The sequence below is a fragment of the Durio zibethinus genome, chromosome 5 (assembly GCF_047325235.1).
Source record: "Durio zibethinus cultivar Kanyao isolate XHJ-2024 chromosome 5, ASM4732523v1, whole genome shotgun sequence".
NCBI classification, from domain to species: Eukaryota; Viridiplantae; Streptophyta; class Magnoliopsida; order Malvales; family Malvaceae; genus Durio; species Durio zibethinus.
This window is the reverse complement of record NC_143166.1, coordinates 15,174,104-15,246,192: the sequence shown is the minus strand read 5'-3', so window position 1 is coordinate 15,246,192 and position 72,089 is coordinate 15,174,104.

Sequence of the window (72,089 nt, the reverse complement as noted above, 5' to 3'; positions counted from 1 at the left end):
AAAAAATCCCGAACCGTAAAAAGTTTCAAAAATCATGAAAAATAGAAAACGAGTCGTCTTGCCATGAGTCTTCACGTGAAGGCTTAGGGGACCATTGTATGAATTTACAAGCCATAAAAATGGCATTGGCATGCAAAAATATGAAGATGTGTCTAAACCCACCTACCACCCTATCGATCCACGGCCTGCGCATCCCGTCTCTCTGGCCAGCGTAGTGCCCGCCCGCCCGCTCATTTCGTCAGTTGGCTTCAGCGTACGAAGTTCATTCCCAATCTAAAATCAGGCCGGACTGAGGGTTGTAGCAGCAGGATCGGCAGCACGTAGAGTGGGACCCGATCGATCCCCGGCTTGCGCATCCCGCCCCTCTAGCCGGCTGAGCGCCCGCACGCTTGTTTCGTGGGTTGACTTAGGCATACAGAGATCATTCCCAGTCTAAGATCGGACCGGACTGAGGGTTCCGACAGCACATGCTTGGCTCGGTCATGTGCTGGTGCCGCATTTTTCTTCACCGGGGCACCATCGCCAGAGCATCGTCGGAGAACCTGACCGGTGGCATTGGGGTTCTGGCGATCGGGGGGGCCGGGGGGGTGTGCGCACATGATGTGCGATGGGTGCTGGTTCTTGTTCCTGACATTGGCCCCCTATCCCTCATCAAACCTCGAGAACTCACACCCCCTTAAAGAGCATTTGAGATTTTACAGGTTTGCTGCCTATAGCCATTAAAGTGTCTGAAATGGGGACACTTTTTTCAAATGGTCACAAAATCTTGTACACTTCGAGTTTTTAGCTGAATTGTTTTGTGCATGCCAACAAAAATACAAGGATCACGTCTACCAAGTTTGGGGCCAAAACATTTTCCGAAAAAATTTTAAAAAATCTCGAACCGTAAAAAGTTTCGAAAATCATGAAAAATAGAAAACGAGTCGTCTTGCCATGAAACTTCACGTGAAAGCTTAAGGGATCATTGTATGAATTTACAAGCCATAAAAATGGCATTGGCACATAGAAATATGAAGATGTGGCTTGCGCAACCCGTCTCTCTGGCCGGCGTAGTGCCCGCCCACCCGCACGCTCGTTTCGTCGGTTGGCTTAGGCATATGGAGTTTATTCCCAGTCTAAGCATACGGAGTTCATTCCCAGTCTAAGATCAGACCAGACCGAGGGTTGCAACAGCACATGCTAGGCTCGGGCATGTGTTGGTGCCGTATTTTTCTTTATCGGGGCACCATCGTCAGAGCATCATCGGAGAACCTGACAGGCGGCATTGGCGTTCCGGCGATCGGGGGGGCCGAGGGGGGTGTGCGCACATGATGTGTGATGGGTGCTGGTACTTGTCCCTTACATTGGCCCCCTATCCCTCATCAAACCTCGAAAACTCACACCCCCTTAAAGAGCATTTGAGATTTTACAACTTTACTGCCAGTAGCCATTAAAGTGTCTGAAATGGGGAAACTTTTTTCAGATGGTCATAAAATCTTGTACACTTCGAGTTTTTAGCTGAATTATTTTGTGCATGCCAACAAAAATACAAGGATCACGTCTACCAAGTTTGGGGCCAAAACTCCTTCCGAAAAAATTTTAAAAAATTCTGGAACCATAAAAAGTTTCAAAAATCATGAAAAATAAAAAATGAGTCGTCTTGCCATGAAACTTCATGTGAAGGCTTAAGGGACCATTGTATGAATTTAGAACCATAAAAATGGCATTGGCACGTAGAAATATGAAGATGTGCCTAAACCCACCTACCACCCTATCGATCCACGGCTTGCACATCCCGTCTCTCTGGCCGGCGTAATGCCCGCCCACCTGCCCGCCCGCTCGTTTCGGCAGTTGGCTTAGGCATACGGAGTTCATTCCTAGTCTAAGATCAGACCAGATCGAGGGTTGCGGCAGTAGGATCGGCAGCACGTAGTGGGGGACCCGGCCGATCCCCGGCTTGCCCATCCCACCCCTCTGGCCAGCTGAGTACCCGCACGCTCGTTTCGTAGGTTGATTTAGGCATACGGAGTTCATTCCCAATGTAAGCATACGGAGTTCATTCCCAGTCTAAGATCAAACTGGACCGAGGTTTACGGCAACACATGCTGGGCTCGGGCATTTGCTGGTGCTGGTGCCACATTTTTCTTCGTCGGCGCACCATCACCGGAGCATCGTCAGAGAACCTGACCGGCGGCATTGGGGTTCCGACGATTGGGGGGGCCGGGGGGTGTAAGCACATAATGTGCAATGGTGCCGGTACTTGGCCCTTATATTGGCCCCCTTTCCCTCTTCAAATCTCGAGAACTCACACCCCCTTAAAGAGCATTTTAGATTTTACAGGTTTGCTGCCAGTAGCTATTAAAGTGTCTAAAATGTGGACAATTTTTTTAAATGGTCACAAAATCTTGTACACTTCGAGTTTTTAGCTGAATTTTTTTACGCATGCGAAAAAAAATACGAGGATCACGTCTACCAAGTTTGGGGCCAAAACTCCTCCCGAACCACAAAAAGTTTTGGAAATCGTGAAAAATAAAAAACGAGTCGTCTTGCCATGAAACTTCACGTGAAGGCTTAAGGGACCATTGTATGAATTTACAAGCCATAAAAATGGCATTGGCACGCAGAAATATGAAGATGTGCCCAAACCCACCTACCACCCTATCGATCCACGGCTTGCGTATCCCGTCTCTCGTTTCGTGGGTTGACTTAGGCATATGAAGTTCATTCCCAGTCTAAGCATACGAAGTTCATTCCCAGTCTAAGATCAGACCGGACCGAGGTTTACAATAGCACATGCTGGACTTGGGCATGTGCTGGTGTCGTATTTTTTTTTCGTCGGGGCACCATCGTCGAAGCATCGCCGGAGAACCTGACCGGCGGCATTGGGGTTCCGACGATCGGGGGGGCCAGGGGGGTGTGCGCACATGATGTGCGATGGGTGCTGGTACTTGGCCCTTATATTGGCCCCCTATCCCTCATCAAACCTCGAGAACTCACACCCCCTTAAAGAGCATTCGAGATTTTACAGGTTTGCTGCCAGTAGCTATTAAAGTGTCTGAAATGGGGACAATTTTTTCAAATGGTCACAAAATCTTGTACACTTCGAGTTTTTAGTCAAATTTTTTATGCATGCCAACAAAAATAAAAGGATCATGTCTACCAAGTTTGGGGCAAAACTCCTTTCGAAAAAATTTTAAAAAATCCCGAACCGTAAAAAGTTTCGAAAATCATGAAAAATAGAAAACAAGTCGTCTTGCCATGAAAATTCACGTGAAGGCTTAAGGGACCTTTGTATGAATTTACAAGCCATAAAAATGGCATTGGCATGCAGAAATATGAAGATGTGCCCAAACCCACCTACCACCCTATCGATCCATGGCTTGCGCATCCCGTCTCTCCGACCGACATAGTGCCCGCTCGCCCGCTCGTTTCGTCGATTGGCTTAGGCATACGGAGTTCATTCCCAATCTAAGATCAAATTAGACCGAGGGTTACGGCAGCAGGATTGACAGCATGCAGAAGGAGACCCGACCGATCCCCAGGTTGCGCATCCCGCCCCTCTGGCCAGCTGAGCACCCGTACGCTCGTTTCGTGGGTTAACTTAGGCATACAGAGTTCATTCCAGAGTCTAAGCATACGGAGTTCATACCCTATCTAAGATCAGACCAGACCGAGATTTGTGGCAGCACATGCTGGGCTCGGGCATGTGTTAGTGCCGCATTTTTCTTTGCCAGGGCACCATCGCCGGAGGATCATTAAAGAACCTGACCGGCGGCATTAGGGTTCCAGCGATCAGGGGGGCCGGGGGGGTGTACGCACATGATGTGTGATGGGTGCTGGTACTTGGCCCTTATATTTGCCCCCTATCCCTCATCAAACCTCGAGAACTCACACCCCCTTAAAGAGCATTTGAGATTTTACAGGTTTGCTGCCAGTAGCCATTAAAGTGTCTGAAATGGGGACACTTTTTTCAAATGGTCACAAAATCTTGTGCAGTTTGAGTTTTTAGCTGAATTTTTTTGTGCATGCCAACAAAAACAAAAGGATCACGTCAACCAAGTTTGGGGCCAAAACTACTTTCAAAAAAAATTTTAAAAATGTCGAACCGCAAAAAGTTTCAAAAATCATGAAAAATAGAAAACGAGTCATCTTGCCATGAAACTTCACGTGAAGGCTTAAGGGACCATTGTATGAATTTATAAGCCATAAAAATAGCATGGCACACAGAAATATGAAGATGTGCCTAAACCCACCTACCACCCTATCGATCCACGGCTTGCGCATCCCGTCTCTCTGGCCGACGTCGTGCCCGCCCGCCCTCTCGTTTCGTCGATTGGCTTAGGCATACGGAGTTGATTCCAAGTCTAAGATCAGACTGGACTGAGGGTTGTAGCAGCAGGATCGGCAGAACGTAGAGGGGGACCCGGCTGATCCTCGGCTTGCAAATCCCGCCCCTCTGGCCGGGTAAGCGCCCGCACGCTCATTTCGTGGGTTGACTTAGGCATACGGAGTTCATTCCCAGTCTAAGCATACGGAGTTCATTCCCAGTCTAAGATCGGATCGGACGGAGGGTTGCGGCAGCACATGCTGGGCTCGGGCATGTGCTGGTGCCTTATTTTTCTTCGTCAGGGCACCATCGCCAGAGCATCGTCGGAGCATCACTGGAGAACCTGACCGGCGGCATTGGGGTTCCTACGATCGGGGGGGCCGGGGGGTGTGCGCACATGATGTGCAATTGCTGCTGGTGCTTGGCCCTTATATTGGCCCTCTATCCCTGATCAAACATCAAGAACTCGCACCTCCTTAAAGAGCATTTGAGATTTTACAGGTTTGCTGCCAGTAGCCATTAAAGTGTCTGAAATGGGGACACAATTTTCAAATGGTCGCAAAATCTTGTAAACTTCAAATTTTTAGCTGAATTTTTTTACGCATGCCAACAAAAACACAAGGATTAGGTCTACCAAGTTTGGGGCCAAAACTCCTTTCAAAAAAATTTTAAAAAATCCCGAACCAGAAAAAGTGTCGAAAATCATGAAAAATAGAAAACGAGTCATCTTGCCATTAAACTTCAGGTGAAGGCTTAAGGGACCATTGTATGAATTTACAAGCCATTAAAATGGAATTGGCATGCAAAAATATGAAGATGTGCCTAAAGCCACCTACCACCCTATCGATCCACGGCTTGCGCATCCCGTCTCTCTAGCCGGCATAGTGCCTGTGTGCCCGCCCGCCCGCTCATTTTGTCAGTTGGCTTAGGCATACGGAGTTCATTCCCAGCCTAAGGTCAGACCAGACTGAGGGTTACAACAGCAGGATCGACAGCACACAGTAGGGGACCCGACCGATCCTAGGCTTGCGCATCCCACCCCTCTGGCTGGCTGAGCGCCCGCACGCTTGTTTCGTGGATTAACTTAGGTATATGGAGTTCATTCCCAGTCTAAGCATACGGAGTTCATTCCCAATCTATGATCGAACCAGATCGAGGGTTGCGGCAGCACATGCTGGGCTCTGGCATGTACTGGTGCCGTATTTTTCTTCACCGGGGTGCCATCGCCAGAGCAGCGTCAGAGAACCTGACCGGCGGCATTGGGGTTCTGACGATCGGGGGGGCCGAGGGGGTGTGCGCACAGGATGTGCGATAGGTGATGGTACTTGGCCCTTATATTGGCCCCTATCCCTCATCAAACCTCAAGAACTCACACCCCCTTAAAGAGCATTTGAGATTTTACAGGTTTGCTGCCAGTAGCCATTAAAGTGTCTGAAATGGGGACACTTTTTTCAAATGGTCACAAAATCTTGTACACTTCAAGTTTTTAGCTGAATATTTTTGTGCCTGCTAACAAAAATACAAGGATCATGTCTACCAAGTTTGGGGCCAAAATTCCCTACAAAAAAATTTTGAAAAATCCCGAATCGTAAAAAGTTTCAAAAATAGTGAAAAATACAAAAGGAGTCGTCCTGCCATGAAACTTCACGAGAAGGCTTAAGGGACCATTGCATGAATTTACAAGCTATAAAAATGGTATTGGCACACAGAAATATGAAGATGTGCCTAAACCCACCTACAACCCTATCGATCCGTGACTTGCACATCCCGTATCTCTGGCCGGCATAGTGGTCACCCGCCCGCCCGCCTGCTCGTTTTATCGGTTGGCTTAGGCATACGGAGTTCATTCAAAGTCTAAGATCGGACCAGATCGAGGGTTGCGGTAGCAGGATCGGCAGCACGTAGAGAGGGAGCCAGCCAATCCCCGGCTTGCGCATCCTGCCCCTCTGGCCAGCTAAGCACCCGCACGCTCGTTTCGTGGGTTGACTTAGGCATACGAAGTTCATTCCCAGTCTAAGCATACGGAGTTGATTCGTAGTCTAAGATCAGACCAGAGTGAGGGTTACGGCAGCACAGGCTTTGCTCGGGCATGTGCTGGTGCTACATTTTTCTTTGTAGGGGCACCATCATCGGAGCATCGTCGGAGAACCTAACCGACGACATTTGGGTTCCGGCGATCGGGGGGCCGGGGGGTGTGCGCACATCATGTGCGATGGGTACGGGTACTTGGCCCTTATATTGGCCCCCTATCCCTCATCAAACCTCGAGAACTCACACCTCCTTAAAGTGCATTTGAGATTTTACAGGTTTGCTGCCAGTGGCCATTAAAGTGTCTAAAATGGGAACACTTTTTTCAAATGGTCACAAAATCTTGTACACTTCGAGTTTTTAGCTGAATTGTTTTGTGCAAGCCAAAAAAAACACAAGGATCACGTCTACCAAGTTTGGGGCCAAAACTCCTTCCGAAAAAATTTTAAAAAATCCCAAACCGTAAAAAGTTTCAAAAATCGTGAAAAACAAAAAATGAGTTGTCTTGCCATGAAACTTCACGTGAAGGCTTAAGGGACCATTGTATGAATTTACAAGCCATAAAAATGGCATTGGCACGCAAAAATATGAAGATGTGTCTAAACCCACCTACCACCCTATCAATCCACGGCTTGCGCATCCCGTAACTCTGATCGGCGTAGTGCCCGCCCGCCTGCCCGCCCGCTCGTTTCGTTGGTTAGCTTAGGCATACGGAGTTCATTCCTAGTCTAAGATCAGACCGGACCAAGGGTTGCGACAGCAAGATCCGCAGCATGTAGAGGGGGACCCGATCGATCCCCAGCTTGTGCATCCTGCCCCTTTAGCCGGCTGAGCACCCGCACACTCGTTTCGTGGGTTGACTTAGGAATACGGAGTTCATTCTCAGTCCAAGATCGGATCGGACCGAGGGTTACGACAGCACATGCTGGGCTAGGGCCTGTGTTGGTGCTGCATTTTTCTTCGTCGGGGCACCATCTTCGGATTATCGTCGGAGAACCTGACCGACGGCATTGGGGTTCCGACGATCAGGGGGGTGAGGGGGGTGTACGCACATGATGTGTGATGGCTGCCAGTACTTGGCCCTTATATTGGCCCCCTATCCCTCATCAAACCTAGAGAACTCACACCCCCTTAAAGAGCATTTGAGATTTTACAGGTTTGCTGCCAGTAGCCATTAAAGTGTCTGAAATGGGGACACTTTTTTCAAATGGTCACAAAATCTTGTAAACTTTGAGTTTTTAGCTGAATTTTTTTGTGCATGCCAAAAAAAAAACAAGGATCATGTCTACCAAGTTTGGGGCCAAAAATCCTCCTGAAAAAGTTTTTAAAAAATCTCAAACTGTAAAAAGTTTCAAAAGTCGTGAAAAATAGAAAACGAGTCGTTTTGCTATGAACCTTCACGTGAAGGCTTAAGGGACCATTGTATGAATTTACAAGCCATAAAAATGGCATTGGCATGTAGAAATATGAAGATGTGCCTAAACCCACCTACCACCCTATCGATCCATGGCTTACGCATCCCGTCTCTCTGGCTGGTGTACTGCCCGCCCGCTCGTTTCGTTGGTTGGCTTGGGCATACGGAGTTCATTCCTAGTCTAAGATCAAACCAAACCGAGGGTTGCAGCAACAGGATCGACAGCACGCAGAGAGGGACCCGGATGATCCTCGACTTGCGCATCCAACCCCTCTGGTCGGCTGAGCACCCGCACGCTTATTTCGTGGGTTGACTTAGGCATACAGAGTTCATTCCCAGTCTAAGCATATGGAGTTCATTCCCAGTCTAAGATCTGATCAGACCGAGGGTTGCGGCAGCACATGCTGGGCTTGGGCATGTGTTGATGCCTCATTTTTCTTCACCGACGCACCTTCACCGGATTATCACCGGAGAACCTGAATGGCGGCATTGGGGTTCCGACGATCCGAGGGGCCGGGGGGTGTGCGCACATGATGTGCGATGGGTGCTGGTACTTGGCCCTTATATTGGCCCCCTATCCCTCATCAAACCTCGAGAACTCACGCCCCCTTAATGAGCATTTGAGATTTTACAGATTTGCTGCCAGTCGCCATTAAATTCTCTAAAATGGGGACACTTTTTTCAGATGGTCACAAAATCTTGTACACTTCGAGTTTTAGTTGAATTTTTTTATGCATGCCAACAAAAATACAAGGATCACGTCTACCAAGTTTGGGGCCAAAACTCCCTTCGAAAAAATTTTAAAAAATCCCGAACCGCAAAAAGTTTTAAAAAACGTGAAAAGTAGAAAATGAGTCGTCTTGCCATGAAACTTCACGTGAAGGCTTAAGGGACCATTGTATGAATTTACAAGTCATAAAAATGGCATTGCCATGCAGAAATATGAAGATGTGCCAAAACCCACCTACCACCCTATCGATCCACGACTTCCACATCCCGTCTCTCTGGACGACATAGTGGCCGCCCGCTCACCCGCCCTCCCGATCGCTCGTTTCGTCAGTTAGCTTAGGCATACAGAGTTCATTCTAAGTCTAAGATCAGACCGGACCAAGGGTTGCGGCAGCAGGATCGGCAGCACATAGAGGGGGACCCGATCGATCCCCAGCTTAAGCATACCGCCCCTCTGGCTGGATGAGCGCCCGTACGCTTGTTTCATGGGTTGACTTAGGCATACGGAGTTCTTCCCAGTCTAAGGATACGAAGTTCATTGCCAGTCTAAGAGCGGATCGGACCGAGGGTTGTGACAGCACATACTGGGCTCGGGCATGTGCTGGTGCCGCATTTTCCTTCGTCGGGGCACCATCGTCGGAGCATCGTCGGAGAACCTGACCGACTGCATTGGGGTTCTGGCAATCGGGGGGGGCCGGGGGGTGTGCGCACATGATGTGCAATGGGTGCTGGTACTTGGCCCTTATATGGGCCCCCTATCCCTTATCAAACCTTGAGAACTCACACCCCCTTAAAGAGCATTTGAGATTTTACAGGTTTGCTGCCAGTAGCCATTAAAGAGTTTGAAATGGGGACACTTTTTTCAAATGGTCACAAAATCTTGTACACTTTGAGTTTTTAGCTGAATTTTTTTGTCCATGCCAACAAAAATACAAGGATCACGTCTACCAAGTTTGCAGCCAAAACTCCTTCTGAAAAAATTTTAAAAAATCTCAAACCGCAAAAAGTTTCAAAAATCGTGAAAAATAGACAACGAGTCGTCTTGCCATGAAACTTCATGTGAAGGCTTAAGGGACCATTGTATGAATTTACAAGCCATAAAAATGGCATTGGCACACAGAAATATGAAGATGTGCCTAAACCCACCTACCACCCTATCGATCCATGGCTTGCGCATCCTGTCTCTCTGGCCGGTACTGTGCCTGCCCTCCTGCCCGCTCGCTCGTTTCTTCGGTTGGCTTAGGCATACGCAGTTCATTCCCAGTCTAAAATCGGATCAGATCGAGGGTTACGGCAACAGGATTGGGGACGTGTAGAGGGGGACTCGACCGATCCCAGGCTTGTACATCCCGCCCCTCTGGCCGGTTGAGCGCCCGCACGCTCGTTTCGTGGGTTGACTAAGGCATACGGAGTTGATTCCCAGTCTAAGCATACGGAGTTCCTTCCCAGTCTAAGACTGGACCGGACCGAGGGTTGCGGCAGCACATGCTGGGCTCGGTCATGTGCTGGTGCCACATTTTTCTTCGACGGGGCACCATCGCCGGAGCATCGCCGGAGAACCTAATTGACGACGTTGGGGTTTCGACGATCGGAGGGGCCGGGGGGGTGTGCGCACATGATGTGCGATGGGTGCTGGTACTTGGCCCTTATATTGGCCCCCTATCCCTCATCAAAAATACAAGGATCACGTCTACCGAGTTTGCGACCAAAACTCCTTCCAAAAAAATTTTAAAAAATCCCGAACTGTAAAAAGTTTCAAAAATCATGAAAAATAGAAAACGAGTCATCTTGCCATGAAACTTCACGTGAAGGCTTAAGGGACGATTGCATGAATTTACAAGCCATAAAAATGGAATTGGCATGCAGAAATATGAAGATGTGCCTAAACCCACCTACCACACTATAGTTCCACGGCTTGCGCATCCCGTCTCTCTAGCCGGCGTAGTGCCCGCCGCCCACCCGCCCGCTCGTTTCCTCGGTTGGCTTAGGCATACGGAGTTCATTCCCAGTCTAAGATCAAACCGGACTGAGGGTTGCGGTAGCAGGATCGGCAGCATGTAGAGGGGGACCCGACTGATCCCCGGCTTACGTATCCCGCCCCTCTGGCCAGCTGAGCACCCGCACGTTCGTTTTGTGGGTTGACTTAGGCATACGAAGTTCATTCATAGTCTAAGCATATGGAGTTCATTCCCAGTCTAAGATCGGATCGGACTGAGGCTTGCGACAGCACATGCTGGGCTCGGGCATGTGTTGGTGTCGTATTTTTCTTTGTTGGGGCACCATCGCCGGAGCATCGCCAGAGAACCTGACCGGCGGCATTGGTGTTCCAGTGATCGGGGGGGTGTGCGCACATGATGTGCGATGGGTACTGGTACTTGGCCATTATATTGGCCCCCTATCCCTCATCAAACCTCGAGAACTCACACCCCCTTAAAGAGCATTTGAGATTTTACAAGATTGCTGCCAGTAGCCATTAAAGTGTATGGAATCGGGACACTTTTTTCAAATGGTCACAAAATCTTGTACACTTCGAGTTTTTGGCTGAATGTTTTTGTGATGCCAACAAAAATACAAGGATCACATCTACCAAGTTTGGGGGCAAAAATCCTTCCAAAAAAATTTTAAAAAATCTCAAACCGCAAAAAGTTTCGAAAATCGCAAAAAATAGAAAACGAGTCGTCTTGCCATGAAACTTCACGTGAAGGCCTAAGGGACCATTGTATGAACTTACAAGCCATAAAAAGGGCATTGGCATGCAAAAATATGAAGATGTGCCTAAACCCACCTACCACCCTATCGATCCACGGCTTGCGCATCCCGTATCTCTGGCCGGCGTAGCACCTGCCCGCCCATCTGCTCGTTTCATCGGTTGGCTTAGGCATACGGAGCTCATTCCCAGTCTAAGATCGAATCAAGCTGAGGGTTGCAACAGTAGGATTGGTAGCACGTAGAGGGGGACCCGATCGATCCCCAGCTTGCGTAACCCACCCCTCTGGCCGGCTGAGCACCCACACGCTCGTTTCGTGGGTTGACTTAGGCTTACGGAGTTCATTCCCAGTCCAAGCATATGAAGTTCATTCCCAGTCTAAGATCGGACCGGACCGAGGGTTACAGCAGCACATGCTGGGCTCGGGCATGTGTTGGTGTCGTATTTTTTTTCATTGGGGCACCATCGCCGGAGCATCGCCAGAGAACCTGACCGGCGGCATTGGCGTTCCAACGATCGGGGGGGTGTGTGCACATGATGTGCGATGGGTGCTGGTACTTGGCCATTATATTGGCCCCCTATCCTTCATCAAACCTTGAGAACTCAGACCCCCTTAAAGAGCATTTGAGATTTTACAAGATTGCTGCCAGTAGCCATTAAAGTGTCTGAAATCGGGACACTTTTTTCAAATGGTCACAAAATCTTGTACATTTCGAGTTTTTAGCTGAATGTTTTTGTGCATGCCAACAAAAATACAAGGATCACGTCTACCAAGTTTGGGGTAAAAACTCCTTTCAAAAAAAATTTAAAAAATCCCGAACCATAAAAAGTTTTGAAAATCATGAAAAATAGAAAACGAGTCGTCTTGCCATGAGACTTCATGTGAAGGCTTAAGGGACCATTGTATGAATTTATAAGCCATAAAAATGGCATTGGCATGCAGAAATATGAAGATGTGCCTAAACCCACCTACACCTTATCGATCCACGGCTTGTGCATCCCATCTCTCTGGCGGCGTAGTGCCCACCCGCCCGTCCGCCCGCCGCTCGTTTCGCCGGTTGGCTTAGGCATACGGAGTTCATTCCCAGTCTCGGATCAAACCAGACTGAGGGTTACGGCAGCAGGATCGACAGCACGCAGAGGAGGCCCCTACTGATCCCCGACTTGCGCATCCGCCCCTCTGGCCGGCATACGTATGCTCATTTCGTGGGTTGACTTAGGCATACGGAGTTCATTCCCAGTCTAAGCATATGGAGTTTATTCCCCGTCTAAGATCGGATCAGATCGAGGGTTGCGACAGCACATGTTGGGCTCGGGCATGTGTTGGTGTCACATTTTTCTTCACCGAGGCACCATCGCCGGAGCATCGCCGGAGAACCTGACCGACGACATTGGGGTTCCGGCGATCGGGGGGGCCGGGGGGGATGTACGTGCATGATGTGCGATGGGTGCTGGTAGTTGGCCTTATATTGGCCCCCTATCCCTCATCAAACCTCGAGAACTCACACCCCCTTAAAGAGCGTTTGAGATTTTACAGGTTTGCTACCAGTAGCCATTAAAGTGTCTGAAATGAGGACACTTTTTTCAAATGGTCATAAAATCTTGTACACTTCGAGTTTTTGGCTGAATTTTTTTTGTGCATGCCAACAAAAATACAAGGATCACGTCTAACAAGTTTGGGGCCAAAACTCCTTCCGAAAATTTTTTAAAATATCTCGAACCGTAAAAAGTTTCAAAAATCATGAAAAATAAAAAATGAGTCGTCTTGCCATGAAACTTCACGTGAAGGCTTAAGGGACCATTGTATGAATTTACAAGCCATAAAAATGGCATTGGCATGCAGAAATATGAAGATGTGCCTAAACCCACCAACCACCCTATCCCGTCTCATTGGCTGGCGTAGTGCCCGCCCGTCCTCTCGTTTCGTCGGTTGGCTTAGGCATACGGAGTTCATTCCCAGTGTAAGATCAGATCAGACTGAGGGTTGCGGTAATAGGATCTGCAGCACACGGAGGAGGACCCGACCGATCCCCGACTTGCGCATCCCGCCCTTTTGGCTGGCTGAGTGCCCGTACGCTTGTTCCGTGGGTTGACTTAGGCATACGGAGTTCATTCCCAGTCTAAGCATACAGAGTTCATTCCCAGTCTAAGATCAGACCGGACCGAGGGTTGTGCCAGCACATCCTGGGCTCGGGCATGTGCTGGTGCCGCATTTTTCTTCGCCAGGGCACCATCACCGGAGCATCGTCGGAGAACCTGACCGACAGCATTGGGGTTCCGACGATCGGGAGGGCCAGGGGGGTGTGCGCACATGATGTGCGATGGGTGCTGGTACTTGGCCCTTATATTGGCCCCCTATCCCTCATCAAACCTTGAGAACTCTCACCCCCTTAAAGTGCATTTGAGATTTATGGGTTTGCTGCGAGTAGCCATTAAATTGTCTGAAATGGGGACACTTTTTTCAAATGGTCACAAAATCTTGTACACTTTGAGTTTTTAGCTGAAGTTTTTTATGCACGCCAACAAAAATCGAAGGATCATGTCTACCAAGTTTGGGGCCAAAACTCCTTTCGAAAAAATTTTAAAAAATCTCAAACCGTAAAAAGTTTTGAAAATTGTGAAAAATAAAAAACGAGCCGTCTTGCCATGAAACTTCACGTGAAGGCTGAAGGGACCATTGTATGAATTTACAAGCCATAAAAATGGCATTGGCACATAGAAATATGAAGATGTGCCGAAACCCATCTACCACCCGATCGATCCACGGCTTGCGCATCCCGTCTTTCTGGTCGGCATAGTGCCCGCCCGCCCACCCACCCGCTCGTTTCGTCGATTAGCTTCGGCATACAGAGTTCATTCCTAGTCTATGATTGGACTGGATTGAGGGTTACGGCAGCAGGATAAGTAGCACGCAGAGGGGGACCCGACCGATCCCTGGCTTGCACATCCCGCCCCTCTGGTCGGTTGAGCACACGCACGCTCGTTTCGTGGGTTGACTGAGGCATACGAAGTTCATTCCCAGTATAAGATCGGACCGGACCAAGGGTTCCAGCAGCACATGTTGGGCTCAAGCATGTGTTGGTGCTGCATTTTTCTTCGCCGGCGCACCATCACCGGAGCATCGTTGGAGAACCTGACCGGCGGCATTGGGGTTCCGACGATCGGGGGGGTCGGGGGGGTATGCGCACATGATGTGTGATGGGTGCTGGTACTTGGCCCTTATATTGGCCCCCTATCCCTCATCAAACCTCGAGAACTCACAACCCCTTAAAGAGCATTTGAGATTTTACAGGTTTGCTGCCAGTAGCCATTAAAGTGTCTGAATTGGGGACACTTTTTTCAAATGGCCACAAAATCTTGTACACTTTGATTTTTTAGCTGAATTTTTTTTTGCATGCCAACAAAAACACAAGGATCACGTCTACCAAGTTTGGGGCCAAAAATCCTTACAAAAAAATTTTAAAAAATCCCGAACCACAAAAAGTTTCAAAAATCATGAAAAATAGAAAACGAGTCATCTTGCCATGAAACTTCACGTGAAGGCTTAAGGGACCATTGTATGAATTCACAAGCTATAAAAATGGCATTGGCATGCATAAATATGAAGATGTACCTAAACCCACCTACCACCCTATCGATCCACGGCTTGCGCATCCCGTCTCTCTGGCCAGCATAGTGCCCGCCCGCCCGCCCGCTCGTTTTGTCAATTGGCTTCGGCATACGGAGTTCATTCCCAGTCTACGATTGGACTGGATTGAGGGTTATGGCAGCAGGATCAGCAGTACTCAGAGGGGGACCCGGCCTATCCCTGGCTTGCACATCTCGCCCCTCTGGCCGACTGAGCACATGCACGCTCCTTTCGTGGGTTGACTGAGGCATACGGAGTTCATTCCCAGTCTAAGCATACGGAGTTCATTCCCCATCTAAGATCGGACTGGATTGAGGGTTCCGGTAGCAAATGCTAGGCTCGGGCATGTGTTGGTGCCACATTTTTCTTCACCGGGGCTCCATCGTCGGAGCATTACCGGAGAGCGTCACCTGCGGCATTGGGGTTCCGGCGATCACGGGGTCGGGGGGTATGCGCACATGATGTGCGATGGGTGCTGGTACTTGGCCCTTATATTGGCCTCCTATCCCCATCAAACCTCAAGAACTCACACCCCCTTAAAGAGCATTTGAGATTTTACAGGTTTCCTGCCAGTAGCCATTAAAGTGTCTGAAATGGGAACACTTTTTTCAAATGGCCACAAAATCTTGTACACTTCGATTTTTTAGCTGAATGTTTTTGTGCATGCCAACAAAAATACAAGGATCACGTCTACCAAGTTTGGGGCCAAAACTCCATACAAAAAAAATTTAAAAAATCTTGAACCATAAAATTTTTGAAAATCGTGAAAAATAAAAAAACGAGTCGTCTTGCCATGAAACTTCACGTGAAGGCTTAAGGGACCATTGTATGACTTCACAAGCCATAAAAATGGCATTGGCACGTAGAAATATGAAGATGTGCCTAAACCCACCTACCAACCTATCGATCCACGGCTTGCGCATCCCGTCTCTCTGACCGGCGTAGTGCCCGCCTGCCCGCCCACTCGTTTCGTCGACTGGCTTCGGCATACGGAGTTCATTCCCAATCTAAGATTAGACTGGACTGAGGGTTGCAGCAGCAGGATCGGCAGCACGTAGAGGGGGACCCGACCGATCCCCGGCTTGCGCATCCCGCCCCTCTGGCCGACTGAGCACACGCACGGTCGTTTCGTCGATTGATAGGCATACGGAGTTCATTCCTAGTCTACGCATACGGAGTTCATTCCCAGTCTAAGATTGGACCGGATCGAGGGTTGTGACCGCACATGCTGGGATCGGGCATGTGCTGGTGCTGCATTTTTCTTCGTCGGGGCACCATCGCTGGAGTATCACTGGAGAACCTGACCGATGCCATTGGGGTTCCGACGATCGGGGGGGCCAGGGGGGTGTGCGCACATGATGTGTGATGGGTGCTGGTACTTGGCCCTTATATTGGCCCCATATCCCTCATCAAACCTCGAGAACTCACACCCCCTTGAAGAGCATTTGAGATTTTACAGGTTTGCTGCCAGTAGCCATTAAAGTGTCTGAAATGGGGACACTTTTTTCGAATGGTCACAAAATCTTGTACACTTTGAATTTTTAGGTGAATGTTTTTGTGCACGCCAACAAAAATACAAAGATCACGTCTACCAAGTTTGGGGCCAAAACTCCTTTCGAAAAAATTTTAAAAATTCCGAATCGTAAAAAGTTTCAAAAATCGTGAAAAATAGAAAATGAGTCGTCCTGCCATGAAACTTCACGTGAAAGCTTAAGGGACCATTGTATGAATTTACAAGCCATAAAAATGGCATTGGCATGCAGAAATATGAAGATGTGCCTAAACCCACCTACCACCCTATCGATCCATGGCTTGCGCTTCTCGTCTCTCTGGCCGACGTAGTGCCCGCCCGCCCGCCCTTTCGTTTTGTCGGTTGGCTTAGGCATACAGAGTTCATTCCCAATCTAAGATCGGACCGGACCGAGGGTTGTGGCAGCAGGATCAGCAGCACATATAGGGGGACCTAGTTGATCCCCAGCTTGCGCATCCCGCCCCTCTGGCCGGCTGAGCGCCCGCACACTCGTTTCGTGGGTTGGCTTAGGCATACAGAGTTTTTTCCCAGTCTAAGATCGGACTGGACCGAGGGTTACAGCAGCAAGATCAACAGCACGCATAGGAGGACCCGGCCTATCCCCGACTTATGCATCCCGCCCCTCTGGCCGGCTGACCGCCCGCACGCTCGTTCATTCCCAGTCTAGGCATACGAAGTTCATTCCCAGTCTAAGATTGGACCAGACCGAACATTGCCCAGCACATGCTGGGCTCAGGCATGTGCTGGTGCCGTATTTTTCGTCGTCGGAGAACCTAACTTGTGGCATTGGGGTTTCGGTGATCGGGGGGGTGTGTGCACTTGATGTGCGATGGGTGCTGGTACTTGGCCCTTATATTGGCCCCTTATCCCTCATCAAACCTCGAGAACTCACACTCCCTTAAAGAGCATTTGAGATTTTACAGGTTTGCTGCCAGTAGCCATTAAAGTGTCTGAAATGGGGACATTTTTTTCAAATGGTCACAAAATCTTGTACACTTCGGGTTTTTAGCTGAATGTTTTTATGCATGGCAACAAAAAAACAAGGATCACGTCTACCAAGTTTGGGGCCAAAACTCCTTCCGAAAAAATTTTAAAAAATCCCAAACCGCAAAAAGTTTTAAAAATCGTGGAAAATCGAAAACCAGTTGTCTTGCCATGAAACTTCACGTGAAGGCTAAAGGGACCATTGTATGAATTTACAAGCCATAAAAATGGCATTTGCATGCAGAAATATGAAGATGTGCCTAAACCCACCTACTACCCTATTGATCCACGGCTTGCTAATCCATCTCTCTGGCCAGCGTAGTGCCCACCCGCCCGCTCGTTTCATCGGTAGGCTTAGGCATACGGAGTTCAATCCCAGTCTAAGATCCGACCGGATCGAGGGTTGCACCAACAGGATCGACAGCACATAGAGGGTGACCCGGCCGATCCCCGGCTTACGCATCCCGCCCCTCTGGTCGGCATACGGAGTTCATTCCCAGTCTAAGAACGGATTGGACCGAGGGTTACGGCAACACATACTGGGCTCGGGCATGTGTTGGCGCTGCATTTTTCTTCGCCGAGGCACCATCGTCGGAGCATCATCGGAGAACCTGACCGACGGCATTTGGGTTCCGGTGATCGGGGGTGCGGGGGGTGTGCGCACATGTTGTCCCTTATATTGGTCCCTTATGCTGCACTCAGGCATGTGCTAGTGCCACAATTTTCTTCATCGGGGCACCATTGTCAGAGCATCGCCGAAGAACCTGACCGACGGCATTGGGGTTCCGACGATGGAGGGGCCGGGGGGGTGTGCGCACATGATATGCGATGGGTGCTGGTACTTGGCCCTTATATTGGCCCCCTATCCCTCATCAAACCTCGTGAACTCACACCGCCTTAAAAAGCATTTGAGATTTTATAGGTTTGCTGTCAGTAGCCATTAAAGTGTCTGAAATGGTGACACTTTTTTCAAATGGTCACAAAATCTTGTACACTTCGGGTTTTTAGCTGAATTTTTTTATGCATGGCAACAAAAAAACAAGGATCACGTCTACCAAGTTTGGGGCCAAAACGCCTTCCGAAAAAATTTTAAAAAATCTCAAACCGCAAAAAGTTTTGAAAATCGTGAAAAATCGAAAACCAGTTGTCTTGCCATGAAACTTCACGTGAAGGCTTAAGGGACCATTGTATGAATTTACAAGCCATAAAAATGGCATTCGCATGCAGAAATATGAAGATGTGCCTAAACCCACCTACTACCCTATTGATCCACGGCTTGCTAATCCATCTCTCTGGCCAGCGTAGTGCCCACCCGCCCGCTCGTTTCATCGGTAGGCTTAGGCATACGGAGTTCAATCCCAGTCTAAGATCCGACCGGACCGAGGGTTGCACCAACAGGATCGACAGCACATAGAGGGTGACCCGGCCGATCCTCGGCTTACGGATCCCGCCCCTCTGGCCGGCATACGGAGTTCATTCCCAGTCTAAGAATGGATTGGACCGAGGGTTACGGCAACACATACTGGGCTCGGGCATGTGTTGGCGCTGCATTTTTCTTCGTCGGGGCACCATCGTCGGAGCATCATCGGAGAACCTGACCGACGGCATTTGGGTTCCGGTGATCGGGGGTGCAGGGGGTGTGCGCACATGTTGTCCCTTATATTGGTCCCTTATGCTGCGCTCAGGCATGTGCTAGTGCCACAATTTTCTTCATTGGGGCACCATTGTCAGAGCATCGTCGAAGAACCTGACCGACAGCATTGGGGTTCCGACGATGGAGGGGCCGGGGGGGTGTGCGCACATGATATGCGATGGGTGCTGGTACTTGGCCCTTATATTGGCCCCCTATCCCTCATCAAACCTCGTGAACTCACACCGCCTTAAAAAGCATTTGAGATTTTACAGGTTTGCTGTCAGTAGCCATTAAAGTGTCTGAAATGGTGACACTTTTTTCAAATGGTCACAAAATCTTGTACACTTCAGGTTTTTAGCTGCATTTTTTTATGCATGCCAACAAAAATACAAGATCACGTCTACCAAGTTTGGGGCTAAAACTCCTTCCGAAAAAATTTTAAAAAATCTCGAACCGTAAAAGGTTTCAAAAATCGTGAAAAATAGAAAACGAGTCATCTTGCCATGAAACTTCACATGAAGGCTTAAGGGACCATTGTATGAATTTACAAGCCATAAAAATGGCATTGGCAAACAGAAATATAAAGATGTGCCTAAAACCACCTACCACCCTATCAATCCACGGCTTGCGCATCCCGTCTCTCTGGCCGGCGTAGTGCCCATCCGCCCACCTGTCCACTTGTTCCGTCGGTTGTCTTACGCATACAGAGTTCATTTCTAGTCTAAGATTAGACCAGACTAAGGGTTTAGGTAGCAGGATGAGCAGCACATAGAGGGGGACCCGGTGGATCCCCGGCTTGCGCATCCCACCCCTCTAGCTGGCTGAGTGCTCGCACACTCGTTTCGTGGGTTGACTTAGGCATACGGAGTTCATTCCCAGTCTAAGCATACAGAGTTCATTCCCAGTCTAAGATCGGATCGGACCGAGGGTTGTGATCGCACATGCTGGGCTCGGGCATGTACTAGTGCCGTATTTTTCTTCGTCGGGGCACCATTGTCTGAGCATCGCCGGAGAACCTGATTGGTGGCATTTGGGTTCCGACGATCGGGGGGCCGAGGGGTGTGCGCAGATGAAATGCGATGGGTGCTGGTACTTGGCCCTTATATTGGCCTCCTATCCCTTATCAAACCTCGAGAACTCACACCCCCGTAAAGAGCATTTGAGATTTTACAGGTTTGCTGCCAGTAGCCATTAAAGTGTCTGAAATGGGGACACTTTTTTCAAATGGTCACAAAATCTTGTACACTTCGAGTTTTTAGCTAAATTTTTTTGTGCATGCCAACAAAAATACAAGGATCACGTCTACCATGTTTGGGGCCAAAACGCCTTCCAAAAAAATTTTAAAAAATCCTGAACCGTAAAAAGTTTTGAAAATCGTGAAAAATAAAAAACGAGTCGTCTTGCCATGAATCTTCACGGGAAGGCTTAAGGGACCATTGCATGAATTTACAAACCATAAAAATGGCATTGGCACATAGAAATATGAATATATGCCTAAACCCACCTACCACCCTATCAATCCATAGCTTGCGCATCCCATCTTTCTGGCCGGTGTGGTGCCCGCCCGACCGCCCGCCCGCCCGCTCGTTTCGTCAGTTGGCTTAGGCATATAGAGCTCATTCCCAGTCTAAGATCAGACCGGACCGAGGGTTATGGCAGTAGGATCGGCAGCACGCAGAGCGAGACCTGGCCTATCCTCGGCTTGCGCATCCCACCCCTCTGGCCGACTGAGCACCCGCACGCTCGTTTCGTGGGTCGACTTAGGCATACGGAGTTCATTCCCAGTCTAAGCGTACGGAGTTCATTCCCAGTGTAGGATCAGACCAGACCGAGGGTTGCAACAGCACATGCTAGGCTCGAGCATGTGTTGGTGCCGTATTTTTCTTCGTCGGGGCGCCATCGCTGGAGCATCGTTGGAGAACCTGACCGGTGGCAATGGGGTTCCGGCAATCGGGGGGGCCGGGGGGGTGAGCACACTTGATATACGATGGGTGTTGGTACTTGGCCCTTATATTGGCCCCCTATCCCTCATCAAACCTCGAGAACTCACACCCCCATAAAGAGCATTTGAGATTTTACAGGTTTGTTGCCAGTAGCCATTAAAGTGTATGAAATCGGGACACTTTTTTCAAATGGTCACAAAATCTTGTACACTTCGAGTTTTTAGCTAAATTTTTTTGTGCATGCCAACAAAAATACAAGGATCAAGTCTGCCATGTTTGGGGCCAAAACACCTTCCGAAAAAATTTTAAAAAATCCTTAACCGTAAAACGTTTCAAAAATCGTGAAAAATAGAAAATGAGTCGTCTTGCCATGAAACTTCACGTGAAGGCTTAAGGGACCATTGTATGAATTTACAAATCATAAAAATGGCATTGGCACACAGAAATATGAAGATGTGCCTAAACCCACCTACCACCCTATCGATCCACGGCTTGCGCATCCCGTCTCTCTGGCCGGCGTAGTGCCCGCCCGCCCGCCCACCCGCTCATTTCGTCGCTTGGCTTAGGCATACGGAGTTCATTCCCAATCTAAGATCAGACCAGATCGAGGCTTACGATAGCAGGATCGATAGCATGCAGAGAGGGACCCAGCCGATCCCCGACTTGCGCATCCCGCCCCTTCGGCCGACTGAGCACCCGCATGCTTGTTTCCTGGTTTCACATTCCCTGTCTAAGCATACGGAGTTCATTCCCAGTATAAGATCGGACTGGACCGAGGGTTACGGTAGCACATGCTTGGCTCGGGCATGTGTTGGTGCCGCATTTTTCTTCGCCGGGGCACCATCGCCGGAGCATCATTGCAGAACCTGACCGACGGCATTGAGGTTCCGACGATGGAGGGGCCGGGGGGTGCGCACACATGATGTGCGATGGGTGCTGGTACTTGGCCCTTATATTGGCCCTCTATCCCTCATCAAACCTCGAGAAGTCACACCCCCTTAAAGAGCATTTGAGATTTTACAGGTTTGTTGCTAGTAGCCATTAAAGTGTCTGAAATGGGGACACTTTTTTCAAATGGTCACAAAATCTTGTGCACTTCGAATTTTTAGCTGAATTTTTTTGTGCATACCAACAAAAATACAAGGATCACGTCTACCAAGTTTGGGGCCAAAAATCCTTCTGAAAAATTTTAAAAAATCCCGAACCGTAAAAATTTTCAAAAATCATGAAAAATATAAAATGATTCGTCTTGCCATGAAACTTCACGTGAAAGGCTTAAGGGACCATTGTATGAATTTGCAAGCCATAAAAATGGCATTGGCATGTAGAAATATGAAGATGTGCCTAAACCCACCTACGACCCTATCGATCCACGGCATGCGCATCCCGTCTCTCTGGCCGACGTAGTGCTCGCCCGCCCGCCCTCCTGCCAGCTCGTTTCATCAGTTGGCATAGGCATACAGAGTTCATTCCCAGTCTAAGATCAGACCAGACCGAGGGTTGCGATAGCAAGATCGGCAGCATGCATAGTGGGACCCGATCGATCCTCGGCTTGCGCACCCCGCCCCTCTGGTCGGCTGAGCACCCGCACGCTCGTTTCGTGGGTTGACTTAGGCATACGGAGTTCATTCCCAGTCTAGGATCAGACCAGACCGAGGGTTGTGACAGCACATGCTTGGCTCGGGCATGTGTTGATGCCGTATTTTTCTTCGTCGGGGCACCATCGCTGGAGCCTCGTCGGAGAACCTGACCGGTGATAATGGGGTTCCGGTGATCGGGGGGGGCGGGGGTGTGCGCACATGATGTGCTATGGGTGCTAGTACTTGGCCCTTATATTGGCCCCCTATCCCTCATCAAACCTCAAGAACTCACACCCCCTTAAAGAGCATTTGAGATTTTACAGGTTTGCTGCCAGTAGCCATTAAAGTGTCTGAAATGGGGACACTTTTTTCAAATGGTCACAAAATCTTGTACACTTCAAATTTTTAGTTGAATTTTTTTTTTGCATACCAAAAAAAATACAAGGATCACGTCTACCAAGTTTGGGGCCAAAGATCCTTTCGAAAAAATTTAAAAAAATCCCAAACCGTAAAAAGTTTCAAAAATCATGAAAAATAGAAAATGAGTCGTCTTGCCATGAAACTTCACGTGAAAGGCTTAAGGGACCATTGTATGAATTTACAAGCCATAAAAATGGCATTGGCACGTAGAAATATGAAGATGTGCCTAAACCCACCTACGACCCTATCGATCCACGGCGTGCGCATCTCGTCTCTTTGGCCGGCGTAGTGCCCGCCCGCTCACCCTCCCGCTCGCCCTCCCGCCCGCACGTTTCGTCGGTTGGCGTAGGCATACGGAGTTCATTCCCAGTCTAAGATCAGACTAGACCGAGGTTTGTGGTAGCAAGATCATAGCATGCAGAGGGGGACCCGATCGATCCTTGGCGTGCGCACCCCGCCCCTTTGGCCAGCAGAGCACCCGCACGCTCGTTTCATGGGTTGACTTAGGCATACGGAGTTCATTCCCAGTCTAGAATCAGACCAAACCAAGGGTTGCGACAGCACATGCTAGGCTCGGGCATGTGTTGGTGCTGTATTTTTCTTCGCTAGGGCACCATCGCTGGAGCATCGTCGGAGAACCTGACCGGTGGCAATGGGGTTCCGACGATCGGGGGGGCCGGGGGGGTGAGCGCACATGATATGCGATGGGTATTTGTACTTGGCCCTTATATTGGCCCTCTATCCCTCATCAAACCTCAAGAACTCACACCCCCATAAAGAGCATTTGAGATTTTACTGGTTTGTTGCCAGTAGCCATTAAAGTGTCTGAAATGGGGACACTTTTTTCAAATGGTCACAAAATCTTGTACACTTCGAGTTTTTAGCTAAATTTTTTTATGCATGCCAACAAAAATACAAGGATCACATCTACAATGTTTGGGGCCAAAACATCTTCCGAAAAAATTTTAAAAAATCCTTAACCGTAAAAATTTTCAAAAATCGTGAAAAATAGAAAACGAGTCATCTTGCCATGAAACTTCACGTGAAGGCTTAAGGAACCATTGTATGAATTTACAAATCATAAAAATGGCATTGGCACACAGAAATATGAAGATGTGCCTAAACCCACCTACCACTCTATCGATCCACGGCTTGCGCATCCCGTCTCTCTGGCCGACGTAGTGCCCGCCCACCCGCCCACCCGTTCATTTCGTCGATTGGCTTAGGCATATGGAGTTCATTCCCAATCTAAGATTAGACCAGATCGAGGGTTACGATAGCAGGATCGGCAGCAGGCAGAGGGGGACCCAGTCGATCCCCAGCTTGCGGATCCCGCCCTTTCGGTCGGCTGAGCACCCGCACTCTTGTTTCGTGGTTTGACTTATGCATATGGAGTTCTTTCCCTGTCTAAGCATACGGAGTTCATTCCCAATCTAAGATCAGACTGGACCGAGGGTTACGGCAGCACATGCTTGGCTCGGGCATGTGTTGGTGCCGCATTTTTCTTCACCGAGGCACCATCGCCGGAGCATCATTGGAGAACCTGACCGACGGCATTGAGGTTCCGGCGATGGAGGGGCCGGGGGGGTGTGCGCACATGATGTGCGATGGGTTCTGGTACTTGGCCCTTATATTGGCCCTCTATCCCTCATCAAACCTTGAGAAGTCACACCCCCTTAAAGAGCATTTGAGATTTTACAGGTTTGCTGCCAGTAGCCATTAAAGTGTCTGAAATAGGGACATTTTTTTCAAATGGTCACAAATTCTTGTACACTTCGAGTTGTTAACTGAATTTTTTTGTGCATGCCAAAAAAAATACAAGGATCATGTCTACCAAGTTTGGGCCCAAAACTCCTTCCGAAAAGATTTTAAAAAATCCTGAACCCCTAAAAGTTTTGAAAATCGTGAAAAATAGAAAACGAGTCGTCTTGCCATGAAACTTCACGTGAAGGCTTAAGGGACCATTGTATGAATTTACAAACCATAAAAATGGCATTGGCATGCAAAAATATGAAGATGTGCCTAAACCCACCTACCACCCTATCGATCCACGGCTTGCACATCCTGTCTCTCTGGCCGACATAGTGCCCGCTCGCCCGTCCGCCCACTCGTTTCGTCGGTTGGCTTAGGCATACAGAGTTTATTCCCAATCTAAGATCAGATCGGATCAAGGGTTGTGGTAGCAGGATCAGCAGCACGCACAGGGGGACCTGGCCGATCCCCAACTTGCGCATCTCGCCCCTCTGGCCGGCTAAGCACCTACACGCTCATTTCGTGGGTTGACTTAAGCATACAGAGTTCATTCCCAATCTAAGCATACGAAGTTCATTCCCAGTCTAAGAATGGACCGGACCGAGGGTTCCAGTAGCACATGTTGGGCTCGAGCAGGTGTTGGTGCCGTATTTTTCCTCGACGGGGCACCATCGCCAGAGCATCGTCGGAGAACCTGATCGACGGCATTGGGGTTCTGGTGATCGGGGTGGCCGAGGGGGATGTGCGCACATGATGTGCGATGGGTGCTGGTACTTGTTCCTTATATTGGGCCCCTATCCCTCATCAAACCTCGAGAACTCACACCCCCTTAAAGAGCATTTGAGATTTTACAGGTTTGCTGCCAGTAGCCATTAAAGTGTCTGAAATGGGGACACTTTTTTCAAATGGTCACAAAATCTTGTACACTTCAAATTTTTGGTCGAATTTTTTTATGCATACCAACAAAAACACAAGGATCACATCTACCAAGTTTGGGGCCAAAATTCCTTCCAAAAATTTTTTTTTTAAATCCCGAACCATAAAAAGTTTCAAAAATTGTGAAAAATAGAAAACGAGTCGTCTAGCCATGAAACTTCACGTCAAGGCTTAAGGGATGATTGTATGAATTTAAAAGCCATAAAAATGGCATTGGCTCACAGAAATATGAAGATGTGCCTAAACCCACCTACCACCCTATCGATCCACGGCTTGCGCATCCCGTCTCTCTGGCCGACGTAGTGCCCGCCCACCCACCCGCCAGCTCGTCCGTCCGTTTCATCGGTTGGCTGAGCCATACAGAGTTCATTCCCGGTCTATGATCAGACCAGACCAAGGGTTGCAGCAGCAGGATTGGCAGCATGCAAAAGGGGACCCGATTGATCCCCGGCTTGCGCATCCTGCCCCTCTGGTCGGTTGAGCACCCGCACGCTCGTTTCGTGGGTTGACTTAGGCATACGAAGTTCATTCCCAGTGTAAGCATATGGAGTTCATTCCCAGTCTAAGATCGGACCGGACCAAGGGTTACGGTAGCACATGCTGGGCTCGGGCATGTGTTGGTGTCGTATTTTTCTTCGACGAGGCACCATCGCCGGAGCATCGTCGGAGAACCTGACCGACGACATTGGGGTTCCGACGATTGGGGGCGTCGAGGGGGTGTGCACACATGATGTGCAATGGTTGCTGGTACTTGTTCCTTATATTGGGCCCCTATCCCTCATCAAACCTCGAGAACTCACACCCCCTTAAAGAGCATTTGAGATTTTACAGGTTTGCTGCCAGTAGCCATTAAAGTGTCTGAAATGGGGACACTTTTTTCAAATGGTCACAAAATCTTGTACACTTCGAATTTTTGGCCGAATTTTTTTGTGCATACCAACAAAAACACAAGTTTCACGTCTACCAAGTTTGGGGCCAAAATTCCTTCCAAAAAATATTTTTAAAAATCTTGAACTATAAAAAGTTTCAAAAATCATGAAAAATAGAAAATGAGTCGTCTTGCCATGAAACTTCACATCAAGGCTTAAGGGATAATTGCATGAATTTACAAGCCATAAAAATGGCATTGGCTCACAGTAATATGAAGATGTGCCTAAACCCACCTACCACCCTATCGATCCACGGTTTGCGCATCCCGTCTCTCTGGCCGACGTAGTGCCCGCCCACCCATCCGCCCGTTCGTCCGCTCGTTTCATCGGTTGGCGTAGGCATACGGAGTTCATTCCTAGTCTAAGATCAGACTGGACTGAGGGTTGTCGCAGCAGGATCGATAGCACGTAGAGAGGGACCCGATCCATCCCTGGCTTGCGCATCCCACCCCTCTGGCTGACTGAGCGCTCGCACGCTCATTTCATGGGTTGACTGAGGCATACGGAGTTCATTCCCAGTCTAAGCATATGGAGTTCATTCCCAGTCTAAGATCAGACCAGACAGAAGGTTACGGTAGCACATTCTGGGCTCAGGTATGTGCTGGTGCCGTATTTTTCTTCACCGAGGCACCATCGCCAGAGCGTCGTCGGAGAACCTGACCGATGACATTGGGGTTCCGACGATTGGGGGCGCCGAGGGGGTGTGCGCACATGATGTGCAATGGTTGCTGGTGTTTGGCCCTTATATTGGTCGTCTATCCCTCATCAAACCTCAAAAACTCACACCCCCTTAAAGAGCATTTGAGATTTTACAAGTTTGCCATTAAAGTGTCTGAAATGGGGCACTTTTTTCAAATGGTCACAAAATCTTGTACATTTCGACTTTTTAGCTAAATTTTTTTGTGCATGCCAACAAAAATACAAGGATCACGTCTACCAAGTTTGGGGGCAAAACTTCTTTCAAAAATACAAGGCTTAAGGGACCATTGTATGAATTTACAAGCCATAAAAATGGAATTGGCACGTAGAAATATGAAGATGTGCCTGAACCCACCTACCACCCTATTGATCCACGGCTTGTGCATCCCGTCTCTCTAGTTGACGTAGTGCCTATCCGCCCGTCTGCCTGCTCGTTTCGTTGATTGGCTTAGGCATACAGAGTTTATTCCCCATCTAAGATCGGACTGGATCGAGGGTTGTGGCAGCAGGGTCGGTAGCACGCAGGTTTGATGAGGGATAGAGGGCCAATATAAGGGCCAAGTACCAGCACCCATCGGACATCATGTGCGCACACCCCCCCGACCACCCCGATCGTTGGAACCCCAATGCCGCCGGTCAGGTTCTCCGATGATGCTCCGACGATGGTACCCTGACGAAAAAAAATACGGCACCAGCACGTGCTTGATCCCAGCACGTGCTACCGCAACCCTTGGTCCGATTTGATCTTAGATTGGAAATGAACTCTGTATGCTTAGACTGGGAATGAACTCTATATGCCTAATTCAACCCATGAAACAAGCGTACGGGCGCTCAATCGGCCAGAGGGGCAGAAAGCGAAAGTCGAGGATCAGCCGGGTCCCCCTCTACGTGATGTCGATCCTGCTACCTCAACCCTCAGTCCGATCTGATCTTAGACTGGGAATGAACTCTGTATGCCTAAGCCAACTGATGAAATGAGTAGGCGGGCAGACGGGCGAGCACTACACTGGCCAGAGAAAGGGGATAGCAAGCCATGGATAATTAGGGTGGTAGGTGGTTTTAGGCACATCTTCATATTTCTGTGTGCCAATGCCATTTTTATGGCTTGTAAATTCATACAATGCTCCCCTAAGCCTTCACGTGAAGTTTCATGGCAAGACGACTCATTTTCTATTTTTCAAGATTTTTAAAACTTTTTGCGGTTGGGATTTGTTAAAATTTCTCAGAAGGAGTTTTGGCCCCAAACTTGGTAGAGGTGATCCTTGCATTTTTCTTGGCATGCACAAAAAAATTCAGCTAAAAGCTCGAAGTGTACAAGATTTTGTGAACATTTGAGAAAAGTGTCCCCATTTCAGACACTTTAATGGCTACTGGCAGCAAACTTGTAAAATCTCAAATGCTTTTTAAGGGGGTGTGAGTTCTCGAGGTTTGATGAGGGATAGGCGGCCAATATAAGGGCCAAGCACCAGCAACCATTGCACATCATGTGCGCACACCCCCTCCCCCCAGCCCTCCGATTGCCGGAACCTCTATGCCGCCGGTTAGGTTCTCCGGTGATAATCTGACGATGGTGCCCCGACGAAGAAAAATACAGCACCAGTACATGCCCGAGCCCAGCATGTACTGTAGCTACCTTTGTACTGGTCCGATCTTAGATTGGGAATGAACTCCGTACGCTTAAGTCAACCCACGAAACAAGCGTGCGGGCGCTCAGTCGACTAGAGGGGTGGGATGCGTAAGCCTGAGATCGACCGGGTCCCCCTCTGCGTGTTGTCGATCCTGCTACCGCAACCCTCGGTCTAGTCTGATCTTCATCTGAGAATGAACTCCGTATGCCTAAGCCAACCGACAAAATGAGCGGGCGGACAGACGGGCGGGCACTACATCGGCCAGAGAGACGGGATGCGTAAGCCGTGGATCGATAGGGTGGTAGGGGGCTTTAGGCCCATCTTCATATTTCTATGTGCCAATGCCATTTTTATGCCTTGTAAATTCATACAATGGTCCCTTAAGCCATCACGTGAAGTTTCATGGCAAGACGACTCGTTTTCTATTTTTCACAATTTTCAAAACTTTTTATGATTCGGGATTTTTCAAAAGTTTTTCGGAAGGAGTTTTGGCCCAAAACTTGGTAGATGTGATCCTTGTATTTTTTTTGGCATGCACAAAAAAATTCAGCTAAAAACTCGAAGTGTACAAGATTTTGTGACCATTTAAAAAAAGTGTCCCCATTTTAGACACTTTAATGGCTACTGGCAGCAAACCTGTAAAATCTCAAATGCTCTTTAAGGGGGTGTGAGTTCTTGAGGTTTGATGAGGGATAGGGGGCCAATATAAGGGCCAAGTACCAGCACCCATCGCACATCATGTGCACACACCCCCCGGTCGCCCCGATCGTCGGAACCCCAATGCTATCGGTCAGGTTCTTCGACGATGCTCCGGCGATGGTGCCCCAACGAAGAAAAATGTGGCACCAGCACATGCCCGAGCCCAGCATGTGCTGTCGCAACCCTCAGTCTGGTCTGATCTTATACTGGGAATGAACTCTGTATGCCTAAGTTTACCCACGAAATAAGCGTACGGGCACTCAGCCGACCAGAGGGGCAAGATGCCCAAGCCGGGGATCGGCCGGGTCCCCCTCTGCGTGGTGTCGCTCCTGCTCCTGTAACCCTTGGTTTGGTCCAATCATAGATTGGGAATGAACTCCGTATGCCTAAGCCAACCGACGAAACGAGCGGACGGGCGGGCACTACGTCGGCCAGAGACACGAGATTCGTAAGCCGTGGATCGATAGGGTGGTAGGTGGGTTTAGACACATCTTCATATTTCTGTGTGCCATTGCCATTTTTATGGCTTGTAAATTCATACAATAGTCCCTTAAGCCTTCACGTGAAGTTTCATGGCAAGACCACTCATTTTCTATTTTTCACGATTTTTGAAACTTTGTGCGGTTCGGCATTTTTTTAAATTTTTTCAGAAGGCATTTTAGCCCCAAACATGGTAGACGTGATCCCTGTATTTTTTTTGGCATGCACAAAAAAATTCAGCTAAAAACTCAAAGTGTACAAGATTTTGTGACCATTTGAAAAAAGTGTCCCCATTCCAGACATTTTAATGGCTACTGGCAGCAAACCTGTAAAATCTCAAATGCTCTTTAAGAGGGTGTGAGTTCTTGAGGTTTGATGAGGGATAGGGGGCCAATATAAGGGCCAAGTACCAGCACCCATTGCACATCATGTGTGCACACCCCCCCGGCCCCCCCGATCGTCGGAACCCCAATATTACCGGTCAGGTTCTCCGACGATGCTCCGGCGATGGAGCCCCAACGAAGAAAAATGCGGCACCCGCACATGCCCGAGCCCAGCATGTGCTGCCGTAACCCTCGGTCCGGTCTGATCTTACACTGGGAATGAACTTCGTATGCCTAAGTCAACCCACGAAATGAGAGTCTGGGCGCTCAGCCGGCCAGAGGGGCAGGATGCGCAAGCCGGGGATCGGCCGGGTCCCCCTCTGCGTGGTGCCGATCCTGCTCCCGTAACCCTCGATCCAGCCGATCTTAGATTCGGAATGAACTCCGTATGCCTAAGCCAACCGATGAAACGAGCGGGCTGGCGGGCGGGCGGGCATTATGCCGACTAGAGAGACAGGATACGCAAGCCATGGATCGATTGGTGGTAGGTGGGTTTAGGCACATCTTCATATTTTTGCATGCCAATGCCATTTTTGTGGCTTGTAAATTAATACAATGGTCCCTTAAGCCTTCACGTGAAGTTTCATGGCAAGACGACTCATTTTTTATTTTTCACGATTTTTGAAACTTTTTACGGTTTGAAATTTTTTAAAATTTTTTCGGAAGGAGTTTTGGCCCCAAACTTAGTAGATGTGATCCTTGTATTTTTTGTTGGCATGCACAATAAAATTCAGCTAAAAACTCAAACTGTACAAGATTTTGTGACCCTTTGAAAAAAGTGTCCCCATTTCAGACACTTTAATGGCTACTGGCAGCAAACCTATAAAATCTCAAATGCTCTTTAAGGGGGTGTGTGTTCTTGAGGTTTGATGAGGGACATGGGGCCAATATAAGGGCCAAGTAACGGCACCCATCACACATCATGTGCACACACCTCCCCCAACCCCCCGATCGCCGGAACCGTAATGCTACCGGTTAGGTTCTCCGGCGATGCTCCTGTGATGGTGCCCCGACGAAGAAAAATACGACTCTAGCACATGCCAGAGCCCAGCATGTGCTGTCGCAACCCTCGGTCTGGTCCGATCTTAGACTGGGAATGAACTCCGTATGCTTAGACTGGGAATGAACTCTGTATGCCTAAGTCAACTCACGAAATGAGCGTACGGGCGTTCAGTCGGCCAGAGGGGTGGGATGCACAAACCAGCCAGAGGGGCGGGATACGCAACCCAGCCAGACGGGTGGGATGCGCAAGCCGAGGATCAGTTAGGTCCTCCTCTGTGTGCTGTCGATCCTACTACCGTAACCCTCGGTCCGGTCTGATCTTAGACTGGGAATGAACTCTGTATGCCTAAGCCAACTGATGAAATGAACAAGCGAATGGGCGAGCGGGCACTAGGTCAGCCAGAGAGACGAGATGTGCAAGCCATGGATCGATAGGGTGGTAGGTGGGTTTAGGAACATCTTCATATTTCTGCATGCCAATGCCATTTTTATGGCCTGTAAATTCATACAATGGTCCCTTAAGCCTTCACGTGAAGTTTCATTGCAAGATGACTCGTTTTCTATTTTTCATGATTTTTGAAACTTTTTACGGTTCAAGATTTTTTAATATTTTTTCCAAAGTAGTTTTGGCCCCAAACTTGGTAGACGTGATCCTTGTATTTTGTTGGCATGCACAAAAAAATTCAGCTAAAAACTCGAAGTGTATAAGATTTTGTGACCAATTGAAAAAAGTGTCCTCATTTCAGACACTTTAATGGCTACTGGCAGCAAACCTGTAAAATCTCAAATGCTCTTTAAGGGGGTGCAAGTTCTCGAGGTTTGATGAGGGATAGGGGGCTAATATAAGGGCCAAGTACCAGCACCCATCACACATCATGTGCGCACACCGCCCCCCCGGCCCCCCGATCACCGGAACCCCAATGCCACTAGTCAGGTTCTCCGATGATGCTCCGGTGATGGTGCCCCGCCGAAGAAAAATGCGGCACCAGCACATGCCGAAGCCCAGCATGTGTTGCCGCAACCCTCGGTCTGGTCCGATCTTTGACTGGGAATGCATTTCGTATGCCTAAGTCAACCCACGAAACGAGCGTGTGGGCGCTCAACTGGCCAGAGGGGCGGGATGCACAAGCCGGGGATCGATCGGGTCCCCTTTTGCATGCTGCCGATCCTGTTGCCACAACCCTCAGTCAATTCCAATCTTAGACTGGGAATGAATTCCATATGCCTAAGCCAACCGATGAAACGAACGGGCGGGCGACCGGGCGGGCACTACGCCGGCCAGAGAGACGGGATGCTCAAGCTGTGGATTGATAGGGTGGTAGGTGGGTTTAGGCACATCTTCATATTTCTGCATGCCAATGCCATTTTTATGGCTAGTAAATTCATACGATGGTCCCTTAAGCCTTTACGTGAAGTTTCATGGCAAGAGGACTCATTTTCTAGTTTTCATGATTTTTGAAACTTTTTACGGTTCAGGAGTTTTTAAAATTTTTTCGAAAGGAGTTTTGGCCCCAAACTTGGTAGACGTGATCCTTTTATTTTTGTTGGCATGCACACAAAAATTCAGTAAAAAACTTGAAGTGTACAAGATTTTGTAACCATTTGCAAAAAGTGTCCCCATTTCAAACACTTTAATGGCTACTGGCAGCAAACCTGTAAAATCTCAAATGTTCTTTAAGGGGGTGTGAGTTCTTGAGGTTTGATGAGGGATAGGGGGCCAACTTAAGGGCCAAGTACCAGCACCGATCGTACATCATTTGCGCACACCCCCCGGCCCCCCCGATCGTCGGAACCCTAATGTCGCCGGTCAGGTTCTCCGGTGATGCTCCGACAATGGTGCCCCAGTGAAGAAAACTATGGTACCAGCACATGCCCGAGCTCAGCATGTGCTATCGTAACCCTTGGTCCAGTCCGATCTTAGACTGGGAATGAACTCCATATGCTTAGACTGGGAATGAACTCCGTATGCCTAAGTCAACCCATGGAACGAGCGTGCGGGCGCTCAGCCGGCTAGAGGGGTGGGATGCGTAAGCCAAGGATCGACCGGGTCCTCCTCTGTGTGCTGCTGATCCTGCTGCCGCAACCCTCAGTCTGGTCTGATCTTAGACTGGGAGTGAACTCCGTGTGCATAAGCTAACTGACGAAACGAGCGGGCGGCCGGGCAGGCGGGCACTACGTCGGCTAGAGAGACGGGATGCGCATGCCGTGGATCGATAGGGTGGCAGGTGGGTTTAGGCACAACTTCATATTTCTGTATGCCAATGCCATTTTTATGGCTTGTAAATTCATATAATGGTCCCTTATAGCGTTCACGTGAAGTTTCATGGCAAGACGACTGGTTTTCTATTTTTCATGATTTTCAAAACATTTTGCTGTTCGGGATTTTTTAAAATTTTTTTGAAAGGATTTTTATCCCCAAACTTGGTAGACGTGATCCTTGTATTTTTTTTGGCATGCACAAAAAAATTCAGCTAAAAACTCGAAGTGTACAAGATTTTGTGACCATTTGAAAAAAGTGTCCCCATTTTAGACACTTTAATGGCTACTAGCAGCAAACCTGTAAAATCTCAAATGCTCTTTAAGGGGGTGTGAGTTCTTGAGGTTTGATGAGGGATAGGGGGCCAATATAAGGGTCAAGTACCAGCACCCATCGCACATCATGTGCGCACACCACCCAGCCTCCCGATCGCCGGAAACTCAATGCCGCCGGTTAGGTTCTCCGGCGATGCTCTGGCGATAGTGCCTTGACGAAAAAAAATGCGACACCAGCTCATGCCTGATCCCAGAAAGTGCTGTCGAAACCCTCGGTCTGATCCGATCTTAGACTGGGAATGAACTTCGTATGCTTAGACTGGGAATGAACTCTGTATGCCTAAGTCAACCCACGAAACGAGCGTGCGGGCGCTCAGCCGGCTAGAGGGGTGGGATGCGCAAGCCAAGGATCGATCGGGTCCTCCTCTGCATGCTGCTGATCCTGCTGCCGCAACCCTCAGTCTGGTCTGATCTTAGACTGGGAGTGAACTCCGTGTGCGTAAGCTAACTGACGAAACGAGCGGGCGGGCAGGCACTACGTCGGCTAGAGAGACGAGATGCGCATGCCGTGGATCGATAGGGTGGCAAGTGGGTTTAGGCACAACTTCATATTTCTGCATGCCAATGCCATTTTTATGGCTTGTAAATTCATATAATGGTCCCTTATAGCCTTCACGTGAAGTTTGATGGCAAGACGACTGGTTTTCTATTTTTCATGATTTTCAAAACTTTTTGCCGTTTGGGATTTTTTAAAATTTTTTTGAAAGGCGTTTTATCCCCAAACTTGGTAGACATGATCCTTTTATTTTTGTTGGCATGCACAAAAAAATTCAGCTAAAAACTCGAAGTGTACAAGATTTTGTGACCATTTGAAAAAAGTGTCCCCATTTCAGACACTTTAATGGCTACTAGCAGCAAACCTGTAAAATCTCAAATGCTCTTTAAGGGGGTGTGAGTTCTCAAGGTTTGATGAGGGATAGGGGCCAATATAAGGGCCAAGTGCCAGCACCCATCGCACCTCATGTGCGCACACCCCCCAGCCCCTGCGATCGTCAGAACCCCAATGCCGCCGGTCAGGTTCTCCGACGATGCTCCAGCGATGGTGCCCAGGCGAAGAAAAATACGGCACCAGCACATGTCTGAGCCCAGCATGTGCTGCCGTAACTCTCAGTCTGGTCTGATCTTAGACTGGGAATGAACTCCATATGCTTAAACTGGGAATGAACTCCGTATGCCTAAGTCAACCCACGAAACGAGCGTGCGGGCGCTCAGCCGGCCAGAGGGGCGGGATGCGCAAGCTGGGGATCGACTTGGTCTCCCTCTACGTGCTACCAATCCTACTACCACAACCCTTGATCTGGTCCAATCTTAGACTGGGAATGAACTCTGTATGCCTAAGCTAAAAGACAAAATGAGCGGGTGGGCGGGCGGGCAGGCACTACGCCGGCTAGAGAGACGGGATGCGCAAGCCATGGATCGATAGGGTGGTAGGTGGGTTTAGGCACATCTTCATATTTCTGCATGCCAATGTTATTTTTATGGCTTGTAAATTCATACAATAATCCCTTAAGCCTTCACGTGAAGTTTCATGGCAAGACGACTCCTTTTCTATTTTTCACGATTTTTAAAACTTTTTGCGGTTCGGGATTTTTTAAAATTTTTTTGAAAGGATTTTTGGCCCCAAACTTGGTAGACATGATCATTGTATTTTTGTTGGCATGCACAAAAAAATTCAGCTAAAAACTCGAAGTGTACAAGATTTTGTGACCATTTGAAAAAAGTGTCCCCATTTTAGACACTTTAATGGCTACTGCCAGCAAACCTGTAAAATCTCAAATGCTCTTTAAGGGGTGTGAGTTCTCGAGGTTTGATGAGGGATAGGGGGTCAATATAAGGGCCAAGTACCAGCACCTATCGCAAATCTTGTGCGCACACCCCCTCCGACGATGCTCCGACGATGGTGCTTTAGTGAAGAAAAATACGGCACCAGCATATGCCCGAGCCCAGCATGTGCTACCGCAGCCCTCGGTTCGATCTGATCTTAGACTGGGAATGAACTCCGTATGCCTAAGTCAACCCACGAAACGAGCGTACGGGCGCTCAGCCGGCCAAAAGGGCGGGATGCGCAAGTCGGGGATCAGTCGGGTCCCCCTCTGTGTGCTGTTGATCCTACTGCCCCAACCCTCGGTTTGGTCCGATCTTAGACTGGGAATGAACTTCGTATGCCTAAGCCAATCGACGAAACGAGCGGGCGGGCGGGTGGGCACTACACCGACCAGAGAGACGGGATGCGCAAGCCATGGATCGATAGGGTGGTTGGTGGGTTAGGAACATCTTCATATTTCTATGTGCCACTACCATTTTTTGGCTTGTAAATTCATACAATGGTCCCTTAAGCCTTCACGTGAAGTTTCATGGCAAGACGACTCGTTTTCTATTTTTCATGATTTTCAAAACTTTTTGCGGTTCGAGATTTTTTTAAAATTTTTTCGGAAGGAGTTTTGAACCCAAACTTGGTAGACATGATACTTGTATTTTTTTTGGCATGCACAAAAAAATTAAGCTAAAAAATCGAGGTGTAAACGATTTTGTGACCATTTGATTAAAGTGTCCCCATTTCCGACACTTTAATAGCTACTGGCAGCAAACCTGTAAAATCTCAAATGCTCTTTAAGTGGGTGTGAGTTCTCGAGGTTTGATGAGGGATAGGGGGCCAATATAAGGGCCAAGTACCAGCACCCATCGCACATCATGTGCGCACACACCCCGGCCCCCCCGATCCCCGGAACCCCAATGACGCCGGTCAGGTTCTCTGGTGATACTCCGGCGATGGCACCCCGGCAAAGAAAAATGCAGCACCAGCACATGCCCGGGCGCAGCATGTGCTGCTGCAACCCTCGGTTCGGTCTGATCTTAGACTGGTAATGAACTTCGTACGCTTAGACTGGGAATGAACTCTGTATGCCTAAGTCAACCCACGAAATGATCGTGCGTGCGCTCAACCAGAAAGAGGGGTGGGATGCGCAAGCCGAGGATCGATCGGGTCCCCTTCTATGTGTTGCCAATCTTACTGCCACAACCGTCAGTTCGATCCAATCTTAGACTGGGAATGAACTCCATATGCCTAAGCCAACCGACGAAACGAGCAGTCGGCCGGGCGGGCGGGCACTACGTCGGCTAGAGAGACGGGATGCGCAAGCTGTGGATCGATAGGGTGGTAGGTTGGTTTAAGCACATCTTCATATTTCTATGCGCCAATGCCATTTTTATGGCTTGTAAATTCATACAATGGTCCCTTAAGCCTTTTTGTGAAGTTTCATGGCAAGACGGCTCATTTTCTAAAGGGCCAATATAAGTGCCAAGTACCAGCACCCATCGTACATCATGTACGCACACCCCCCCGGCCCCCCCCGATCGTCAAAACCCCAATGCCGTCAGTCTGGTTCTTCGGTGATGCTCTGACGATGGTGCCTCGATAAAGAAAAATACGGCACTAGCACATGCCCGAGCCCAGCATGTGCTACCGTAACCCTCGGTCTGATCCGATCTTATACTGGGAATGAACTCCGTATGCCTAAATCAAACCACGAAACAAGCGTGTGGGTGCTCAGCCGACCAGAGGGGCGGGGCGGGATGCACAAGTCGAGGATCGATCGGGTCCCTCTCTGCGTGCTGTCGATCCTGCTACCACAACCCTCGGTTCGGTCCAATCTTATACTGGGAATGAACTCCGTATGCTTAGACTGGGAATGAACTCCGTATGCCTAAGTCAACACACGAAATGAGCATACGGGCACTCAATTGGCTAGAGGGGCGGGATACATAATCTGGGGATCGATTAGGTCCCTCTTTGCATGCTACCGATCATGCTGCTGCAACCCTCAGTCCGATCCGATCTTAGACTGGGAATGAACTCCGTATGCCCAAGCCAACCGACGAAACGAGTGGACGGGCACTACATCGACTAGAGAGACGGGATGCGTAAGCTGTGGATCGCTAGGGTGGTAGGTGGGTTTAGGCACATCTTCATATCTCTGCATGCCAAAGCCATTTTTATGGCTTGTAAATTCATACAATGGTCCCTTAAGCCTTCACGTGAAGTTTCATGGCAAGACGACTCGTTCTCTATTTTTCACCATTTTTGAAACTTTTTGCGGTTTGGGATTTTTTAAAATTTTTCGGAAGGATTTTTGGCCCCAAACTTGGTAGAGGTGATCCTTGTATTTTTGTTGGCATGCACAAAAAAATTCAGCCAAAAACTCGAAGTGTACAAGATTTTTTGACCATTTGAAAAAAGTGTCCCCATTCCAGACACTTTAATGGCTACTGACAGCAAACCTATAAAATCTCAAATGCTCTTTAAGGGGGTGTGAGTTCTTGAGGTTTGATGAGGGATAGGGGCCAATATAAGGGCCAAGTACCAGCACCCATCACACATCATGTGCGCACACCCCTCCGGCCCCCCCGATCACTGGAACCCCAATGCCGCCGGTCAGGTTCTCCGGTGATGCTCTGGCGATGGTGCCCCGACGAAAAAAAATGCGGCACCAGCACATGCTCAAGCCCAGCATGTGCTGTCGGAACCCTCGGTCTGGTCCGATCTTAGATTGGGAATGAACTCCATATGCTTAGACTGGGAATGAACTCCGTATGCTGATTCTGCTGCCGTAACCCTTGGTCTGGTCTAATCTTAGACTTGGAATGAACTTCGTATGCCTAAGCTAACCGATGAAACGAACGGGCTGGCGGGTGGGCGGGCGGGCACTACGCCGGCCAGAGAGACGGGATGCACAAGCCGTGGATCGATAGGGTGGTAGGTGTGTTTGTTCACATCTTCATATTTTTGCATGCCAATGCCATTTTTATGGCTTGTAAATTCATACAATGATCCCTTAAGCCTTTACGTGAAGTTTCATGGCAAGATGACTCATTTTCTATTTTTCATGATTTTCAAAACTTTTTGCGGTTCCAGATTTTTTAAAACTTTTTCGGAAAGAGTTTTGGCCCGAAACTTGGTAGATGTGATCCTTGTATTTTTTTTGGCATGCACAAAAAAATTCAGCTAAAACCTTGATGTGTACAAGATTTTGTGACCATTTGAAAAAAATGTCCCCATTTCAGACACTTTAATGGCTACTGGCAGAAAACCTGTAAAATCTCAAATGCTCTTTAAGGGGGTGTGAGTTCTTAAGAATTGATGGGGGATAGGGGGCCAATATGAGGGCCAAGTACCAGCACCCATCACACATCATGTACGCATCCCCCGAGCCCTTGATTGCTGGAACCCCAATGCCACTGATCAGGTTCTCCGACGATGCTCCGGCAATGATACCTCGACGAAGAAAATGTGGCACCAGCAAATGCCCGAGCCCAGCATGTGCTTTCGCAACCCTCGGTCCGATCTGATCTTAGACTGGGAATGAACTCCGTATGCTTAAGTCAACCCACGAAATGAGCGTGCGAGCGCTCAATCGGCCAGAGGGGCAGGATGCACAAGGTGGGGATCGGCCAGGTCCCCCTCTGCGTGCTGTCGATCCTACTGCTCCAACCCTCGGTCCGGTCCGATCTTAGACTGGGAATGAACTCTGTATGCATAAGCGAATCGAGGAAACGAGCGGGCGGACGAGCGGGTGGGCACTACACCGGTCAGAAGTGTACAAGATTTTGTGACCATTTGAAAAAAGTGTCCCCATTTCAGACACTTTAATGGCTACTGGTAGCAAACCTGTAAAATCTCAAATGCTCTTTATGGGGGAGTGAGTTCTCAAGGTTTGGTGAAGGATAGGGGGCCAACATAAGGGGCAAGTACCAGCACCCATCGCACATCATGTGCGCACACCCCCTCGGCCCCCCCGATCATCGGAACCGTAATGCTACCGGTCAGGTTCTCTGACGATGTTCTGGCGATGGTGCCCCAACGAAGTAAAATGTTGCACCAGCACATGCCTGAGCCCAGCATGTGCTGCCGTAACTCTCGGTCTGGTCCGATCTTAGACTGGGAATGAACTCCGTATGCTTAGGTTGGGAATGAACTCTGTATGCCTAAGTCAACCCACGAAACGAGCGTGCGGGTGCTCAGCCAGCCAGAGGGGCGGGATGCGTAAGTCGGGGATCAGTCGGGTCCCCCTCTGTGTGCTGCTGATCTTGCTACCACAACCCTCAGTCCGATCTGATCTTAGACTGGGAATGAACTCCGTATCCCTAAGCCAACCGATGAAATGAACGGGCAGGTGGACGGGCGAGCACTATGTAGGCCAGAGAGACGGGATGCACAAGACGTGGATCGATAGGATGGTAGGTGGGTTTAGGCACATCTTCATATTTCTGCATTCCAATGCCATTTTTATTACTTTAAATTCATACAATCGTCCCTTAAGCCTTCACGTGAAGTTTCATGGCAAGACGACTCGTTTTCTATTTTTCATAATTTTTGAAACTTTTTACGGTTTGGGATTTTTTATAATTTTTTCGAAAAGAGTTTTGGCCCCAAACTTGGTAGATGCGATCCTTGTATTTTTTTTGGCATGCATAAAAATATTCAGCTAAAAACTCGAAGTGTACAAGATTTCATGACCATTTGAAAAAAGTGTCCCCATTTCAGACTCTTTAATGGCTACTGGCAGCAAACCTGTAAAATCTCAAATGCTTTCTAAGGGGGTGTGAGTTCTTGAGGTTTGATGAGGGATAGGGGGCTAATTTAAGGGCCAAGTACCAGCATCGATCGCACATCATTTGCGCACACCCCCCGGCCCCCCCGATCGTCGGAACCCTAATGCCGCCGGTCAGGTTCTCCGGTGATGCTCCGACAATGGTGCCCCAGTGAAGAAAACTACGGTACCAGCACATGCCCGAGCTCAGCATGTGCTACCGTAACCCTTGGTCCAGTCCGATCTTAGACTGGGAATGAACTCCGTATGCCTAAGTCAACCCATGGAACGAGCGTGCAGGCGCTCAGCCGGCCAGAGAGGCAGGATGCGCAAGTTGGGGATCGATCGGGTCCCCCTCTACGTGCTGTCGATCCTGCTGTCACATCCCTCAGTCCGATCCAATCTTAGACTGGGAATGAACTCCGTATGCCTAAGCCAACCAACAAAACGAGTTGGCAGGCGGGCACTGCGTCAGCGAGAGAGACGGGATGCGCAAGCCGTGAATCGATAAGGTGGCAAGTGGGTTTAGGCACATCTTGATATTTCTACGTGCCAATGCCATTTTTATGGCTTTTTAATTCATACAATGGTCCCTTAAGCCTTCACGTGAAGTTTCATGGCAAGACGACTCGTTTTCTATTTTTCATGATTTTTGAAATTTTTGCTGTTCAAGATTTTTTAAAATTTTTTTGGAAGGAGTTTTGGCCCCAAACTTGGTAGATGTGATCCTTGTATTTTTGTTGGCATGCACAAAAAAATTCAGCTAAAACTCAAAGTCAACAAGATTTTGTGATCATTTGAAAAAAGTGTACCCATTTCAGACACTTTAATGGCTACTGGCAGCAAACCTGTAAAATCTCAAATGCTCTTTAAGGGGGTGTGAGTTCTCAAGGTTTGATGAGGGATAGGGGATCAATATAAGGGCCAAGTACCAGCACCCATCGCACATCATGTGCGTACACCCCCCTGGCCCCCCCGATCACTGAAATCGTAACGCCGCCGGTCAGGTTCTCCGACGATGCTTTGGCGATGGTGCCCCGGCAAAGTAAAATGTTGCACCAGCACATGCCCGAGCCTAGCATGTGCTACCGTAACCCTTGGTCCAGTCCGATCTTAGACTGGGAATGAACTCCGTATGCTTAGACTGGTAATGAACTCCATATGCCTAAGTCAACCCACGAAACGAGCGTGCAGGCGCTCAGCCGACCGGAGGGGCGGGATGCGCAAGTCGGGGATCATCCGGGTCCCCCTCTACGTGCTGCCAATCCTGCTATCGCAACCCTCGGTCTGGTCTGATCTTAGACTGGGAATGAACTCCGTATGCCTAAGCCAACCGACGAAACGAGCGGGCCGGCGGGCGGGTGAGCATTATGCCGGCCAGAGAGACGGGATACGCAAGACGTGGATCGATAGGGTGGTAGGTGGGTTTAGGCACATCTTCATATTTCTGCATTCCAATGCCATTTTTATTGCTTGTAAATTCATACAATCGTCCCTTAAGCCTTCACGTGAAGTTTCATGGCAAGACGACTCGTTTTCTATTTTTCACAATTTTTGAAACTTTTTGCGGTTTGGGATTTTTTATAATTTTTTCAAAAAGAGTTTTGGCCCCAAACTTGGTAGAGGTGATCCTTGTATTTTTGTTGGCATGCAAAAAACAATTCAGCAAAAAACTCAAAGTGTACAAGATTTCGTGACCATTTGAAAAAAGTGTCCCTATTTCAGACTCTTTAATGGCTACTGGCAGCAAACCTGTAAAATCTCAAATGCTCTTTAAGGGGGTGTGAGTTCTTGAGGTTTGATGAGGGATAGGGGGCCAATATAAGGGCCAAGTACCAGCACCCATCACAAATCATGTGCGCACACCCCCTCGGCCCCCCCGATTGCCGGAACCCCAATGCCGTCGGTCAGGTTCTTCGATGATGCTCCGACGATGGTGCCCCGGCAAAGAAAAATACGGAACCAGCATGTGCCCGAGCCCAGCATGTGCTGTCATAACCCTCGGTCCAGTCCGATCTTTGACTGGGAATGAACTCTGTATGCTTAGACCTGGAATGAATTTCGTATGCCTAAGTCAACCCACGAAACGAGCGTGCAGGCGCTCAGCCGGCCAGAGGGGCGGGATACGCAAGCCGAGGATCGGTCGGGTCCCCCTCTGCGTACTGTCGATCCTGCTACCGTAACCCTCTATCCGGTCTGATCTTAGACTGAGAATGAACCCCGTATGCCTAAGCCAACCAACAAAACGAGTGGGCGGGCGGGCACTACGTCAGCCAGAGAGACGGGATGCACAAGCTGTGGATCGATAGGGTGGCAAGTGGGTTTAGGTACATCTTCATATTTCTTTGTGCCAATTCCATTTTTATGGCTTGTAAATTCATACAATGGTCCCTTAAGCCTTCATGTGAAGTTTCATGGCAAGACGACTCGTTTTCTATTTTTCATGATTTTTGAAACTTTTTACGGTTCAGGATTTTTTGAAACTTTTTGCAAAAGGAGTTTTGGCCCAAACATGGTAGACATGATCCTTGTATTTTTTTTGGCATGCACAAAAAAATTCAGCTAAAAACTCGAAGTGTACAAGATTTCATGACCATTTGAAAAAAGTGTCCCCATTTCAGACTCTTTAATGGCTACTGGCAGCAAACTTGTAAAATCTCTAATGCTCTTTAAGGGGGTGTGAGTTCTTGAGGTTTGATGAGGGATAGGGGACCAATATAAGGGCCAAGTACCAGCACCCATCACACATCATGTGCGCACACCCCCCGGCCCCCCCGATCGCCAGAACCCCAATGCCACCGGTCAGGTTGTTCGACGATGCTCTGACGATGGTGCCCCGGCGAAGAAAAATACGACACCAGCACATGCCTAAGCCCAGCATGTGCTGTCGTAACCCTCGGTCAGTCCGATCTTAGATTGGGAATGAACTCTGTATGCTTAGACTAGGAATGAACTTCGTATGCCTAAGTCAACCCACGAAATGAGCGTACGGGCGCTCAGCCTACCAGAGGGGCGGGATGCGCAAGCCAGGGATCGGCCGTGTCCCCCTTTGCGTGCTGCCAATCCTGTTGCCACAAGCCTCGGTCTGGTTCAATCTTAGCCTGGGAATGAACTCCATATGCCTAAGCCAACCGACGAAACGAGCAGCGGGTACTACGTCAGCCAGAGAGCTGGGATGCGCAAGCCGTGGATCGATAGGGTGGTAGGTGGGTTTAGGCACATCTTCATATTTCTGCGTGCCAATGCCATTTTTATGCCTAGTAAATTCATAGAATGGTCCCTTAAGCCTTCACGTGAAGTTTCCTGGCAAGACGACTCGTTTTCTATTTTTCATGATTTTTGAAACTTTTTACGGTTCGGGATTTTTTAAAATTTTTTCAAGAGGATTTTTGGCCCAAACATGGTAGACGTGATCCTTGTATTTTTTTTGGCATGCACAAAAAAATTCAGCTAAAAACTCGAAGTGTACAAGATTTTGTGACCATTTGAAAAAAGTGTCCCCATTTCAGACACTTTAATGGCTACTGGCAGCAAACCTGTAAAATCTCAAATGCTCTTTAAGGGGGAGTGAGTTCTCAAGGTTTGATGAGGGATAGGGGGCCAATATAAGGGCCAAGTACCAGCACCCATCGCACATCATGTACGCACACCCCCCGATCGTCGGAACCCCAATGCCGCCGGTCAGGTTCTTCTGCGATGGTGCCCTGACGAAGAAAAATGTGGCACCAGCACATGCCCGAGCCCAGCATTTGCTGTCGCAACCCTCGATTGGGTCTGATCTTGGGCTGGGAATGAACTCCGTATGCTTAGACTGGGAATGAACTTCGTATGCCCATGTCAACCCACGAAACGAGCGTGCGGGTGCTCAGCCGACCAAAGAGGTGGGATGGGCAAGCCGGGGATCGGTCGGGTCCCCCTCTACGTGCTGGCAATCCTGCTGCCGTAACCCTCAGTCTGATATGATCTTAGAGTGGGAATGAACTTCGTATGCCTAAGCCAACCGACGAAACGAGCGAGCGGGCGGGCGGACGGGCACTACGTCGGCCAGAGAGACGGGGTCCGCAAGCCGTGGATCGATAGGGTGGTGGGTGGGTTTAGGCACATCTTCATATTTCTACGTGCCAATGCCATTTTTATGGCTTGTAAATTCATACAATGGTCCCTTAAGCCTTCACGTGAAGTTTCAGGGCAAGACGACTCGTTTTCTATTTTTCATGAATTTTGAAACTTTTTCTGGTTCAGGATTTTTTAAAATTTTTTTGAAGGGAGTTTTGGCCCCAAACTTGGTAGATCTGATACTTGAATTTTTTTTGGCATGCAAAAAAAAATTCAGCTAAAAACTCGAAGTGTACAAGATTCTATGACCATTTGAAAAAAGTGTCCCCATTTCAGACACTTTAATGGCTACTGGCAGCAAACCTGTAAAATTTGAAATGCTCTTTAAAGGGGTGTGAGTTCTCGAGGTTTGATGAGGGATAGGGGGCCAATATAAGGGCCAAGTACCAGCACCCATCGCACATCATGTGCGCACACCCCCTCGATCGTCGGAACCCCAATGCCGCCGGTCAGGTTCTCCGACGATGCTCCGGCGATGGTGCCCCGGCGAAGAAAAATGCGGCACCAGCACATGCCCAAGCCCAGCATGTGCGGCTGCAACCCTCCATCCGGTTTGATCTTAGACTAGGAATGAACTCCATTTTCTTAGACTGGGAATGAACTCCGTATGCCTAAGTCAACCCACGAAACGAGCGAGCGGGCGCTCAGCTGGTTGAAGGGGCGGGATGCGTAAGCCGGGGATTGGTCAGGTCCCCCTCTACGTGCTGCTGATCCTACTGCCGTAACCCTCGGTCTGATCCAATCTTAGACTAGGAATGAACTCCGTATGCCTAAGCCAACCGACGAAATGAGTGGGCAGGCAGACGGGCGGGCATTACGCCGGCCAGAGAGACGGGATGCGCAAGCCATGGATCGATAGGGTGGTAGGTGGGTTTAGGCACATCTTCATATTTCTACCTGCCAATGCCATTTTTATGGCTTGTAAATTCATACAGTGGTCCCTTAAGCCTTCATGTGAAGTGTCATGGCAAGATGACTCGTTTTTTATTTTTGACGATTTTCGAAAGCTTTTGGGGTTCGAGATTTTTTTAAATTTTTTGGGAAGGATTTTTGGCCCCAAACTTGGTAGACACGATCCTTGTATTTTTTTTGGCATGCAAAAAAAAAATTTAGCTAAAAACTCGAAGTGTTCAAGATTTTGTGACCATTCAAAAAAAGTGTCCCCATTTCAGACACTTTAATGGCTATTGGCTGGAAACCTGTAGAATCTCAAATGCTCTTTAAGGGGGTGTGAGTTCTAGAGGTTTGATGAGGGATAGGGGGCCAATATAAGGGCCAAGTACCAGCAGCCATCGCACACATGTGTGCACACCCCCCGGCCACCCCGATTGCTAGAACACCAACGCCGTTGGTCAGGTTCTCCGACGATGCTTCGACGATGGTGCCCCGACGAAGAAAAATACGGCAACAGCACATGCCCGAGCCCAGCATGTCCTACCGCCACCCTCAGTCCGGTCCAATCTTAGACTGGGAATGAACTCCGTATGCTTAGACTAGGAATGAACTCCGTATGCCTAAGTCAACCCACAAAATGAGCATGCGGGCGCTCAGCCGGCCAGAGGGGCGGGATGCGCAAGCCGGGGATTGGTCGGGTCCACCTCTGTTTGCTGTCGATCCTGCTACCGTGACCCTCAGTTTGGTCTGATCTTAGACTGCGAATGAACTCCGTATGCCTATGCCAACCTACGAAACGAGCGGGCGGGAAGGCGGGCGGGCACTACGTCGGCCAGAGAGACGGGATGCGCAAGCCGTTGATCGATAGGGTGGTAGGTGGGTTTAGGCACATCTTCATACTTCTACGTGCCAATGCCATTTTTATGGCTTGTAAATTCATACAATGGTCCCTTAAGCCTTCACGTGAAGTTTAATGGCAAGACGTCTCGTTTTCTATTTTTCATGATTTTTGAAACTTTTTACGGTTCGGGATTTATTAAAATTTTTTCAGAAGGAGTTTTGGCCCCAAACATTTTAGATGTGATTCTTGTATTTTTGTTGTCATGCACAAAAAAATTCAGCTAAAAACATGAAGTGTACAAGATTTTGTGACCATTTGAAAAAAGTGTCCCCATTTCAGACACTTTAATGGCTACTGGCAAGAAACCTGTAAAATCTCAAATGCTCTTTAAGGGGGTGTGAATTCTCAAGGTTTGATGAGAGATAGGGGGCCAATATAAAAGCCAAGTACCAGCACCCATCCCACATCATGTGCGCACACCCCCCGGCCCCCTCTATCGTTGGAACCCCAATGCCACCGGTCAGGTTCTCCGGCGATGGTGCCCTGACGATGAAAAATACGGCACCAGCACATGCCCGAGCCCAGCATGTGCTGCCGCAACCTTCGGTCCGGTTCAATCTTAGACTGGAAATGAACTCCTTATGCTTAGACTGGTAATGAACTTTGTATGCCTAAGTCAACCCACGAAACGAGCATGCGGGCGCTCAGCCGGCCATAAGGGCGGGATGCGCATGCCGGGGATCGGCCGTGACCCCCTCTACGTGTTGCCGATCCTGCTGTCGCAACCCTCAGACCGATCCGATCTTAGACTGGGAATGATCTCCGTAAGCCTAAGCCAACCGACGAAACGAGCGAGCAGGTTGGCGGGCGGGCACTACGCCGACCAGAGAGACAGGATGCGCAAGCCGTGGATCGATAGGGTGGTAGGTGGGTTTAGGCACATCTTCATATTTCTGCGTGCCAATGAAAATTTTTTGGCTTGTAAATTCATACAATGGTGCCTTAAGCCTTCAAGTGAAGTTTCATGGCAAGGCGACTCGTTTTCTATTTTTCATGATTTTTGAAACTTTTTGGGGTTCGAGATTTTTTAAAATTTTTTTCGAAAGAGTTTCGGCCCCAAACTTGGTAAACGTGATCCATGTATTTTTTTTGGCATGCACAAAAAATTTCAGCAAGAAACACAAAGTGTACAAGATTTTGTGACCATTTGAAAAAAGTGTCCCCATTTCAGACACTTTAATGGCTACTGGCAGCAAACCTGTAAAATCTCAAATGCACTTTAAGGGGGTGTGAGTTCTCGAGGTTTGATGAGGGTTAGGGGGCCAATATAAGGGCCAAGTGCCAGCACCCATCGCACATCATGTGCGCACACCCCCCGGCTCCCCCCATCGTCGGAACCCCAATGCCGTCGGCTAGGTTCTCCGGCGATGCTCCGACGATGGTGCTCCGGTGAAGAAAAATACGGCACCAGCACATGCCCGAGCCCAGCATATGCTGCCCCAACCCTCAATCCGATCCGATCTTAGACTGGGAATGAACTTTGTATGCTTAGACTGGGAATGAACTACGTATGCCTAAGCCAACCCACGAAACGAGCGTGCAGGCGCTCAGCTGGCCAGAGGTGCGTGATGCACAAGTTAGGGATCGATCGGGTGCCCCTCTGCATCCTGCCGATCCTGCTGCCTCGACCCTTGGTCTGGTCCGATCATAGACTAGGAATGAACTCCGTATGCCTAAGCCAACTGACGAAACGAACGGGCGACGGGCGGACGGGTACTATGCCGGCCAGAGAGACGGGATGTTCAATCCGTGGATCGATAGGGTGGTAGGTGGGTTTAGGTACATCTTCATATTTCTATGTGCCAATGCCATTTTTATGGCTTGTAAATTCATACAATGGTCCCTTAAGCCTTCACGTGAAGTTTCATGGCAAGATGACTCATTTTCTATTTTTCATGATTTTTGAAACCTTTTACGGTTTGGGATTTTTTAAAATTTTTTCGGGACGAGTTTTTGTCCCAAACTTGGTGGACGTGATCCTTGTATTTTTGTTGGCATTTACAGAAAAATTCAGCTAAAAACTCGAAGTGTACAAGATTTTGTGACCATTTGAAAAAAGTGTCCCCATTTCAGACACTTTAATGGCTACTGGCAGCAAACCTGTAAAATCTCAAATGCACTTTAAGGGGGTGTGAGTTCTGGAGGTTTGATGAGGGATAGGGGGCCAATATAAGGGCCAAGTACCAGCACCCATCGCACATCATGTGCGCACACCCCCGATCGCCGGAACCCTAATGCCACCGGTCAGGTTCTCCGACGATGCTCCGACGATGGTGCCCTGACGAAGAAAAATGCGACACTAGCACATGCCCGAGCCTAGCATGTGCTGCTGGAACCCTCGGTCTAGACTGGGAATGAACTTCGTATGCTTAGACTGGGAATGAACTCCGTATGCTTAAGTCAACCCACGAAACGAGCGTGCAGGCGCTCAGCCGGCCAGAGGGGCGTGATGTGCAAGCCTGGTATCGGTCGGGTCCCCCTCTGCGTGCTGCCGATCCTATTGCCGCAACCCTCGGTTCGATCTGATCTTAGATTGGGAATGAAGTTTGTATGCCTAAGCCAATCGACAAAATGAGCGGGCGGGCGGGCGGACACTACGCCGGCCAGAGAGACAGCATGCGCACGCCGTGGATCGATAGGGTGGTAGGTGGGTTTAGGCACATCTTCATATTTCGGCATGCCAATGCCATTTTTATGGCTTGTAAATTCATACAATGGTTCCTGAAGCATTCACGTGAAGTTCCGTGGCAGGATGACTCATTTTCTATTTTTCACGATTTTTGAAACTTTTTGGGGTTCGGGATTTTTTAAAATTTTTTCGGAAGGAGTTTTCTCCCCACGATCACCAAAACCCCAATGCCGCTGGTTAGGTTCTCTGGCGATGGTGCCTCGACAAAAAAAATACGGCACCACCACATGCCCGAGCCTAGCATGTGCTTTCACAACCCTCGGTCCGGTCCGATCTTCGACTGGGAATGAACTCCGTATGCTTAGACTGGGAATGAACTCCGTATGCCTTAGTCAACCCACGAAACGAGCGTGCGGGTGCTCAGCCGGCCAGAGGGGCGGGATGCTCAAGCCGGGGATCGGTCGAGTCCCCCTCTGCATGCTGCGGATCCTGCTGCCGCAACCCTCGGTCTAGTCCGATCTTAGACTGGGAATGAACTCCGTATGCCTAAGCCTACCGAGGAAACGAGCGGGCACTACGCCGGCCAGAGAGACGGGATGCGCAAGCCGTAGATCGATAGGGTGGTAAGTGGGTTTAGGCACATTTTCATATTTCTACGTGCCAATGCCATTTTTATGGCTTGTAAATTCATACAATGGTCCTTTAAACCTTCACGTGAAGTTTCATGGCAAGACGACTCGTTTTCTATTTTTCATGATTTTCAAAACTTTTTTCAGTTCGGGATTTTTTAAAATTTTTTTCGAAGGAGTTTTGGCCCCAAACTTGGTAGACGTGATCCTTGTATTTTTGTTGGCATGCACAAAACAATTCGGCTAAAAACTCAAAGTGTACAAGATTTTGTGACCATTTGCAAAAAGTGTCCGCATTTCAGACACTTTAATGGCTACTGGCATCAAACCTGTAAAATCTTAAATGCTCTTTTAAGGGGGTGTGAGTTCTCGAGGTTTGATGAGGGATAGGGGGCCAATATAAGGGCCAAGTTCCAGCACCCATCGCACATCATGTGCGCACACCCCCCCAGCCCCCCCGATCGTCGGAACCCCAATGCCGTCGGTCAGGTTTTCCGACGATGCTCCGACGATGGTGCCCCAGCGAAGAAAAATGCTACACCAACACATGCCCGAGCGCAGCATGTGCTGCCGCAACCCTAGGTCCGGTCCGATCTTAGATTGGGAATGAACTCCGTATGCCTAAGTTAACCCACAAAACGAGCGTACGGGTGCTCAACCGGCCAGAGGGGCGGGATGCGCAAGCCAGGGATCGGTTGGGTCCCCCTCTGCGTGCTGCCGTAACCCTCGGTCCGATCTGATCTTAGACTGGGAATGAACTTCGTATACCTAAGCCAACCGACGAAATGAACGGGCAGGCGGGCTGGCGGGCACTACGCCGGCCAGAGAGACGGGATACGCAAGCCGTGGATCGATAGGGTGATAGGTGGGTTTAGGCACATCTTCATATTTCTGCATGCCAATGCCAATTTTATGGCTTGTAAATTCATACAATGGTCCCTTAAGCCTTCACGTGAAGTTTCATGGCAAGGCGACTCGTTTTCTATTTTTCATGATTTTTGAAACCTTTTGTGGTTCGGGATTTGTTAAAATTTTTTCGGAGGGAGTTTTGGCCCCAAACTTGGTAGACGTAATCCTTGTATTTTTGTTGGCATGCACAAAAAAATTCAGCTAGAAACTCGAAGTGTACAAGATTTTGTGACCATTTGAAAAAAGTGTCCCCATTTCAGACACTTTAATGGCTGCTGGTAGCAAACCTGTAAAATCTCAAATACTCTTTAAGGGGGTGTGAGTTCTCGAGGTTTAATGAGGGATAGGGGGCCAATATAAGGGCCAAGTACCAGCACCCGTTGCACAACATGTGCGCACACCGCCCCCCGGCCCTCCCGATCCCCGAAACCCCAATGCTGTCGATCAGGTTCTCCGGCGATGCTCCGACGATGGTGCCCCAGTGAAGAAAAATGTGGCACCAACACATGCCCGAGCCCAGCCTGTGCTGCCGTAAGCCTCGGCCCAGTTCGATCTTAGACTGGGAATGAACTCCGTATGCTTAAACTGGGAATGAACTCCGTATGCCTGAGTCAACCGATAAAACATTCGTGCCGATGCTCAACCGGCCAGAGGGGGGGATGCATAAGCCGGGCATCATCCGGGTCCCCCTCTGCGTGCTGCCGATCCTGCTGCTACAACCCTCGGTCTGGTCTGATCTTACACTGGGAATGAACTCTGTATGCCTAAGCCAATCGACGAAACGAGCGGGCGGGCGGGCACTACGTCGGCCAGAGAGACGGGTTGCACAAGCCATGGATCGATAGGGTGGTAGCTGGGTTTAGGCACATCTTCATATTTCTGCATGCGAATGCCATTTTTATGGCTTGTAAATTCATACAACAGTCCCCTAAGCCTTCACGTGAAGTTTTATGGCAAGACGACTCGTTTTCTATTTTTCATGATTTTTGAAACTTTTTGTCGTTCGGGATTTTTTAAAATTTTTTCGGAAGGAGTTTTGGCCCCAAACTTGGTTGACGTGATCCTTGTATTTTTGTTGGCATGCACAAAAAAATCAGCTAGAAACTTGAGGTGTACAAGATTTTGTGACCATTTGAAAAAAGTGTCCCCATTTCAGACACTTTAATGGCTACTGGCAGCAAACCTGTAAAATCTCAAATGCTCTTTAAGGGGGTGTGAGTTCTTGAGGTTTGACGAGGGATAAGGGGCCAATATAAGGGCCAAGTACCAGCACCCAGCACACATGATGTGCGCACACACCCTCCCTGGCCCCCCCGATCGTCAGAACCCCAATACCGTCAGTCAGGTTCTCCGACGATGCTCCTGCGATGGTGCCCTGACGAAGAAAAATGTGGCATCAACACATGCCAGAGCCCAGTATGTGCTGCTGTAACCCTCGATCCGGTTTGATCTTAGACTAGGAATGAACTCCGTATGCTTAGACTGGGAATGAACCCCGTATACCTAAGTCAACCCATGAAACGAACGTACGGGTGCTCAGCCGACCAGACGGACGGGATGGGCAAGTCGGGGATCGACCGGATCCCCCTCTGTGTGCTGTCAATCCTGCTGCCGCAACCCTCAGTATGGTCCAATCTTAGACTGGGAATGAACTCCGTATGCCTAAGCCAACCGATGAAATGAGCGGGTGGGCGGGCACTACGTCGGCCAGAGAGACGGGATGCGCAAGCCGTGGATCGATAGGGTGGTAGCTGGGTTTAGGTGCATCTTTATATTTCTACGTGCCAATGCCATTTTTATGGCTTGTAAATTCATACAATGGTCCCTTAAGCCTTCACGTGAAGTTTCATGGCATGACGACTCGTTTTCTATTTTTCATAATTTTTGAAACTTTTTGTGGTTCAGGATTTTTAAAAATTTTTTCAGAAGGATTTTTAGCCCCATACTTGGAAGACGTGATCCTTGTATTTTTGTTGGCATCCACAAAAAAATTCAGCTAAAAAATCGAAGTGTACAAGATTTTGCAACCATTTGAAAAAAGTGTCCCCATTTCAGACACTTTAATGGCTAGTGGTAGCAAACCTGTAAAATCTCAAATGCTCTTTAAGGGGGTGTGAGTTCTCAAGGGTTGATGATGGATAAGGGGCCAATGTAAGGGCCAAGAACCAGCACCCATCGCACATCATGTGCGCACGCCCCCCGGCCCCCCCCGATCACCAGAGCCCCAATGCCACCGGCCAGGTTCTCTAGCGATGCTTCGGCGATGGTGCCCCGATGCAGAAAAATACGGCACCAACACATGCCCGAGCCCAGCATGTGCTATCGTAACCTTCAGTCCGGTCTGATCTTAGACTGGGAATGAACTTCGTATGCTTTAGACTGGGAATGAACTTCGTATGCCTAGGTCAACCCACAAAACGAGTGTGCAGGTACTCAGCCGGCCAGAAGGGTGGGATGCGCAAGCTAAGGATTGACCGGGTCACCCTCTGCGTGCTGTCGTAACCCTTGGTTTGGTTCGATAATAGACTGGGAATGAACTTCATATGCCTAATCCAACCGACGAAATGAACGGGTGGACGGGCGGGCGGGCTCTACGTCGACCAGAGAGACGGGATGCGCAAGCCGTGGATCGATAGGGTGGTAGGTGGGCTTAGGCACATCTTCATATTTCTACATGCCAAGAAATTTTTATGGCTTGTAAATTCATACAACGGTCCCTTAAGCCTTCACGTGAAGTTTCATGGCAAGACGACTCGTTTTCTATTTTTCACGATTTTTGAAACTTTTTACGCTTTAGGATTTTTTAAAATTTTTTCGGAAGGAGTTTTGGCCCCAAACTTTGTAGACATGATCCTTGTATTTTTGTTCGCTTGCGCAAAAAAAATTCAGCTAAAAACTCGAAGTGTACAAGATTTTGTGACCATTTGAAAAAAATGTCCCATTTCAGACACTTTAATGGCTACTGGCAGCAAACCTGTAAAAATCTCAAATGCTTTTTAAGGGGGTGTGAGTTCTCGAGGTTTGATGAGGGATAGGGGGCCAATATAAGGGCCATGTACCAGCACCCATCCCACATCTTATGCGCACAACTCCCCGCACCCCGATCGCCGAAACCCCAATGCCGCCGGTCAGGTTCTCCGATGATAGTGCCCCGACGAAGAAAAATACGGCACCAACACATTCCCGAGCCCAGCATGTGCTGCCGCAACCCTCGGTCTGATCCGATCTTAGACTGGGAATGAACTCCGTATGCCTAAGTCAACCCACGAAACGAGCGTTCGGGTGCTCAGCCGACCAAAGGGGCGGGATGCGCAAGCTGGGGATCGGCTGTATCCCCCTCTGCATGCTGTCGATCCGGTTGTCGCAACCCTCGATCTGGTCTGATCTTAGACTGGGAATGAACTCCTTATGCCTAAGCCAACAGATGAAACGAGCTGGTGGGTGGGCGGGCGGGCGGGCACTACGCCAGCCAGAGATACGGGATGCACAAGCTGTGGATCGGTAGGGTGGTAGGTGTGTTTAGGTACATCTTCATATTTCTACGTGCCAATGCCATTTTTATGGCTTGTAAATTCATACAATGGTCCCTTAAGCCTTCACGTGAAGTTTCATGGCAAGACGAATCGTTCTCTATTTTTCATGATTTTTTTTTAAATATAAAATAGAAAACGAGTCGTCTTGCCATGAAACTTCACGTGAAGGCTTAAGGGACCATTGTATGAATTTACAAGCCATAAAAATGGCATTGGAACACAAAAATATGAAGATGTGCCTAAACCCACCTATCGCCCTATCGATCCACGGCTTGCATATCCCGTCTATCCGGCTGGCGTAGTGCCCGCCCAACTGCCCGCACACTCGTTTTGTTGGTTGGCTTAGGCATATGGAGTTCATTCCCAGTCTAAGATTGGACCGGACAGGGGGTTGCCACAGCAAGATCGGCAGCACGCAGAAGGGGAATCGGCCATCCCCTGCTTGCGCATCCTGCCCTTTGGCCGGCTGCGTACCCGCACGCTCGTTTCGTGGGTTGACTTAGGCATACGGAGTTCATTCCCAGTCTAAGATCAGACTGGATCGAGGGTTGCGGCAGCACATGCTGGGCTCGGGCATTTGTTGGTGCCGTATTTTTCTTCGTCGGGGCACCATCACTGGAGCATCGTCAGAGAACCTGATCGGCGGCATTGGGGTTCCAACGATCGGGGGGCCGGGGTCATAAAATCTTGTACACTTTGAGTTTTTAGCTGAATTTTTTGTGCATGCCAACAAAAATAAAAAGATCACGTCTACCAAGTTTGGGGCTAAAACTCCTTCCGAAAAAATTTTAAAAAATCCCGAACCTTAAGAAGTTTTGAAAATCGTGAAAAATAAAAAACGGGTCGTCTTGCCATGAAACTTCACGTGAAGGCTTAAGGGACCATTGTATGAATTTACAAGCCATAAAAATGGCATTGGCAAGTAGAAATATGAGGATGTGCCTAAACCCACCTACCACCCTATCGATCCACGGCTTGCGCATCCCGTCTCTCTGGTCGACGTAGTGCCCGCCCGCCCGCTCACCTGCTCGTTTCATCGGTTGGCTTAGGCATACAGAGTTCATTCCCAGTCTAAGATCGGACTGGACCGAGGGTTGCGGCAGCAAGATCGGTAGCACGTGAAGGGAGACCTGACCGATCCTTGACTTGTGCATCCCGCCCCTCAGGCTGGTTGAGCACTCACACATTCGTTTCATCGATTGACTTAGGCATACGGAGTTCATTCCCAGTCTAAGCATACAGAGTTCATTCCCAGTCTAAGATCTGATCGGACCGAGGCTTGTGGTAGCACATGCTGGGCTTGGGTATGAGTTGGTGCAGCATTTTTCTTCATCCGGGCACCATCGTCGGAGCATCGTCGGAGAACCTGACTAGCGGCATTAGGGTTCCGATGATCGGGGGGGCCGGGGTGGGTGTGCACACATGATGTCTGTTGGGTGCTGGTACTTGGCCCTTATATTGGCCCCCTATCCCTCATCAAACCTCGAGAACTCACACCCCCTTAAAAAGCATTTGAGATTTTACAGGTTTCCTGCCAGTAGCCATTAATGTATCTGAAATGGGGATACTTTTTTCAAAGGGTCATAAAATCTTGTACACTTCGAGTTTTTAGCTGAATTATTTTGTGCATGCCAACAAAAATACAAGGATCACGTCTACTAAGTTTGGGGCCAAAAATCCTTTCGTAAAAATTTTAAAAAATCCCGAACCGCAAAAAGTTTAAAAATCGTGAAAAATAGAAAACTAGTCGTCTTGCCATGAAACTTCACGTGAAGGCTTAAGGGACCATTGTATGAATTTACAAGCCATAAAAATGGCATTGGCACATAGAAATATGAAGATGTGCCTAAACCCACCTACCAACCTAGTGATCCACGGCTTGCGCATCCTGCCTCTCTGGCCGACGTAGTGCCCGCCCGCCTGCCCACCCACTCGTTTCATCGGTTGGCTTAGGCATATGGAGCTCATTCCCAGTCTAAGATCGGACCGAACTGAGGGTTACGGTAGCAGGATCGATAGCACACAGAGGGGTACTCGACCAATCCCCGGCTTACGCATCTCGCCCCTCTGGTCGGCTGAGCACCCGCACGCTTGTTTCGTGGGTTGACCTAGGAATACGGAGTTCATTCCCATTCTAAGATTGGATCGGACTGAGGGTTGCGGTAGCACATACTGGGCTCGGGCATGTGTTGGTGCCGTATTTTTCTTCGTCGGGGCACCATTGTCGAAGCATCGTCGAAGAACTTGACCGACGGCATTAGGGTTCCGGCGATTGGGGCGCCGAGGGCCTGTGCGCACATGATGTGCGATGGGTGCTGGTACTTGGCCCTTATATTGGCCCCCTATCCCTCATCAAACCTCGAGAACTCACACCCCCTTAAAGAGCATTTGAGATTTTACAGGTTTGCTGCCAGTAGCCATTAAAGTGTCTGAAATGGGGTCACTTTTTTCAAATGGTCACAAAATCTTGTACACTTAGAGTTTTCAGCTGAATTTTTTTGTGCATGCCAACAAAAATACAAGGATCACGTGTACCAAGTTTGGGGCCAAAACTCCATCCGAAAAAATTTTAAAAAATACCGAACCGTAAAATTTTCAAAAATCGTGAAAAATAGAAAACGAGTCGTCTTGTTATGAAACTTCACGTGAAGGCTTAAGGGACCATTGTATGAATTTACAAGCCATAAAAATGGCATTGTCACATAGAAATATGAAGATGTGCCTAAACCCACCTACCAACCTATCGATCCACGGCTTGCGCATCCCGCCTCTCTGGCCGACGTAGTGCCCGCCCGCCTGCCCACCCGCTCGTTTCGTTGGTTGGCTTAGGCATATGGAGTTCATTCCTAGTCTAAGATCGGACCGAACTGAGGGTTACGATAGCAGGATCGATAGACACAGAGGCGTACTCGACCAATCCCCGGCTTACACATCTCGCCCCTCTGGTCGGCTGAGCACCCGCACGCTTGTTTCGTGGGTTGACTTAGGCATACGGAGTTCATTCCCATTCTAAGATTGGATCGGACTGAGGGTTGCGGTAGCACATACTGGGTCGGGCATGTGTTGGTGCCGTATTTTTCTTCGTCGGGGCACCATCGTCAAAGCATCGTCGAAGAACCTGACCGGCGGTATTGGGGTTCCGACCATCGGGGCACCGGGGGGTGTGCGCACATGATGTGCGATGGGTGCTGGTACTTGGCCCTTATATTGGCCCCCTATCCCTCATCAAACCTCAAGAACTCACACCCCCTTAAAGAGCATTTGAGATTTTACAGGTTTCCTGCCAGTAGCCATTAAAGTATCTGAAATGGGGATACTTTTTTCAAAGGGTCATAAAATCTTATACACTTCGAGTTCTTAGCTGAATTATTTTGTGCATGCCAACAAAAATACAAGGATCATGTCTACCAAGTTTGGGGCCAAAAATCCTTTCGTAAAAATTTTAAAAAATCCCGAACCACAAAAAGTTTCAAAAATCGTGAAAAATAGAAAACAAGTCGTCTTGCCATGAAACTTCACGCGAAGGCTTAAGGGACCATTGTATGAATTTACAAGCCATAAAAATGGCATTGGCACATAGAAATATGAAGATTTGCCTAAACCCACCTACCACCCTATCGATCCACAGCTTGCGCATCCCGTCTCTCTGGCCGACGTAGTGCCCGCCCGCTCGTTTCGTCAGTTGGCTTAGGCATACGGAGTTCAATGCTTGCCTAAGATTGGACCAGACCGCGGGTTGCGGCAGCAGGATCGATAGCACGCAGAGAGGGACCCGACCGATCCCTGGCTTGCGTACCCGCCCCTCTGGCTGGTTGAGTACCCGCACGCTCATTTCGTGGGTTGACTTAGGCATACGGAGTTCATTCCCAGTCTAAGCATACGGAGTTCATTCCAAGTCTAAGATCGGATGAGACCGAGGGTTGTGGTAGCACATGCTGGGCTCGGGCATGTGTTGGTGCCGCATTTTTCTTCGCCGGGGCACCATCACCAGAGAACCTAATCGACGGCATTGGGGTTCCGACGATCGGGGGGGGCCGGGGGGGTGTCCGCCCATGATGTGCGATGGGTGCTGGTACTTGGCCCTTATGTTGGCCCCCTATCCCTCATCAAACCTCCAGAACTCACACCCCCTTAAAGAGCATCTGAGATTTTACAGGTTTGCTGCCAGTAGCCACTAAAGTGTCTGAAATTGGGACACTTTTTTCAAATGGTCACAAAATCTTGTACACTTCGAGTTTTTAGCTGAATTTTTTTGTGCATGCCAAAAAAAATACAACGATCACATCTTCCAAGTTTGGGGCAAAAAATCTTTCCAAAAAAATTTTAAAAATTCTTGAACCGTAAAAAGTTTTGAATATTGTAAAAAATAGAAAACGAGTCGTCTTGCCATGAAACTTCACGTGAAGGCTTAAGGGACCATTGTATGAATTTACAAGCTATAAAAATGGCATTGGCACGCAAAATTATGAAGATGTGCCTAAACCCACCTACCACCCTATCGATCCATGGCTTGCGCATCCCGTCTCTCTGGCTGGCGTAGTGCCTGCCCGCCCGCCCGCTCGTTTCATCGGTTGGCTTAGGCATACGGAGTTTATTCCCAGTATATGATCAGACCAGACCGAGGGTTGCGGCAGCACGATTGGCAGCATGCAGAGGGGGACCCGACCGATCCCCGGCTTGCGCTTTCCCCCCTTGGGCCGGCTGAGCACCCGCACGCTCGTTTCGTGGGTTGACTTAGGCATACAGAGTTCATTCACAGTCTAAGAATACGGAGTTCATTCCCAATCTAAGATCGGACCAGATCGAGGGTTGCGGTAGCACATGCTGGGCTTGGGCATGTGTTGGTGCCGCATTTTTCTTCGCCAGGTAACCATCGCCAGAGCATCGTCGGAGAACCTGACTGGCGGCGTTGGGGTTCCGGTGATCGGGGGGGCAGGGGTGGGTGTGCGCACATGATGTGCGATGGGTGCTGGTACTTGGCCCTTATATTGGCCCCTTATCCCTCATCAAACCTCGAGAACTCACACCCCATTAAAGAGCATTTGAGATTTTACAGGTTTGCTGCCAGTAGCCATTAAAGTGTCTGAAATGGGGACACTTTTTTCAAATGGTCACAAAATCTTGTACACTTTGACTTTTTGGCTGAATTTTTTTCTGCAAGCCAACAAAAATAAAAGGGTCACGTCTAGAAAGTTTGGTTCCAAAACTCCTTCTGAAAAAATTTTAAAAAATCCCAAACCGTAAAAAGTTTCAAAAATAGTGAAAAATAGAAAATGAGTCGTCTAGCCATGAAACTTCACTTGAAGGCTTAAGGGACCATTGTATGAATTTACAAGCCATAAAAAAGGCGTTGGCACGCAGAAATATGAAGATGTGCCTAAACCCACCTACCACCCTATCGATCCACGGCTTGCGCATCCCTCATCAAACCTTGAAACTCACACCCCCTTAAAGAGCATTTGAGATTTTACAGGTTTGCTGCCAGTAGCCATTAAAGTGTCTGAAATGGTGACACTTTTTTTAAATGGTCATAAAATCTTGTACACTTCAAGTTTTTAGCTGAATTGTTTTGTGCATGCCAACAAAAATATAAGATCACGTCTACCAAGTTTGTGGCCAAAATTCCTTCTGAAAAAATTTTAAAAAATCCCGAACCGCAAAAAGTTTCAAAAATCGTGAAAAATAGAAAAGGAGTCATCTTGCCATGAAACTTCATGTGAAGGCTTAAGGGACAATTGTATTAATTTACAAGCCATAAAAATGGCATTCGCACGTAGAAATATGAAGATGTGCCTAAACCCACCTACCACCCTATCGATCCATGACTTGCGCATCCCATATCCCTGGCCGACGTAGTGCCCGCCCGTCCACCCGCTCATTTCGTCGGTTGGCTTAGGCATACGGAGTTCATTCCCAGTCTAAGATCGGACCAGATCGAGGGTTACGGTAGCACATGCTGGGCTTCAACAAGTGCTGGTGCCACATTTTTCTTCGTCGGGGCACCATCATCGGAGCACACCGGAGAACCTGACTGGTGGCATTGGGGTTCCGACGATCGAGGGGCCGGGGGGGTGTGCGTACATGATGTGTGATGGGTGCTGGTACTTTGCCCTTATATTGGCCTGCTATCCCTCATCAAACCTCGAGAACTCACACCCCCTTAAAGAGCATTTGAGATTTTACAGGTTTGCTGCCAGTAGCCATTAAAGTGTCTAAAATGGAGACACTTTTTTTGAATGGTCACAAAATCTTGTACACTTCGAGTTTTTAGCTGAATTTTTTTGTGCATGCCAACAAAAATACAAGATCATGTCTACCAGGTTTGGGGCCAAAACTCCATTCGAAAAAATTTTTAAAAATCTCGAACCGCAAAAAGTTTCAAAAATCGTGAAAAATAGAAAACGAGTCATCTTGCCATGAAACTTCACGTGAAGGCTTAAAGGACCATTATATGAATTTACAAGCCATAAAAATAGCATTGGCACGCAAAAATAGGATGATGTGCCTAAACCCACCTACCACCCTATCGAAACACGACTGGCGCATCCCGTCTCTCTAGCCGACGTAGTGCCCGCCCGCCCGCTCGTTTCATCAGTTGGCTTAGGCATACGAAGTTCATTCCCAGTCTAAGATCGGACTGGACTGAGGGTTGCGGCAGCACATGCTGGGCTCGGGCATGTGCTGGTGCCGCATTTTTCTTCACCGGAGCATCATCAGAGAACCTGACCGACGGCATTGGGGTTCCGACGATCGGGGGGGCCCGAGGGGTGTGCGCACATGAGGTGCGGTGGGTGCTGGTACTTGGCCCTTATATTGGCCCCCTATGCCTCATCAAACCTCAAGAACTGACACCCCCTTAAAAAGCATTTGAGATTTTACAGGTTTGTTGCCAGTAGCCGTGAAAGTGTCTGAAATGGGGACACTTTTTTCAAATGGTCACAAAATCTTATACACTTCGAGTTCTTAGCTGAATTTTTTTGTGCATGCCAAAAAAAATACAAGTATCATGTCTACCAAGTTTGGGGCCAAAACTCCTTCCGAAAAAAATTTTAAAAAATCCCGAACCGCAAAAAGTTTCAAAATTTGTGAAAAATAGAAAACGAGTCGTCTTGCCATGAAACTTCATGTGAAGGCTTAAGGGACCATTGTATGAATTTACAAGCCATCAAAATGGCATTAGCATGCAGAAATATGAAAATGTGCCTAAACCCACTTGCCACCCTATTGATCCACGAATTACGCATCCCGTCTCTCTGGGCGGCGTAGTGCCCGCCTGCCCGTCCGCCCGCTCATTTCATCGGTTGGCTTAGGCATACGGAGTTCATTCCCAGTCTAAGATCGGACCAGATCGAGGGTTGCGGCAGCACGCAGAGGGGCCCTGGCTGAATCCCCGGCTTGCACATCCCGCCCCTCTGGTCGGTTGATCGCTCGCATGCTCGTTTCGTGGGTTGATTTAGGCATACGGAATTCATTCCCAATCTAACCATATGGAGTTCATTCCTAGTCTAAGATCAGATTGGACCAGGGGTTACGGCAGCATATGCTGGGCTCGGGCATGGGCTGGTGATGCATTTTTCTTCACCGAGGCACCATGCCGGAGCATCGCTGGAGAACCTGATCGGCGGCATTGGGGTTTCGATGATCGGGGGGGCTGGGGGGGCTGCGCACATGATGTGCGATGGGTGCTGGTACTTGGCCCTTATATTGGCCCCCTATCCCTCATTAAACCTCAAGAACTCACACCCCCTTAAAGAGCATTTGAGCTTTTACAGGTTTGCTGCCAGTAGCCATTAAAATGTCTGAAGTGGGGACACTTTTTTCAAATGGTCACAAAATCTTGTACACTTTGACTTTTTAGCTGAATTTTTTTGTGCATGCCAAAAAAAATACAAGAATCATGTTTACCAAGTTTGGGTCCAAAACTCCTTCCGAAAAAATTTTAAAAAATCTCGAACTGCAAAAACTTTTAAAAATCATGAAAAATAAAAAATGAGTCATCTTGCCAAGAAACTTCACGTGAAGGCTTAAGGGACCATTGTATGAATTTACAAGCCATAAAAATGGCATTGGCATGCAGAAATATGAAGATGTGCCTAAACCCACCTACCACCCTATCGATCCACAGCTTGCGTATCCCGTCTCCCTGGCCGGCGTAGTGCCCGCCCACCCACTCGCCTGCTCGTTTTGTCGGTTGGCTTAGGCATACGAAGTTCATTCTCAGTCTAAGATCAGACCAGACTGAGGGTTACGGTAGTAGGATCGGCAGCATGCAATGGGGGACCCGACCGATCCCTGGCTTGCGCATCCCACCCCTCTGGCCGGCTGAGTGCCCGCACGTTTGGTGGGTTGTCTTAGGCATACGGAGTTTATTCCCAGTCTAAGCATATGGAGTTGATTCCTAGTGTAATATCAGACCTGACTGAGGGTTACGGTAGCACATGTTGGCTCGGGCATGAGCTGGTGCCGCATTTTTCTTCGTCGGGGCACCATCGCCGGAGAACCTGACCGACGACTTTAGGGTTCTGTGGGTTGACTTAGGCATACGGAGTTCATTCCTAGTCTAAGCATGCGGAGTTCATTCCCAGTCTAAGATCGGATTGGACCGAGGGTTGCAGCAGCACATTCTGGGCATGGGCATGTGCTGATGCCGTATTTTTCTTCGTCGGGGCACCATCACCGGAGAACCTGACCGACGACATTGAGGTTTCAGCGATCGGGGGGCCGGGGGGCGTGTGCGCACATGATGTGCGATGGGTGCTAGTACTTGGCCCTTATATTGGCCCCCTATCCCTCATCAAACCTCGAGAACTCACACCCCCTTAAAGAGCATTTGAGATTTTACAGGTTTGCTGCTAGTAGCGATTAAAGTGTCTGAAATGGGGACACTTTTTTCAAATGGTCAAAAAATCTTGTACACTTCGAGTTTTTAGCTGAATTTTTTTGTGCAAGCCAAAAAAAATACAAGGATCATGTCTACCAAGTTTGGGGCCAAAACTCCTTCTGAAAAAATTTTAAAAAATCCCGAACCGTAAAAAGTTTTGAAAATCATGAAAAATAGAAAACGAGTCGTCTTGCCATGAAACTTCTCGTGAAGGCTTAAGGGACCATTGTATGAATTTAAAAGCCATAAAAATGGCATTGGCATGCAGAAATATGGAGATGTACCTAAACCCAGCTACTAACCTATCGATCCACGGCATACGCATCCCGTCTCTCTGGCCGGTGTAGTGCCCGCCCGCTCGTTTCGTCAGTTGGCTAAGGCATACGGAGTTCATTCCCAGTCTAAGATCAGACTGGACTGAGGGTTGCAGCAGCACGCAGAGGGGGACCCGGCTGAATCCTCGGCTTGTGCATCCCGTCCCTGTGGTCGGTTGAGCTCCCGCACGCTCGTTTCATGGGTTGACTTAGGCATATGGAGTTCATTCCCAGTCTAAGCATACGCAGTTCATTCCCAGTCTAAGATCGGACCAGACCAGGGGTTACGACAGCCCATGCTGGGCTCGAGCATGTGCTGGTGACGCATTTTTCTTCATCGGGGTGCCATGCCGGAGCATCGCTGGAGAACTTGACCGACAGCATTGGGGTTCCAACGATTGGGGGTGCCGGGGGGGTGTGCGCACATGATGTGCAATGGGTGCTGGTACTTGACCCTTATATTGGCCTCCTATCCCTTATCAAAGCTCGAGAACTCACACCCCTTTAAAGAGCATTTGAGATTTTACAGGTTTTCTGCCAGTAGCCATTAAAGTGTCTGAAATGCGGACACTTTTTTCAGATGGTCACAAAATCTTATACACTTCGAGTTTTTGGCTGAATTTTTTTGTGCATGCCAACAAAAATACGAGGATCACGTCTACCATGTTTGGGGCCAAAACTCCTTCCGAAAAAATTTAAAAAAATCTTGAACCGAAAAAAGTTTTGAAAATCGTGAAAAACAGAAAATGAGTCACCTTGCCATGAAACTTCACGTGAAGGCTTAAGGGACCATTGTATGAATTTACAAGCCATAAAAATGGCATTGGCATGCAGAAATAAGAGGATGTGCCTAAACCCACCTACTACCCTATCGATCCACAGCTTGCACATCCCGTCTCTCTGGTCGGCATAGTGCCCACCCGCCCGCCCGCTCGTTTCGTCGGTTGGCTTAGGCATACGGAGTTCATTCCCAGTCTAACATCAGACCGGACCGAGGGGGCATTGGGGTTCCGACGATCAAGGGGGTCGGGGGGTGTGCACAAATGATGTGCGATGGGTGCTGGTACTTGGCCCTTATATTGGCCCCTTATCCCTCATCAAACCTCGAAAACTTACACCCCTTAAAGAGCATTTGAGATTTTATAGGTTTGCTGCCAGTAGCCATTAAAGTGTCTGAAATGGGGACACTTTTTTCAAATGGTCACAAAATCTTGTACACTTCGAGTTCTTCACTGAATTTTTTTATGCAAGCCAACAAAAATACAAGGATCACGTCTACCAAGTTTGGGGCCAAAACTAAAAAAATTTTAAAAAATCCCAAACCGTAAAAAGTTTCAAAAATCATGAAAAATAGAAAACGAGTCGTCTTGCCATGAAACTTCGCGTGAAGGCTTAAGGGACCATTGTATGAATTTACAAGCCATAAAAATGGCTTTGGCATGCAAAAATATGAAGATGTGCCTAAACCCACCTACCACCCTATCGATCCACTTTTTGCGCATCCCGTCTCTCTGGCCGGCATAGTGCCTGCCCACCCGCTTGTCCACTCGTTTCGTTGGTTGGCTTAGGCATACGAAGTTTATTCCTAGTCTAAGATTGGACCAGACCGAGGGTTGCGGCAGCAGGATCGACAGCACACAAAGGAGGACCCGACCGATCCTCGGCTTGGGCATCCCACCCCTCTGGCCGGCTGAGCACCCGACGCTCGTACCGTGGGTTAACTTAGGCATAAGGAGTTCATTCCCAATCAAAGCATACACAGTTCATTCCCAGTCTAAGATCGGACCAGATCGAGGGTTACGGCAGCACATGCTGGGCTCGAGGATGTGGTGGTGCCGCATTTTTCTTTGTTGGGGCACCATCGCCGGAGAATTACCGGAGAACCTGACCGGCGGCATTAGGGTTCCGGTGATCGAGGGGCTGGGGGGTGTGCGCACATGATGTGCGATGGGTGCTGGTACTTGGCCCTGATATTGGCCCCCTATCCCTCATCAAACCTTGAGAACTCACACCCCCTTAAAGAGCATTTGAGATTTTACAGGTTTGCTGCTAGTAGCGATTAAAGTGTCTGAAATGGGGACATTTTTTTCAAATGGTCACAAAATCTTGTACACTTCGAGGTTTTAGCTGAATTTTTTTGTGCACGCCAAAAAAAATACAAGATCATGTCTACCAAGTTTGGGGCCAAAACTCTTTCTGAAAAAATTAAAAAAAATCCCGAACCGTAAAAAGTTTTGAAAATCGTGAAAAATAGAAAACGAGTCGTCTTGCCATGAAACTTCTCGTGAAGGCTGAAGGTACCATTGTATGAATTTACAAGCCATAAAAATGGCATTGGCATGCAGAAATATGGAGATGAACCTAAACCCAGCTACTAACTTGTCGATCCACGGCATACGCATCCCGTCTCTTTGGCCGGTGTAGTGCCCGCCCGCTCGTTTCGTCAGTTGGCTTAGGCATATGGAGTTCATTCCCAGTCTAAGATCGGATTGGACTGAGGGTTGCAGCAGCACGCAGAGGGGGACCCGACTGAATCCTCGGCTTGCGCATCCCGTCCCTCTGGCCGGTTGAGCTCCCGCACGCTCGTTTCATGGGTTGACTTAGGCATACGAAGTTCATTCCCAGTCTAAGCATACGCAGTTCATTCCCAGTCTAAGATCGAACCAGACCAGGGGTTACAGCAGCCCATGCTGGGCTCGAGCATGTGCTGGTGACGTATTTTCCTTCACCGGGGCACCATACCGAAGTATCGCTGGAGAACTTGACCGACAGCATTGGGGTTCCGACGATTGGGGGTGCCGGGGGGTGTGCGCACATGATGTGCAATGGGTGCTGGTACTTGACCCTTATATTGGCCCCCTATCCCTCATCAAAGCTCGAGAACTCACACCCCTTTAAAGAGCATTTGAGATTTTACAGGTTTTCTGCCAGTAGCCATTAAAGTGTCTGAAATGCGGACACTTTTTTCAGATGGTCACAAATATTGTACACTTCGAGTTTTTGGCTGAATTTTTTTGTGCATGCCAACAAAAATACGAGGATCACGACTACCATGTTTGGGGCCAAAACTCCTTCCGAAAAAATGTTAAAAAATCTCAAACCGCAAAAAGTTTTAAAAATCATGAAAAATAGAAAATGAGTCGCCTTGCCATGAAACTTCACGTGAAGGCTTAAGGGACCATTGTATGAATTTACAAGCCATAAAAATGGCATTGGCATGCAAAAATAAGAGGATGTGCCTAAACCCACCTACTACCCTATCGATCCACAGCTTGCACATCCCGTCTCTCTGGCCGGTATAGTGCCCACCCGCCCGCCCGCTCGTTTCGTCGGTTGGCTTAGGCATACGGAGTTCATTACCAGTCTAAGATCAGACCGGACCGAGGGGGCATTGGGGTTCCGGCGATCAAGGGGGTCGGGAGGTGTGCGCAAATGATGTGCGATGGGTGCTGGTACTTGGCCCTTATATTGGCCCCCTATCCCTCATCAAACCTTGAGAACTCACACCCCTTAAAGAGCATTTGAGATTTTATAGGTTTGCTGCCAGTAGCAATTAAAGTGTCTGAAATGGGGAAACTTTTTTCAAATGGTCACAAAATCTTGTACACTTCGAGTTCTTCGCTGAATTTTTTTATGCAAGCCAACAAAAATACAAGGATCACGTCTACCAAGTTTGGGGCCAAAACCGAAAAAATTTTAAAAAATCCCGAAACGTAAAAAGTTTCAAAAATCGTGAAAAATAGAAAACGAGTTGTCTTGCCATGAAACTTCACGTGAAGGCTTAAGGGACCATTGTATGAATTTACAAGCCATAAAAATGGCATTGGCATGCAAAAATATGAAGATGTGCCTAAACCCACCTACCACCCTATCGATCCACTTTTTGCGCATCCCGTCTCTCTGGCCGGCATAGTGCCTGCCCACCCGCTTGTCCATTCGTTTCGTCGGTTGGCTTAGGCATACGAAGTTCATTCCCAGTCTAAGATCAGACCGGACTGAGGGTTGCAGTAGTAGGATCGACAGCACATAGAGGAGGACCCGACCGATCCTCGGCTTTGGCATCCCACCCCTCTGGCCGGCTGAGCTCCCAACGCTCATTTCGTGGGTTAACTTAAGCATAAGGAGTTCATTCCCAATCAAAGCATACACAGTTCATTCCCAGTCTAAGATCGGACCAGATCGAGGGTTGCGGCAGCACATGCTGGGCCCGAGGATGTGCTGGTGCCGCATTTTTCTTTGTTGGGGCACCATCGCCGGAGCATTACCGGAGAACCTGACCATCGGCATTAGGGTTCCGGTGATCGAGGGGGCCGGGGGGTGTGCGCACATGATGTGCGATGGGTGCTGGTACTTGGCCCTTATATGGGCCCCCTATCCCTCATCAAACCTCGAGAACTCACACCCCCTTAAAGAGCATTTGAGATTTTACAGGTTTGCTGCCAGTAGCCATTAAAGTGTCTGAAATGGGGACACTTTTTTCAAATGGTCACAAAATCTTGTACTCATTGAGTTTTTAGCTGAATTTTATTGTGCATGCCAACAAAAATACAATGATCATGTCTACCAAGTTTGGGGCCAAAACTCCTTTTGAAAAAATTTAAAAAAAAACCGAACCGCAAAAAGTTTCAAAAATCATGAAAAATAGAAAATGAGTCGTCTTGCCATGAAACTTCACATGAAGTCTTAAGGGACCATTGTATGAATTTACAAGCTATAAAAATGGCATTGGCACATAGAAATATGAAGATGTGCCTAAACCCACCTACCACCCTATTGATCCACGGCTTGCGCATCCCGTCTCTCTGGTCGGCGTAGTGCCCGCCCGCCCGTCCGCCCGCTCGTTTCATTCATTGGCTTAGGCATACGGAGTTCATTCCCAGTCCAAGATCAGACCAGATCGAGGGTTGCGGTAGCAGGATCGGCAGCACGCTGATGGGGACCCGATCGATCCCCGGCTTATGCATCCCACCCCCCTGGCCAGCTGAGCACCCGCACGCTCATTTTGTGGGCTGACTTAGGCATACGGAGTTCATTTCCAGTCTAAGCATACGGAGATCATTCCCAGTCTAAGTTCGGACCAGACCAAGGGTTGCGGCAGCACATGCTGGGCTCCGGCATGTGTTGGTGCCGAATTTTTCTTCGCCAGGGCAACATCGTCAAAGAACCTAACCGACGGCATTGGGGTTCCGGCGATCGGGGGGGTCGGGGGGGTGTGCGCACATATGTACGGTGGGTGCTGGTACTTGGCCCTTATATTGGCCCCCTATCCCACATCAAACCTCGAGAACTCACACCCCCTTAAAGAGCATTTGAGATTTTAAAGGTTTGCTACCAGTAGCCATTAAAGTGTCTAAAATAGGGACATTTTTTTCAAATGGTCGCAAAATCTTGTACACTTTCGAGTTTTTAGCTGAATTTTTTTGTGCAAGCCAACAAAAATACAAGGATCATGTCTGCCAAGTTTGGGACCAAAACTCCTTACGAAAAAATTTTAAAAAACCCTGAACCGCAAAAAGTTTTGAAAATCATGAAAAATACAAAAACGAGTCATCTCGCCATGAAACTTCACGTGAAGGCTTAAGGGACCATTATATCAATTTACAAGCCATAAAAATGGCATTGGCATGCAGAAATATGAGGATGTGCCTAAACCCACCTACCACCCTATCGATGCACGGCTTGCGCATCCCGTCTCTCTGGCTAGCGTAGTGCCCACCCACCCGCTCGTTTCGTTGGTTGGCTTAGGCATACGGACTTCATTCCCAGTCTAAGATTGGTCCGGACCGAGGGTTACGGTAGTAGGATCGGCAAAATGCAGAGGGGGACTAGGCCGATCCCCGACTTGTGCATCCCGCCCCTCTGGCCGGCTGAGCACCCGCACGCTCGTTTCGTGGGTTGACTTAGGCATACGGAGTTCATTACCAGTCTACGCATATAGAGTTCATTCCCAGTCTAAGATCGGACCAGACTGAGGGTTGCGGTAGCACATGCTGGGCTCGGGTATGTGTTGGTGTCGCATTTTTCTTCATCGGGGCACCATCGTCGGAGCATCGCTAGAGAACCTGACCGACGGCATTGGGGTTCCGACGATCGAGGGGGTCAGGGGGTGTGCGCACATGATGTTCGATGGGTGCTGGTACTTGGCCCTTATATCGGCCCCCTATCCCTCATCAAACCTTGAGAACTCACGCCCCCTTAAAGAGCATTTGAGATTTTAAAGGTTTGCTGCCAGTAGCCATTAAAGTGTCTGAAATGGGGACACTTTTTTCAAATGGTCACAAAATCTTGTACACTTCGAGTTTTTAGCTGAATTTTTTTATGCATGCCAAAAAAAATACAAGGATCATGTCTACCATGTTTGGGGCCAAAACTCCTTTCGAAAAATTTTTTAAAAATCCCGAACCGTAAAAAGTTTCAAAAATCGTGAAAAATAGAAAACGAGTCATCTTGCCATGAAACTTCACGTGAAGGCTTAAGGGACCATTGTATGAATTTACAAGCCTTAAAAATGGCATTGGCACACAGAAATATGAAGATGTGCCTAAACCCACCTACCACCCTATCGATCCACGGCTTGCGCATCTCGTCTCTCTGGCCAACGTAGTGCCTGCCCGCCTGCCTGCTCGCTCGTTTCATCAGCTGGATTAGGCATATGGAGTTCATTCTGAGTCTAAGTTTAGACCAAATCGAGGGTTGCGGCAGTAGGATCGGCAGCACGCAGAGGGGGACCCGACCGATCCCCAGTTTGCTCATCCATCCCCTCTGGCCGACTGAGCACCCCCATGCTCGTTTCATGGGTTGACTTAGGCATAAGGAGTTCATTCCTAGTCTAAGCATACGAAGCTGATTCCCAATCTAAGATCAGACCGGATGGAGGGTTGTGGTAGCACATGCTGGGCTGGGGCATGTGTTGGTGCTGCATTTTTCTTCGTCGGGGCACCATCGTCGGAGAACCTAACCGACGACATTGGGTTTTCGGTGATCGGGGGGTGTGCGCGTATCATGTACGATGGGTGCTGGTACTTGGCCCATATATTGGCCCCCTATCCCTCATCAAACCTCCAGAACTCACACCCCCTTAAAGAGCATTTGAGATTTTACAGGTTTGCTGCAAGTAGCCATTAAAGTGTCTGAAATGGGGACACTTTTTTCAAATGGTCACAAAATCTTGTACACTTTGAGTTTTTAGCTGAATTTTTTTATGCATGACAAAAAAAATACAGGGGTTACATCTACCAAGTTTGGGGCCAAACTCCTTCCGAAAAAATTTTAAAAAATCAGAACCTTAAAAAGTTTCAAAAATCATGAAAAAGAGAAAAGGAGTCGTCTTGCCATGAAACTTCACGTGAAGGCTTAAGGGACCATTGTATGAATTTACAAGCCATAAAAATGGCATTGGCACACAGAAATATGAAGATGTGCCTAAACCCACCTACCACCCTATCGATCCACGGCTTGCGCATCTCGTCTCTCTGGTCGGTGTAGTACCCGCCCGCCCGCTCATTTCGTCGGTTGCTTAGGCATACAGAGTTCATTCCCAGTCTAAGATCAGATCAGACTGAGGGTTGTGGCAGCAGGATCGGTAGCACACAGAGGGGGACCTGATCGATCCTCGGCTTGCGCATCCCGCCCCTCTGGCCGGCTGAGCGCCCGCACGCTCGTTTCGTGGGTTGACTTATGCATACGGAGTTCATTCCTAGTCTAAGCATACGGACCGGACGGAGGGTTGTGGTAGCACATGCTGGGCTCGGGCAAGTGCTGGTGCCGCATTATTCTTCGCCAGGGCACCATCGTAAGAGCATCACCGGAGAACCTGATCGGCGGCATTGGGGTTCCAACGATCAGGGGGGCCGGGGGGGTTGTGCGCACTTGATGTACGATGGGTGCTGGAACTTGGCCCTTATATTGGCCCCCTATCCCTCATCAAACCTTGAGAACTCACACCCCCTTAAAGAGCATTTGAGATTTTATAGGTTTGCTGCCAGTAGGCATTAAAGTGTCTGAAATGGAAACACTTTTTTCAAATGGTCACAAAATCTTATACACTTCGAGTTTTTAGCTGAATTTTTTTGTGCATGCCAACAAAAATACAAGGATGACGTCCACCAAGTTTGGGGTCGAAACGCCTTCCGAAAAAATTTTCAAAAATCTCGAAACGTAAAAAGTTTCAAAAATCGTGAAAAATAGAAAATGAGTCGCCTTCCCATGAAACTTCACGTGAATGCTTAAGGGACCATTGTATGAATTTACAAGGCATAAAAATGGCATTGGCACCTAGAAATATGAAGATGTGCCCGAACCCACCTACCACCCTATCGATCCACAGCTTGCGCATCCCGTCTCTCTGGCCAGCGTAGTGCCCGCCCGCCCACCCGCCCGCTCATTTCGTCGGTTGGCTTAGGCAAAGGGAGTTCATTCCTAGTCTAAGATCGAACCGAACCAAGGGTTCCAGCAGCAGGATCGGCAGCACACAGAGGGGGACCTGGCCGATCCCCAGCTTGTGCATCCATCCCCTCTTGCCGGCTGAGCGCCCGCACGCTCTTTTCGTAGGTTGACTTAGGCATACGGAGTTCATTCCCAGCCTAAGCATACGGAGTTCATACCCAATCTAAGATCGGATCGGACCGAGATTTACAGCAGCACATGCTGGGCTCGGGCATGTGCTGGTGCCGTATTTTTCTTTCTCAGGGCAC